Source organism: Platichthys flesus, chromosome 3 (genome assembly GCF_949316205.1).
Source record: "Platichthys flesus chromosome 3, fPlaFle2.1, whole genome shotgun sequence".
NCBI lineage: Eukaryota > Metazoa > Chordata > Actinopteri > Pleuronectiformes > Pleuronectidae > Platichthys > Platichthys flesus.
In genome coordinates, this window is record NC_084947.1 from 13256819 (window position 1) to 13311497 (window position 54679).

The 54679-nt window shown below is 42.7% G+C and overlaps 6 protein-coding genes across 6 annotated transcripts; 2 read left to right on the forward strand and 4 right to left on the reverse strand.

Moving 5' to 3' along the window:
• Positions 1 to 14581: 14581 nt before the first annotated feature.
• mvk (mevalonate kinase) lies at positions 14582 to 22253 on the reverse strand. Its single transcript, XM_062385031.1, has 10 exons — positions 21882 to 22253; positions 21417 to 21564; positions 20692 to 20836; positions 18949 to 19104; positions 17982 to 18085; positions 17778 to 17823; positions 17513 to 17603; positions 16956 to 17075; positions 16160 to 16313; positions 14582 to 15328 (listed from the first exon to the last, which is right to left on the reverse strand). The coding sequence occupies exons 1-10, from the start codon at positions 21957 to 21959 to the stop codon at positions 15177 to 15179; spliced, it is 1194 nt and encodes a 397-aa protein (XP_062241015.1). The 5' UTR covers positions 21960 to 22253; the 3' UTR covers positions 14582 to 15176.
• Positions 22254 to 22398: 145 nt separating this feature from the next.
• mmab (metabolism of cobalamin associated B) lies at positions 22399 to 24506 on the forward strand. Its single transcript, XM_062379498.1, has 9 exons — positions 22399 to 22567; positions 23093 to 23151; positions 23249 to 23342; positions 23433 to 23490; positions 23586 to 23658; positions 23757 to 23854; positions 23943 to 24007; positions 24097 to 24156; positions 24243 to 24506. The coding sequence occupies exons 1-9, from the start codon at positions 22464 to 22466 to the stop codon at positions 24325 to 24327; spliced, it is 696 nt and encodes a 231-aa protein (XP_062235482.1). The 5' UTR covers positions 22399 to 22463; the 3' UTR covers positions 24328 to 24506.
• Positions 24507 to 24508: 2 nt separating this feature from the next.
• aldh3b2 (aldehyde dehydrogenase 3 family, member B2) lies at positions 24509 to 28318 on the reverse strand. Its single transcript, XM_062379484.1, has 10 exons — positions 28266 to 28318; positions 27389 to 27584; positions 27199 to 27309; positions 26834 to 26954; positions 26669 to 26754; positions 25947 to 26028; positions 25474 to 25863; positions 25229 to 25395; positions 25049 to 25148; positions 24509 to 24963 (listed from the first exon to the last, which is right to left on the reverse strand). The coding sequence occupies exons 1-10, from the start codon at positions 28316 to 28318 to the stop codon at positions 24764 to 24766; spliced, it is 1506 nt and encodes a 501-aa protein (XP_062235468.1). The 3' UTR covers positions 24509 to 24763.
• Positions 28319 to 28776: 458 nt separating this feature from the next.
• Positions 28777 to 37525, reverse strand: ube3b (ubiquitin protein ligase E3B). The gene is made up of 27 exons (XM_062382031.1): positions 37144 to 37525; positions 36847 to 37015; positions 36589 to 36706; positions 36377 to 36436; positions 36183 to 36287; positions 36002 to 36098; positions 35825 to 35910; positions 35622 to 35704; positions 35383 to 35488; positions 35180 to 35300; positions 34907 to 35084; positions 34535 to 34701; positions 34242 to 34409; positions 33958 to 34129; positions 33757 to 33875; positions 33564 to 33678; positions 33330 to 33429; positions 33129 to 33248; positions 32854 to 33030; positions 32652 to 32762; positions 32425 to 32562; positions 32264 to 32329; positions 32118 to 32176; positions 31821 to 32003; positions 31471 to 31582; positions 31286 to 31378; positions 28777 to 31207 (listed from the first exon to the last, which is right to left on the reverse strand). The coding sequence occupies exons 2-27, from the start codon at positions 37005 to 37007 to the stop codon at positions 31016 to 31018; spliced, it is 3207 nt and encodes a 1068-aa protein (XP_062238015.1). The 5' UTR covers positions 37008 to 37015; positions 37144 to 37525; the 3' UTR covers positions 28777 to 31015.
• Positions 37526 to 37964: 439 nt separating this feature from the next.
• Positions 37965 to 41605, forward strand: kctd10 (potassium channel tetramerization domain containing 10). Its single transcript, XM_062382033.1, has 7 exons — positions 37965 to 38042; positions 38923 to 39136; positions 39242 to 39411; positions 39757 to 39843; positions 39944 to 39996; positions 40108 to 40303; positions 40390 to 41605. The coding sequence occupies exons 1-7, from the start codon at positions 38040 to 38042 to the stop codon at positions 40606 to 40608; spliced, it is 942 nt and encodes a 313-aa protein (XP_062238017.1). The 5' UTR covers positions 37965 to 38039; the 3' UTR covers positions 40609 to 41605.
• A 2-nt stretch (positions 41606 to 41607) lies between these two features.
• Positions 41608 to 49578, reverse strand: myo1ha (myosin IHa). Its single transcript, XM_062382032.1, has 31 exons — positions 49432 to 49578; positions 49245 to 49360; positions 48956 to 49154; positions 48769 to 48849; positions 48123 to 48302; positions 47938 to 48036; positions 47746 to 47859; positions 47594 to 47665; positions 47378 to 47497; positions 47230 to 47297; positions 47005 to 47110; positions 46839 to 46919; positions 46648 to 46739; positions 46279 to 46373; positions 46117 to 46163; positions 45869 to 45949; positions 45102 to 45207; positions 44897 to 45014; positions 44670 to 44783; positions 44505 to 44581; positions 44356 to 44424; positions 44179 to 44263; positions 43925 to 44087; positions 43757 to 43840; positions 43573 to 43666; positions 43065 to 43120; positions 42847 to 42982; positions 42689 to 42759; positions 42339 to 42436; positions 42158 to 42257; positions 41608 to 42048 (listed from the first exon to the last, which is right to left on the reverse strand). Exons 1-31 carry the CDS (start codon positions 49552 to 49554, stop codon positions 42022 to 42024), a joined length of 3072 nt encoding a protein of 1023 aa, XP_062238016.1. The 5' UTR covers positions 49555 to 49578; the 3' UTR covers positions 41608 to 42021.
• Positions 49579 to 54679: the final 5101 nt, after the last annotated feature.

Sequence of the window (54679 nt, forward strand, 5' to 3'; positions counted from 1 at the left end):
TGCTGTGAGCATCAAACAATGCAGAATGGGTTTGGAGCTGTCATTACATGGGAACTAGGTCACCATTCAAGCCCACTCGCTTGCATTGACTGTTTCGAGTGACTATTGATTTTCTGACTAAAGCAATGACTTCATTAATATCACCATTAGTCTGCCATCTGACACAAATGGGTAGCTTGGCTGCTGGGTCAGACAATAATTCAAGTGGATCACAGATTGGATGAATTAAACATACAACGCGTTTCACAGCAAATGTGCATTACACATTGTAAAATTGGAAAAGGTTGTCGAGCGCGTCCACTCACCCGTGTTTAAACATAAACACCAGAGAGAGAAAAGAAAAAGGAAAAACAAAGTCAACGTTACCTCTGCTTCAGTCTGCACGGACATGAACAGGCATTACCGGCAAATTCTCCTTTCATCGTTCAATTTGAACTTAATCTGTCGAAGATGAGAGAAAAATCAACAGATCGCTTTTCAGCAGGTTTTCAAAACAAATAACAAAAAAAAACAATGAAAGAAGGATTATTTTCCTCTTTAATCCGAGGGCACCGGCTTAGCTAAAACAAAAGCAAAGACCATGGGAACACATGGAGGAATGAGACGGCGCGCTCTATACACACCAGAACCCAGCTCTCCAGCAAAACCACAAAAGAAGAACAATGAGCGAGTGTCTGTGAACGAGAGGAGGAGAGGACGAGAAACGGGATTTGAGATCTATATTAAAACTGCAAATAGCTTTTAAAGATTAGTGACGGGCAGAAGGAGGTGACAGCAATGGGATATGTGAAAAGTGGATTGCCCCTCCCCACTGTGACTATTTTGATAGCGGTGGCGTTGACAAGCATCGACTTGATTGTGAGGAGGCAACGTGCGCTGAAAAGCCCTGACAAGTTTCTTTGAGGCATGTACAGATCTTTTGGCGACTGAAAGGAACCCAAATCAGGATTATGTATTACACAGCCATATTCAAACAGCTGGCATTAGGAGCCCTGAAGTGTCTGGCAAGATACTGTTGCTCAAGGATGTGCCTCCCTCTCTGTGTGCACTGTAATTACCCAGATCTGAGCATTTACAAAACCATTTCTCATGAAACCAGGCAACCGTGGCCTGGATAGTCACATACTGTACAGCCTCAACGCTTTACTGACCGTTTAGTGAGTCAAATATCGTGTTTTTAACCATTTTCCTTCTATTAATTTTGACATTTTCATTTAATTCTATGTTGCGGATATATGTGAGTACATCCCGTCCCCTACATGTAATTAAACCGATCCACCATGGTCATCGCAGGCTGTGCAGTTGCTCTGTTGTCAGAGATGTGTCTCACTCTGCAGCATTTGTCAGGATTAGACAGGAGTAATCCCTAACCAAACTCCAGAGGATGTAATTTGGAGATATGTGCTAGAACTGAAGCTGTGTCGGCTTACTCCCACAAACCCCATCTTCCACCCGATCTGAGCCATCTCACTCCTCCTTGCCAGGCCTCAGCCACATAGTTTTGAATTGGTAGAAAATGTAAAATATGGACAAGGGGAATATAAAACAACATCTGGAAGAAGAGGAGCCGCCACGTGCCCTTCAACTCACTTTCCTACCACTCCTGCAGAAAGCCTCCTCCAGGCAGGTGGGCTGCTCTTAATGTCCGGCCCCATTGCTGTTATCTGTCCTAATATTCCTTTAACACTTGGCTGTCGCATGACCACCCACCATTAAGTCATCGCTTGTGTCCGACACAGGGGCCAATCCGTGCGCGGTGGCCCACTCCCGGCCCTGTGCCTTTATCACACCCCAACCTCTCTGTGACAGACAGGACTGATCTCCCCTGCAGCAGCCCTCCACCCGGCCAGTAAAAGGACAGCAGTGGAAAAGGCCCCCCAGGGCCCACTGAGGATGGACTCATGAATCAAACATGCGCCCGAAGCTTCCTTCTTATCACTGAGGTCAGCCCGGGCATTAATACGCCATGGCTCGAGGGAGCTACCTACTGTGACCTCCCCCGGTTTCCCTGCACAGAAGGGCACAGTCGTCAGGAGCCGGTCCAGTGAGAGAGGACCTCCCTCAAACACAGTCACTTCACATTACGTCCACACACCGAGAGAGGGAGCGACAGAGAACAAAAAGAGGTGCAGAAATGAAGCATGAAAGATCAAATAGACCAAGAAGGAGGGGGGAAGAAAAACAATATTCCTCTGTGCAATGCTGGGCAGGGAGTAACATGTGGATAAAATCGACTGTGTATACAGAGCCTTTCAAACACCACCAATCTTCATTGGCCAGACGGGGGTGTGATATATGTGACTGTCTGCCAGCGTAAATTAGGCAGTCCAGCCCGCTGTGTGGTAAAGCATGACGGGGCCGGACAGTGCACTAACTCAGGCGGCCTGGTGCCATGCACACCAGCTTCTCTCTGCTTTGCCGTGCCATAAATCACCAGCTGGGGGAAATGAATCGCTGTCCGTCCGAGCTGGATGCACCAGCTGGCACCGCCATCACCTGACCAGCAGGAGCCCATGCCGACACTGGAGCGGCTGAAATCAAGAAAAATGAGGCATGGAGGCAGACGGAGCCATACCCCTGCGCTCTCTCATTAGTCTCCTCTGGGCTTCCTCCACACTGAGCTCGTCTGAAGTGAAAGGGCAGACAAAATATATTTCAGAGTGTCACCTGAGGGGAGGAAAAAGGGGGAAGAAATGATCACCCATGGTCTCCTCACAAATCTATGTAGAACTGAACTGGCAGTCAGTATTAGTGCCTCTGAACCCGGAGCGGCAGGAGCCAGCAGGAGGGACGGCGGCTCTGGGAGGAGGAGAGGCTGCATGTGAGTTATTTTACTGAAAGTAATGACTCAACTCAATTGGGGATTCCACTCTGCATTCAGATGTAGTTAACGGAAAAACATGTTGATGAATAGATTTTCACTTTTCAATAGTGCTGAGTTGCTGGTGGAGAGCCCACTTATATGCTGACCGCTGTGATTATGAGAAGCTGTGTGGGCGTCAGAACTGAGGCACTCATCAGGAAAATGGGTTGAAACTCCATCAATACAGCCACACAGAGAGCTGGAGAGATCTAAAATAATACAAACTTGATCTTCTACTGTGGACACAGGGCTGCTGTTTACCTCCGGTGCCTCGAATTGTGGATTCAAAACATTTTCTGCATTCGTCTCAACATCACCTGGGAAGAGCAACAACCCAGTAGCGAGAGGCCCATCTAAACCAGAGATGGATATATTTGTATTATGGAAATAAGGCAGTGTAAATGAACAGATGCGGGTCTGGATTGACATTAAATCTAAAGCCTGAGCTACAACACTGGTGCTGCTGCGTGTGATTGGCAAGGCCAATTTCCTGTTTTAGCCTAATTCCATTGGTCCTGCAGCCGTCCTGTGAGGCAGCGAGTCCATCACTGTCTCACATACAGAGGATCAGCTCCTCTTTCCTGCTCAGATGAATTTGCCTGTCATGGTGCGGTGATGAATGACAGGAAGGCTGAGGAAATGTACTGTGGGCTCATTGGAGGTGGCAAGGTGAAGTCTGGCCTGGCAGCCTGCCCCGGGCTCGTGCCCCATCGTGGCCGTGACCCCCCCCCCCCACACCTCCCGCAGATGTCCAGGTGTACGTTCACATTTCTGCAGCCAGCTCATCAGTCGACTGGCCGGTCAGTAATAGACCACAGCATCAGTTTGACATCTGTTTTGACAGGGAATCCGATTGCATCAGCGTGTATCAAGGTCCCTGGATACAGGAGATAGTGTCCACTGCTTCTCCTCCATCCATATGAAAAGGGTATGTTTAAAGGTCACACATAGTTAAAGCTCCTGCACCTGCCTCCAGCCTAAAACCCACGCTTTGGATTTTATGGCAGATTACACTCTATTAAAATAAAGTTCAGTTCAACTTCGTATTTATTAAAACTGAGCCTTAATGAGGAGCAAAGAGGTTACAAGTTATGGAAATGTTATTACATCAGTCCCAGCTTTATTTCATGCACACTGGTATCAGCTCTGTCTCATCAAAACATTCCCATCATGCCTCTGTGGATGTGGCTCGATGGCAACACAAACAACCGCTCTCCATTTCCTGTCCCCTTCTCTGCAGCTGTTACTGTCACCACCTTCCACCCCCAGGCCGACCCTCACCACACCTCCTCCATTTCAGCTGTAATCATGTAGCCATGCAAATGCTTTGCACTGAGAGGTTCACGCCGCTCTCTCCGGGACATCATTCCCAGCTGCCTGAGCCCTTGAGTTGACCACCCAGGGGAGGGAGAAGAGGAAGTCATTACTGCTATCACAGGCCCAGTCCCTCCACTGCCAGACAGCCCCTCCAACTCAAGGTCCTTGACGACTTCACTAAAACATCCAATTTCAGTCGGACCCCATTTATAATGACAAATAGAAATCAATCACTCCAACCACTGCACACTCCTCCTGAATCTGTCTTCTTATTTGGCTGCACAAAATGGCACAGAGAGAGAGAGAGAGAGAGAGAGAGAGAGAGAAAAAAAAGATTGAAATCCTTTCCCCCTTACGCTGGTATCCTATCCACATCTCCGGGATATTCATAATTCATCATCTTCGATTCCTGACATCTGCCACTGATTGTGCCAACGGGCAGGCTGGAATTAGCCACTCCTGGGAGCGGCGTTAATGTGCTGGTGGGCCAGCACATGCACCCCGGCTGGGGGGGAGGGTGGGGGATTGAGGCCGGAGCGGCAGGAGCCTTTCACACTCCTAATGTGTAATTAGGAGCCATTTCGGAGCGCTGCCTTCCTCCACTGAAATTAGCTGCCTTTTATTAATCAGGCCGACCAGCTAAATGTCACAATGGGTCTCCCTATAATCTAACACAAAATGTTGTTCTTAATTACGGAAGGGGGGGGGGGGCACAAAGAGGGGCCGCAGCTCCCCCCTCGGGTTCAATTTCTGAGCAGCAGGACAGAGGCAGAATTCAACATGTACTGTAGCGTGACGGTCCACACGCTGGGTTCACAATAAAAGTCAAACATTGTGTCAATCATTCCTCAGAGCTGAGCATTACGGCCTGAGCTAAGCGCGCTCTACACAGAGGCTGTATACTGTACATCATATCAGGCACGCAGAGAGCAAAACCCTCACACAGTCCATGAAATCCATTTGCATTTGCCAAATGTCAGCTCCACTTGAATGAGAGATCATACATATTATGTGATTACAAGCACTGGTCCTCCTTTAGAGAGTTAAGTGCTGTGACCCTGACCACGCTCATCAGCGCTGATGCCCTCATGACTACAGATGAGGACTAAATAGTTTAGTGTTCATCCTCAGTGGTTGTGATTTTTTTTTTTCCCCTTCCCCTTCTTCTCACTTCACATCTAATGGAAAAAAAATCACAAGTACATGAAAAGCAGAGCAGGCAGGGAAATGTAATCACCGGATGCCTGTTATGTATAATGTTCGCTTGGTTACAACACGCTACTTTAAAATGGATTCAGCCGGCGTTAAATCAGTGACAATCTCCTGACAGCTTGAAGGGATTTTGGATTCATTATTACTTCCTCAAAAATGGATGTTTAACTGCAAAATACATTACAGAGAAAGAAGCGTAGCATGTGACAGTTCAATGTGGTGCATTTAAACATTTTAAGATACAGAGGTGACGTATTGAATGATTGGCTCGTTTGTGACGAGATTTTAAAAAAAACTATCTGACAGATTTTCACAAAACCTAGTGGAAGGATGGGACATTGGTCAAGATGGAACCCATTCAATTTTGTCACGGATCCGTCCATTTTTTTTGGGGACGTTTTCTCCAATTTCCATGGGAATAATTCATGGAGCTTGATGAAAACAATCAGACACATGCGAGGAGCTGAGTGTGTGCAACTTGGTCCAGCTTGACCAGTTTATTATTGGGTGTTTACAATGTATTGGTAATTAACAAGGCATTTATTATCATCAAAATGAAAATGCTTCTAGCTTTCAGGAAAAAATTATCAGTTGGAAAATCATCAGATTTTCTTTTAACTGCCATCATTTGATAAACATTTAATAATCACATTGTTATTTGCATGTAATCCATACACTATAATCTGAACACACAACTTCATATCTTTCCTCCGCGATGATAAACATCCTCTGTCAGAGGCGGTCTGCAATGTTTGCTGCATCAAAAAGTGTCTTGTTTGTTTTCAGTCCAACAGAAATCCTCTCTTCCACAACCGTCACAGATTTTGTTTGAGAATCAAAGAGCTTTAAAGCAGCTTCTCCCACAATATGGTCCTCCTGTAAGTCAAAGTAATCATGCAAAATGGTCACTTCTCTGCTTCTGGTGATTAACAAAGCCCGATGCATATTTATGAATGTTACTGTTGTGCCATCTATCCCTGTAATCCTCGATGACATGTAGGGAAAGAAAAGATAATATCACAACATTATCTTGAAAATAAAGTTTGTTTGACGAGCAATGGAAAACAGCTGAATAACCAATGACCATCAGGGTTGATGATCGACCTCCTCGACCTCCTGAGGACAAGCCCAAAACTGAGGTCAGTCCACTTTAACATTCAACAGAGCCGCAGTACGAGGGGTTAACCTGCCACTCAAGTCTTATAGATGGAATAAAACAAATCGGATAATGGGTCAGTGAGTGAAAGCATTTATCTGGTCTGGTCACAACACGCTCACACAAGCACAGCAGTTCATAGAAACGGGAAAATGTCAACACAATTTGTAGATATGCAAAACCTGAAGGCCAAACTGTGTCTGAATCATAAATCATTCCTCTGATCATATGTAAACACGCACAGGGAGACAGACTCTAGAACATGTCCAAGAGTAAACAAGAATACATAATTAACAAAACTACTAATTACTTATAATCAACATGAATTCAGTTTTAACAATGGGCCTTTTTTCCTAATGGATGTCATTAGGACTGAGTGATAGGGTTGTAATTACATCAGACATGTAAAATAATTAAACTGATTAAAATCAGAGCACTACTATGAGCAAGTATGATCCTTTTATAAATAAAAGTATTAACACCACATTTTATCACACATGTTAGTCATGATAGTATATCAGAGGAGAGTTGCGACTGATCGTTAGTAGCATATAGATTTGATGGAGAATTGACTATAAATCAATAACAATTATTTTATAGCAAAGCATCAAATCTTATATAATTTTGTGTCCGCGAAAAATTCTAGTAACTATAACAGTTTGGAAGTTAATGTAATGAAGTAAAAAGAACAATATTAATATCTGAAGGTACCTGTGTAAATGTACTTTACACCACTGTGATGCATGAGACTGGGCTCCTAGTACGTGGGACATGTAATAATAACTATTTTCTGTTTCTACTCTGTTAACTATTTAGACTGAATACACGTTTAGAATAGTATCATAATAAGAGCATTGTCAGTAAAGGTTAGAAGAGACTTTTCACTCAGCTTTGGCTCCTTAAGTTTCTCACTCATCTAAGATTAAGAAAAGTTGCAGGTCTTTTGAAATGACAATCTCACTGACACTAGGTTTTTCTAGATCAACTTCCCAGGCTGATGCAACAGCAGATTTGTTTAACAAGCCGCTTTCATGAGTAAGTCTAACATTCAGTCACCTTTCAGATCTGCTTGTCGTCTCCGCTAACTCATGAAGGAAACGTCTGCTAACACTCAACCATGTTTATTAGTTAACCACTAACTGTCTGTCAGCTGTTGCAGGTAAACAACGTTCCCAGGGTGATGAGAGAGAACAGAATCTGTGGAGCTGGGGACCCTGAAGCCAAAACACTGTTATTTGATCCACTGTTGTTGGAAGATATCGATCAGTGCAGCTTTAACTTCCTTCACCCCTAATGATCTTAACAACACCATTTCAATTCCCAACCACAGAATTCAACTTTCACTCTCTTATGCTGATATCTTTTGACCTCCCCAGCAACACCAATCACTGAATCGATCTCTTGTTCATTCAGAGGGAAGCAGCAGAAACAGTTTGAACAGTGGCGGAAGCAGCTTCACTAATTAGCATTCAGAGTGAAAGGAGGATCATGTGACCGTTGGCAGAGTTCCTTAAGTTCTGGCCCAATGGACAGGGAGTAAACTCCACAGGGGATTCCCCATGCTGGGTTATTGGACTGTGCTGTCTCCCTGACTGTGAGCCACCGGGGACCAGAGCAGAGGTGCCTGATGGTGCACTGGAGCCTGAGTGTGACACCTGGGCTGCCTGTCACGGCCACAAACACAGACAATGTGACACTTGACGGGATAGGAGTCGAGGCAGCAACACCACAAGTCAAGACCCGGCTGACAGTAAGGATGAGAGGCGTGCAGTTCAACTCAATAATTTCCCTGACACACTTAAATCCGAGGCCTGTTTGTCTCCGTTCTCTTTCCTCCCCTCTCTCCGGTGTTCATGGCCCTTTAAATAAATGAGGGTCCTGAGGAGGCTGAACCCATCAATTAGAGTCGTCTGATGAGACTGTGTGTTTATTAATCAACAGTGTGAGGCGTGTGACAGGCTGAGAGGAGACAGGATGAAGGCTGCGGTGCCAGGGAGCTTTAAGAGGCGCTCTGACGAACAGGCTCTTAAGATGAATTTCCTAGTCTGCATCGCTAAACTGAACTGATATCCAATTATGTTCCCCACATCGACAAGCTAAGGGAGCAGCTGCGAGCAGCACAGGCTCGCAGTGTCAGACTTGGCCTGGCGCGCGGCAGAGAAACCCAGGACCTTGAAGGAGATGTCACAAGGAGGCCGGAGTCAGCCGCCTGAGTGAGCGATGGTCCACACGCTTGCCTGAAAGCATGACATTGCCGAAGGGGGAAAAACACCATTTTATCATTCAGTGCGATTCGCACCCTCTCTCCCTGTCAAACATGCCATATGTCCTCGTCACAGGTCGTCTTGCTGGCTTATCGAGTGTGACAGGGCTATTCACACACTGCTCCCAATCAGACACCATCTCCTGTGGAAAAAATTCTCCACCACGGTACAGTGACAGGCTGTCAGGCAGAGGGCACCAACCTCCACAGGGCCTTGGCTGAGAGTCTGTCCATCTGGGGGAGGGGGCAAAGGCCAGGGGTTACGATGGGAGACACAGCGCAGGCAGCCACACATGCACACACCTCAGTCACACTCATACTTTTCCTCCGTTGTTCAATCAAGTCGGTCCATAAGCATCAGGGCATCAGATAAAAGCCTTAACTAAAAAAAACTCTTCTATGTGTGAGAACCCTTTAGGTTTGTGATCTCAAGTGGAGTCTATAGGCTCTCCCTGTTTACAGAACTCTCTGAGACACACATGTGACTTGACAATGATGTGAAACAGGTTTATTTGCCTCACAGGAAACAAAAGTGATATGTAAACCTCACACTGGGACCCAGCCACCGGCCTATTTTCCTAACCACCAGACCATACGAGCCCATTCCGTGTTGTGCCGGTCGGCGGCTGCAAGTCAGGACAAGCAGAGGTCACGGAAATCCTAATGTAGGGCACACAGTCTGAGAGCTTTGTAGATATGCTTTTCTCACCGCACCTCTGAGTCTGCAAATGTTTACTTTGACAACAGAGAAACTCAGTGGTATTTAACCACTTGGCTCCAAACACAATAACACTGCAGATGCACAATATATATGGGAAGTGAGCCATCATTAGTTAAGTCAGACTGAAATTGAATCCCCCTCCTCACCCATGATAATATACTGTACATGTGGAGAAATAAATCAGAGTAAGAAACGAAGCAGAGGAGCAAAGGGGGGGTGGGGGGGCGTGGTATCACCTGATCTGTCTTATCTTAAGAAGCGGCAGGATGTGTCACCTCGACTCTTCAGAAAAAGAGATAGAAGCCTCTTGGCACATTTTTATATGAAAGATTTCTGCGAAATGATTGCTAATCTATGCAAAAAGCAATCAGTGACTCATTCATAATGCATGAGCGACGAGATACCAATTTTGCAATGCTTTCAGATTATTAGATGTTATCGTGAATTCAGTAGATGAAATATGAACACTCCTACCTGTCCCACTGTAATTACATGACTGCAGTGGTCCAGAGATACACTGGCAGAGGAAAACGGGAGAAACAAACACACAGAGAGACGGACGAGCAGATAGAACATCCATTACTATCTGACTGCAGATAGGTCGAGATGGGAATATTTGTTTCTAACAGCTTTATGTATCCATTTGTACCCTAATTTATCAACCTAAAAGCTGTGGTTTTAAGTACATCTGGCTGACATTTTAATGGTCCATCAATCACACTGTGTCATGTGATAACATTTTGAGATCATCCTCCTCCCCGAGCCTCGGAGCATAAAGGAAAAAAGACAGAATCCAATAAATTGGCTGCAATCCCAGAGAAATGATGAGAACCTATTTCTAATTCAAAGCAAGTTCAAAGAATGAACGTTAAATAAGCTGCTTTTCAAATTAATGCAAATCAAATTTCTTTTAGGATATTTTTGTTCTAATGTGCTTAATATTTTTTGTGGCGCAGTTTCTAAACTGCATTTTAAAGCCTGACGGAAAGAATTAACGATCCTATTTGTATTATTGGTTTCAGATTATTTCATGCAATGTATTTATTTCATCATCATCAACTGTCGTTTGTCTTTTCAAAACAAACTCTGCTCAGATCTATCCCAAAATATTGGAAGGACCTTTTTTTCATCTAAGGTTTTTCTCCTTTAGCAGAGCTGAAGTGATGAACTTTAAACCTACCAGTCTAATCAGGGTGTAACCAGTACAACCTCACCCTATTCTGGTCCCATATGACAGAGAGCGAGAGAGAACGTAACACATCCTCTCCTCTTCCGTATTCTTCCTCTTCCGTGTAAATTTGAGTCAAATTAACAAATTAACAGAAATCAGACTTTGTAAACTTCAGTGTTAACGTGTCTGAGTTGCACCAGGTAGCTGTGGAACGAGCTGACAGATTTCATACTTTCACATTCTGGGCAACTTCGACGCAAGGGATTTGCTCTTAAAACGGAGCACAGCGAGGATGAAGGGTGGTATAAAAATCAATGAGGCTTTTCAAAGGCAACAAGAAAAACCAGCACCTTAGCCTGCAATTAAATAAGAGCGCTCCTGGCACTGAGGGATGACAGAGTATGTTGCAGGTGCCCTCGACTTCACAGGATCAATTACAGGATCAATACAATGACATGATACAAATCCATGATGGGAAATGGGAAGAGGGTGGGAGCCGCCGTGTTCCAGATGTTTACAGTAACGCAGTTCAAGCAGGTCCAGTCTCTGTGGGCCTGTTTCATAAACATGAAAGGGGCCCAGTTCTAGACCAAACACTTCCTCCAGGTGGAAACCTCATTTGAAATATTTTGTCTAGGACTTAGAAAGACGTGGGGAGCCCTAGGGAGGGGTTGTAAAATAAAACTGAGGTGTCACAAGATGATCACCAGAGAAAGGAAAAACAAACAAAATCCTCAGACACAATCCTTTATTTTTGATACACCCCCCACACAAACTACTATGATTCAGTCAGTCCAAAACTGTGATCTATACTGGAATATCTCAACTGACCTTTATGTTTCCCTGAGCCTGAACACTGTGACCTTTACCATTTGTATATTTAAATTCCTACTTTGTGTTAATGCAAATTAGCATATGTTAGCATCGTGACATGCTAAGCTAGGATCGTACAATACCATAGACTCCTATATAAAGATAGACAACGTATCTCTATATCCTCCCACTGTCCAGAAATGATGCCAAAACATCCCAGATACAGACACTGCCATTTTGCACATTTGTAGCCAGAGTATGCGCAGAAGTGATCAGGGGTAGGAGCGGGGGGTGGCGAGGTCCCGCCCATACATGCACTCAACCAACTGTGACTTAGTCTCAGCTGTCAATCATGACTTGTCACCTTATTTTTTTAGCATTAAATTGAAACAAAACTTACCGGTAAAAAATTACATTTCCTTAAAACCATTGTTTTAAGATTAAGATACATTTATTTATCCCAAACACATGCACAGGCACACTCATGCAATTGTAGGGAAATTTAACCTCTCTTAACCCATCTGGTGCAGGACACACAGAGCAATGAGCAACCATGTACGGCGCCCGGGGAGCAGATGTTGGGGGAGTAAGGTGCCTTGCTCAGGGGCACTAGACAGGGTAGGGAGAGTCCTCTTGGATTTTTGGACAGATCAATCCAGGTTCGTCTTTATGTTGTTTCTCCGTGGAGTCGAACCAGAGACGAACCAGAGACAAACCAGTCCACCGCCTCTCTTATAACCCCCCCCCCCCAAAACGACAGGAACCATACGAGAAAAATTTATTTGACACTTCTCGATGTCCCATCCACTAATATGGAGGAGAAAGGCGTTACGATCAATACTGCAGGCAGCCATGAGGGGCAGTAAAGACGCCTTAGCTTGGGGGAGCTGGCATGTCGTCCAAACACTTTCCCTGTGTTATTAAAGCCTCACAAAGCCACCAGCATTATTATTCTTTGTAAACCATTAGATCATTTAATCTCGTCAACTCACAAAAAAAAGTATTATTCCAATAAAACAAAGAAAAAGGATAAATTTATTTTTAACTGTCAGACGTGGGCAACCTGTGACTAGACCCTGTTTGTTTGTTTTTTGAGGATTCACAAGCTATTGACCTAGCTCATTTAATCAATGCAGTAAATGCTGAAATTCTAAGTAAATATACAAATACAACTTTTACTGTAAAGCATATGGACACAACTACAGGATGCTCGTTAATGCTAAAGGAGCAAACAGAACAATACAACATTTCTCCCGAAAACGAAATCCTCCGAGTTGTTTGGCAGCACCTTCGTACCCGGCCGGATGAATCGGACCCCCGCCACTAACACCAGCCCCACTTATCGAAAGGGCAAACACCCCATCATGACAGAGAGGAGCTCATGATGTTGATGCTGCCTCTGTCAGTGTGTCTATACGAATGCTGGGAGGGAACGCTCGCACAAATCCTCCCCGCTGAGGCCAATTCCACATCCCCCTCTGGCACAGATATCACCACATAAAACACAATCAACACACAAGTAATTTTCCATAATAACGACGGACGACGCACTGTGACCCAGAGATCCCATCTATGTAAATGCAAAGGCTCGCTGCAGGAAGCCGTACGTGCACTGAACCTCTGTAAGTAAAACCAGTGGCCACGAGGCAACACGATATCTCGTCAGTCAGGTCTAATTCTGTATTCAAACTTAATGGATCCTGACAGGCATTTCAAAAGTTGAGTGACGGACCACAGGGAATGTGCCACGGCGGGCATGACCACTCAGCAAATTCACGTTTAACATTTCCTTCCTCCTGCTTGGATCAGATGAATTATACATCCCTGATTCTCTCACATTGATCCATCCGGACTAAACTGCCTAAATGTTAAATGTGAAAGGATTTGTCTGCCGCTGGACTCCCGGGACGGCGCACTGTCTCCACTGTATCTCTCTAACTCTGACATTCTCCCTCTATCCTTGACCCCCTTTCCTCACTCCCTCTGTTATCTGAAATAATCTCAGGGCCTCCTTAGATTCTATTCATCAGAGCAGAAAGAAGCAGGCGCTGACACTGAGGGAGGAAAAAAAAATACCATCTGTGCCTGGCAGGGGTAAAAGGAGTGAGAGAGAATAAGATAGAAAGAGAAAGAGAGGGGCTTCAGATAAAACAGGCTCTGTTGTCTCCCTCTTGTCCCCCCTCGTCAATGCCATTTCAATTGAAAAGCGTAGTGGTAATTAAATTCCAGCAGGGGTTAGGGGCAACTGTGCCGTGCGCTGACTGGGGGGGGGGCTGCCCTGACATAAAGATGACACAATTCAAGGGGACAGAGGGGCGCCAGGCGGACAAGGAGGGAGGGTGACGAATGTCATTTATTCCCGTACACTGCCAGATTTGTACTACTCAATCTTCATGACATTTGAAAAATATAAAATGAAATGGATATTCCGACTCGACTGAATGCCACAATGACCTTTTCCCCAAATCAGGGATATTCTAAACAGATCTTTCTTCTGTATCTGCGGCCTTTGCAGAATGTTTCGTAATGCTTAGGAGGATGAGTGATTAGGTGGAGGAGAATTAGGGAAAGCTGGTGTTTGGGTTTGTGTGTGTGTGTGTGTGTGTGTGTCAGCGGAAAAAATGTGTGACTCACAGAAGGATGCTGGTTGTTGTTGATTCACATTATGGTGGTGCTAATCCAGAGGCCCCAGAGAGGCCACACACTCCTGCTGTCCCCCTGTCCTTATCCTCTATTAGCACGACACAGCCTACTACTCTTCAACTGTATTATTGAACAGCTCATTAAACCAAGGAACGTTTCTTCTACTTATATTTCAACATTTATGTTAAATGTATAAATTAAGAGCAATGGATGTATAAACAGCGGTGTGTAAAAGTCATGTTTGAAGTAGTCTTATTAATAATAATTCATTACATGTATAATGACAGCCCCAGTATAAATAATACTCTGAATGTATTGGTGGCTTTACCATTTCCTTTGTAGAACTGTGAAGATTTAAGAACTAAACAATCATAACTGGTTTTTGTCATTGCCCCCCCTCCCCAAAAGAAAACAAATTTGCAAACCTTTTCTCCAGTTTTATTTTTTGTAAAGCAAATCCTAGATAATTATAAATGAGAACTTTCATTTAATATAGCTGTTACCCAGCAACACTGTGTTATAATGCAAGAAGTAAGTAATTAATGGCTGACGGTCATCTAATCCATTAAAATGAGTTGGCCCTGCTGCATTAACATTTGGATGAAAATAAAAAAATTAATCCTGCCAGAGTTTCACTTACATATTAATTAAATTCATCACAGCCTCTTACCAGGAATCATTTCATTATAAGCATTTGTGCAGCTCTGATGCCATCTAGTGGCTGAAGAGCTCAGCACACAAACGTGTACGCCTGGGCTCGTTGACAAGCTAACGCTCCATAAACAAGCTTCACTGAAAAATGCACCACACACACACACACACACACAGTTCATTTGTAGTTAGTTTGTAAACTTAATACAACATTCAAAAATCTATATTGTAATTAATTAATATAATTAACAGCTTTTTCCAGCTCTGCTCAGTGTGAAATGTCTCTCGAATGATTAGTTCAGCTCCAGGTCCTGAGGTAAGGACAACAGACACGTGTCCTCCTGTTCATCCACGACCAGCTGGTTGTCAGTACTGGTTCAGCACCTCCAGAACTTCGTCCTTAACAGACAAGGGAGAGTGCTGCTGGACACCGGGCCCCCCAATACTGGTTTCCCAGCAGTCAAAGCCGCAGTCTCTTAAGTCCTGCACTGTGCCCTGGACCACAGCCGAGTCCGTCTCTACAAAATAAACAGGCATTAGGAAGATGGGCTGCAGTTACAAATCAAAATATCTGTTACAGAGGGAAAGGTGCTGCAGAATGTTTAAGACTGAAATCAATTATGTTAGAGGTCCTCAAGGAAAGGGCACAAGGGAGTGAGGAGTCAACCTGTAGCCTCTCCATCAAGGAAAACAAATCTCTCTGATCATTAAGTCCATTCATGTTAAATAATGAGGGTTCTGCAGCACTTTAACTCAAAGAGTCTTATTCGAGATACTGAAAACATCACAAAAGACAGAGACTAGATGGTTTATTTGAGAAAAGCAGTAATTCACATGCAGGGGGAAACACCTGCAAAGAAAACAAATTGAGAGCTTTGGAAATCTATTTGGAGGATTTCAAACGTGTTAAAATTCCGCCTCCTGCAGGCTGCAGGCATAACCAAAGATTCATCTCGCAACTTCTTGATTTGTTTGTTTTTCAAATGAGAGAAATTATGGAAAGTTTCCTCATAACTGCACATTAGTACCGACACAGCCAAAGCCCCTTCTCATCACTTCCTGCCACTCAAGTAGTTTGATTCAGAAAGGAAGAGCGAGGGAGCATTCGATGGAAGCAGAACATTTGTTGCAAACCGGAATATGAATCAAACCTCCCTCAGATTTAAGTCACTTGAGGCAAACCGCAGTTGCAGTACGGCCTTGACTAGGTGATTGATTTTAATTGTGTGCATTATTTAAAATGAAAATTGACAAAGATCGAAGACAGACACGGAACCCTTGAGTTTATTCTAATACATTTTAAAATGCTGTGTTATGACACATACAGCACAACAGTTGGGCCACAGTACCTGGTCTCAGCAGTGTGATGCCACAGCCTCCTCCCCCTGCACCTGTCAACTTGCTGTGGAGCCCTCTGGTCAGCGTGACCCGGCACAGCGTGTCCAGGTCAGGATGCCCCACCCCCATCGCATTCAGATGGTGCTGGTTGATGTCGATTAGGTCCTATCAATGAAATAAATAACCTTTTATAATCATCTCCACTATGGAGGTTTGCGTTTTCAGCCCTCTCTGTTTCTGAGTCTGCAGGAACACACAAAAACAACTGAACAGATATTCTCTGAACTTGGTGAAAGGAGGTTGTATGGGTGAGGGAAGAGCACTTTAAACTTCGGTGTGGATTCGGTTCATGAGGCCGATCCAGGATACATTTTTTCACCTTCTTGAACATTGCAAGATGATGCATTTTCCAGCCATTTCACTGTTTCCAAGGAAAAAAATGTATGAGTGTGTGTAATTTGATGTCGCTTGGTTGAATTTAAGGGAACTGTCGGGCCTTGGCAGAGGTGTGTGCTCTACTGAGTGGCATAGTTCTTATTATTATGTTGGGATATAAGAACAGGTCATGGAACTATTCAAATTTGGCGTATACAGAATTTGTTATGTCTTTAAGTTGTTATTTGAATCCAACTAAAAATCAAGATCAAGTGAATTTAATGTTTCATAAGGGGGCTGTTGGGAAAAAGGAGGAGATTGTTGTACAGATATGGATATGCGCTCTTTAAACAACAATTACATTTCACCATCTCAATATATTTAAAATGTAATGTGCTTTACATAATGTATAAAAATACATAACATTTATACCTCCAGGATATTGTAGTGCTCGCCTGTGATTGGCTCGGACGTCATGTCTGAGAGGACTTTCTCACAAGTGGAGGAAATGGCATCAACTGAGTCGAGCACAGGGTTCAGGACGGAGGGGAACTACAGGAGGGAAACAAGAAGAGGTGGAGTCAGCATCTTCAACACCACCGCAGGTTTCACAAAGCCATTACTGCAGCTCACAGGCAAAACAACTTTGTCTTCCTTTATAAAAATCCACAAACAGCTTTGTGACAGACACACTCTGTACAAACACAGATTGTTAAAAGTCAGGTTTGACTCTCAGTTGCGCTGTTGCCTGATCACAACACTGCCACAACACAATCCAGGCCCGTCGTTGACTGAGGCAGAGAGCTGCACACCTGCTGGTGTCACCAAGGCAACAGCACACGGGGGTGCTGGCTAAGAGTTTAATTTCAATATTTTATGAAGGCACTCAACACCAGACTCTGGAGTGTGTGCCATGCAAAAGCACCGCCTATCATATTAATTACAGCGCCGACATGTAACACACGGGGGAGGGAGAAAACATTTAGTACCTTGTTAATTTTGTCCTTCACCCCGGCAACAAGTACCTTGGTGCTACGTGGTACCTTTGTGTTAGTGAGGAGGATTCTTAATAACGGCACCCTGGAAATAGAGCAGACGGATCACAGAGTTCACACATTATTCACATGCACTTACTTCACCAAGACTATATTTGTTTTCTCTGAGGGAAAAAAAAACATATTATAAATTGTATTGATTCATTCAGGACTCATTTTAAATGATATTAGATTTAGAAATGTTAAGAAATGTCAGTACCTGCTCAGTGGCATTATCTTTCCAGCCAAGAATCTCAGCATGCCTCCTACGTAAAAGGGAACTCAAAATCATTAAACAGATAACGGGCGATAATGAAAGGTGGAGGTACGACACTCTGATGATTCCATTACAGAGAGCCCAGTGTCCACGGAGACATAGGGAGGTGGGACACCACATTTACTGGCAGCAGATTTCAGGCCTCACCCCATGTTCCTACAGCGTTGTCCACTCCTGAAGGATTACCATGGATGATGGTTTCTCCTTGGAAAGCCCAGCTGTTGATCAGCTCCAGGTCCTCCTGGCGCCACCTGTAAACATTTTTAAATGAAGAGAACAACGTTAAAGCCCAACAGACTCTCGGACCCAAACTCTAATACCAGTTTATCTCCACACCAGACACTGGTGTAAGGACAGGACAGACCAATGTTCAGTTAATGGTTATACAAATGTTTGGGATGAAGGAATTTTAATCTACACAAGATCAGAGGATTTTCTGCATGTAAAAATCCAACTGGCAATATGTCTGAATCTTAATGTGTATATTTGATTTTCAAAGAGAAAGACTAAGATTATGTTTTTGTCATTAAATATTCAATTGCAATTTCGTAGAGATAAACCTAGATGGCAAGGATAAGAAGAAATGATCTGAAATGTAGCAAATTGCGTGGTACAAATACCATTAACATATATAATCTAACTTGGAAAGAGCATTACAGTGGAGTTCACAAAATAAAATAATCTTTGAATTAAATCTGATTTACTGTTATTTCTGTTATCATCATTTCTCTTGGTTCTTTTTAGATTCTGTGTTGGTTTGTTACATAATTATGCTTCTTTTTTTGAACAAAAAAACAACAACCTGGTTAGATAAAGAACAAATATACATCATACTTGACACGTTCATGAAAAAAGTGACAGGTAGTGTAAGCAACAAAGTATTTATTGACCAACAACCCTGTATAAATTTGTATACTTGAGATGGATTTAAAGTCTTAAACACCTGATAAACTTAGAGCCAAAGAAGTTCTTGGCCGACTGTGATTTGAGCCACTTATTTTTTCAGAGCATGTTCGTTAGGCCTCATTGTGCTGTGTAAATACAACTGTCCCTGCAGACTGTAAACGTGGCTTCCAATTTGAATGTGTTTTTGTTTTTTGTCATGACTTTTTACCTGGCAGACTGATCCCACTCTTTGAGCGGACTGGGAATGGCTCCACTTGCACAGAGCAGAGCTGCAGCTAAACACACTGTGAAGGCAGCACTCGAGCCCAGTCCAGCTCCAGTCGGCAGCTCCGACCACACAGACACCGTCAGGCTGGGCAGCTCGCTGAGAAAGAGAAACATGAAAGAATTGAGCTTAAATACTGCAGATATGACTAATGATAACCATTATCAACATTATCAAGAGACAATTACAGAGGACTATTTTACAGTGTCAGAATAAAATAATTTACTGCACAGGCCATAGAAACTTGTGGAACCCCCTCAGATTAAAAAAAGAAGAAGAAAGAAAATTGAGAATTTATCTTAAGAATTTAAACTAGTTATTACTCACTAACAATCACTTTTGGTGCCTTTTTACAAACAAAATCTTAAGTTAAATAAATAAATAACTTCTTAAATCACCGTGTTACTATTCACATTAACTGCTACAGTAACCCTATGTACAACCCTTACATAACTGTACAGTACAGCAATCCATACACTACTATATATGCAACAGAAGCTTGCTTAAGACTGCTGTCGATGTCTGTCAGGGAGGCTGCTTTTGGGCAGACAGGAGAATACTCTAAACTAATTGTCTGGCTCTTTCTCTCAAGGGAAAAACACATCCAGACTGGTTAAAGGCTGCAGTGTGGCCCCGTGCCAGACTCTCATTAACGGCCATACTGTCAGAACCCATCACCTCTCTCAGACACGCCAGCACCGTGTCAGTTCTGATTAAACCTCCCAACAACCTGCAGCTCTAATGTTCCAGAGCATCTTCCTTGTTTGCAGCTTCCGCAGACGCTAGAGCTAACATCCGGTCTTCCTGTCTGTCTCTCTTCACTAACTTCATTTCACAGTAGAGGGGTTTTCTTACAGCTTCTTTCTTAAATAGGTCCTAACCAAGAAGAAGAACATTATTACAGCAACAGCATTTTCCATTGACTCGGTTAAAGAGTTACGCGATGGAAACTACACTGCAGCAGTGCAGGAGAGCAGTGAGGCAGAAACAGCACTGTAATCAGACTTAAAGACATGTGACCTTTGTTGTGTTGCGCTAATGTCGTTAACATTGTTCATAATGTTGTTCACAGCATTTAGTTGACACAAAAGCGAGAAAATATACAAGTGTTTCATTTTAAAGTGCAGAGAACAAAATGTAATAAAGCCCACTATGACACACAGCAGTTCACTTCACAGTACACCATCTCTACACCAAGAATAACCTGCTGCAGTCTTAACAGCTTTCCACCTGCTGCAGAGTGGTACAGCTGCAGCTTGTGTTTTTCACAGCTGTATTTTCAACTTTTTTATGATTTGTTTTAAATTAAACAGTTGCACAACTAAGTTAAACTAAACAATCAATAAAAAACATTATCCTCCAGAGGGCATGAATTAATAATAGAAACATTATTCAGCTTCTGTGCAAGTGTTACAACCAATGTAAGCTTTTCTACATTTCAGTAATTATTTTGTGCATATTCAATATTTAGCAAGAAACATATCTATGTGACAAACATGTAATACTTGACGCCTCAAATTCTCTGACACACACAATAATTATCCATTGTAAAAGCATTGCTATTGCTTTTCGTTGCCTGTATGTGTAGTACATTAACATGTCGATCTCCTTTTTGGAGCCATTGTTCTAACAAGCTGTAGAAACTAAACCAAACAAACGCTTAGAAGAACTGCTCTAATCTCTCACCCTGATCCAAACACTGAGAGGTAGATGTAGAGGAAGGCTATGGTGGCCATGTTGCAAGTATCCAGTTTTCCATTAGTAGCACCGACAAATTCCCGTAGTCGTCTCAAAAGCTCAGGATTCAGACATTTCAGCTCCTCCCTGCTAGCTGTTTAAATGACACAGCAATCAGACATGAACAATATCACAACACTGCACACTTTGATATGTAGGTTTATTGAATACATGTTAATAACATGTTAGTGCAGCCTGTTGAGCTGTCATCACTCTATTAATTAAAACAAGCAATTATTAATTTCACATTTAACACTATAACACAATTAACTCAATAAATGATTACTCTAAAGTTGGGGAAAGCTGTATCAGTCTTAAGTATTACACAAGACACTAATTTTTTTTTGTCTAGAGGTGGGTCGACAAGAAGGGATAGAAGAGAGAGAGACTCCATTCATGATTAAGTGATCACGTCTGCAGTAAAGGTTAGGAAAGTCCAGTTTAATTAGCTGAGGATAGATAATAAATAGCTGATAAATCAACCTGGGCGCTCTCACAGCTCCGTTTACTGCACTGAGCATCAAGGTGATAGCACAGTTTTGTAGTTAAATGTTCTGATGAGCAAATAAAACTCAAGCACGGTCTCAACATGGAAGTTTATCGGCATGTATATAACTAATGGAAATGTGATTATAACAACTTGCAGAGGGTGTCGATGCAGCATAATTTCTTACCACAGGAATAAGGTTTAAACTGCCCCAGCTCGGAGACGTCCCAGCAGAGGAATGTGTCAATATTTGGGAGATTGATGCAAACTTTGCCAGAAGCGGTGGCCTTCAGCCGCAGAAACGTCCTCAGGTTCAAACTGACAGCGAGAGCCACCTGTGGAGGAGCAAAGACAGTTCAGCCTACTTACAAATACACTCTTTTCAAATCTACCTGTTTTCTCTAAGGTATAGGGGGATTTGGGGATTAGGGCAATATGATGTTTTGCAAACAGTCCCAGAAATATATGCAGAACTAAATATAAGACAGGTCAGTTTGGGGGGTGATAAGGAACATTGACCTGCAAGCCCTCACGTCTACAATTAGAGTAATATGATTGTTTCTGTTGACTTACAGAGTGGAAAACTTTAAGTCATCACTCATAAACTCTCTCAACCATCACAGTACGATCCACTCTCATCCTCGCGTGTTACCTTCCCGTGCACCACTGCGTGCTCTCCGTGCAGGATCGCCTTGCCGGGAGCGGACACGAAGCAGTCACTGACCTGCATCTCTGAGGCAAGACACGCGAAGGAGAAACAAGGAATCCCAAAACGTGCCCAGAGATCAATGTGTCACTTGCAGTGGTGTTATTATTAGCTAGCTTAGCCACCTTTAGCTTCTGCTAATCCTCTGGAGCAGCAACAGGCAGTCGACAGCTCGGCCCCTCAGCTCCGAGCTTTACCTCAATGAATACAAAGAGTTTGGAGACGCATTTAAGAATCTAACGAGATGTTAGGATGAGCTGCTGAAAGAAGAGGGAGCGACATATAATACCATGATGAAAACACATCTGACACACGGACGGGGTTTGGTCTGTAGCATCCAATCAGCAGCGGCTACTACTCGAACCTATATACTTCTAGCCAATTAGCGTCCAGTACCCTCCCAACTGCCGGTGAGTTGACCAACCGTGCGACCAAAAATGAAACGCCCACAAGCTACGGGCTTCACGGAGGGACAAAATTCACCCCCAATGATCGTTCACCCCTAGCTTTTAGCAGGTAGCTCGAACTATGGCTTCGTTTATCATCAAACCTGCTCAACTGCGCTGTGTGGTCCGGACAGGAAGACTCCTGGCTGAGCCCCGGACCAGGAGGACACTGTGTCCACACAGGAGGTAGTTCTACATCCCGGCTCTTTGTCCAAATGCTTGTGCGAAGTGTTGAAGCCCCTGATGTAACTGTCTGTGATGTAGCTAAGTGCTGGCTAGCTGCTACACAAGGACACATGTGTATGTAAACATTAGATCCTCGTGTAGAAGTCTCAGCGGCTGAGGACACTATGTACATGTACTTATCATTAAGAAAAATAAAACATTATACAAACATTATAATTTTTATATTTTCAACTGCTATATAATTGTAGCAGTTGATATAACCTGCACAGTTTGTATATACTATTAAACAGATTGTTTACAGTAGATCATTAAGATTTACACCATTCTAGCAGAAATAGCATGATTCTTTATATTAAGCTGGGGTAGTGGTAGTTACTGGTGGTTAAAAGACCCAATGACACATAAATATACACTGTCATGATCCTGTGCAGCTGTTAAATCGTTTGATATACATCAAATGCATGAGGAATATAATTTTATCTCTGTCCCTCTGTTTATTCTCCATACCGACCTTTTCCCAAATAGTTATTCCACTGAAGGAGACATGAAGATACCCAAAATATACACCAAGACTGGAGACAAAGGTTTGCTTTCAAATGTATTACGACATAATGAAGTGCAGATTATTGTGCTGTTATAGTAAATAGCTCTTTGACGAGTTGTCCTCTTCTTGCTGTGAAGGTTTCTCAAGCACTTATACTGGAGAGAGGAGGCCAAAGGAAGATCATATTTTTCAAGCCTTAGGAAATGCAGATGAGCTGTCATCAGCTATAGGGTAAATTTTCCACTTTTCAAATGTCACATTTGATTTTAAAACCTGTAGTTTGCATCACTTGAGTTTACTCTATTGAATTGTGCATTACAGCCTGGCCAGAGAATTTTGCCTGGACAAAGGCCACACGTTCACATATCAACTGGACAAGGTTTGATTTTCATGTTGTATTTATTTAATTGCTTCAGTGCTGAAATTTTACATTTTGAGAAATTATACTTCTGAAAATGTTTCCTTTGATTGCAGATACAGTGCATTTTACAAGACGTGGGCTCAAATATCGCCACCCCACGATCCTCTGCCAGAGAAAGTCACACAAGTATGCACGTGTGGGCCAATCTAATCCAGGAAAAAATATAATTTCATTGTGTCTTTTGTCCTCATAATTTGCGTTTTCTTCTTTCCTGTTTTCGAAAGAGAAAACACAATTTTCTGCTCAGCCAATTACAGACCTGGAAACCTGGATTGATAACTTTACAAAAGAACTCCCTCCACTGACCAATTTCATTTTACCTGTAAGCCCACTTGTGCATCTGTTTTACATGTAATTTTATGAATCCGGATTCTCCTGTTGTTCCAACACTCATGCTTTCCATTTCACAGTCTGGAGGCAAGAGCAGCGCAGCTTTGCACTTGGCTCGGACGGTCTGTCGGCGAGCGGAGCGAAGGTCAGTTTCAGTTGTAACGTCAACTTGAATGACTTGAATTATTCTTTTTGTGATTTTCTGCCTCTGACAGCTCTGTGTTCTTGTTGTAGCGTTGCTCCAATCGTGCGTTCAGGCGAGGCAGATCCAGATGTAGCCAAGTTTTTGAACAGGTCAGTCAACTTGCGCTTTACAATTAATATGACAACATGGTTCCTCCACCACACGATTAATGAAATGTCCCATCATTTGCACTCAGATTGAGCGACTACCTGTTCACCTTGGCCAGATATGCAGCCATGAAAGAAGGCAGTGAGGAGACAATCTACAAAAGACCTGAATGACCAGTATCACATGAGGATGAAGGGAAAGATGGTTGATGCAGACACTTTGTATTTACTTTTGTAAATATGTTAATAAATATGCTCAAGGTATCAAATAGTTTTTCTTTTTTGGATGCAAATCATTTTAACTGGACATAATAATTTAGGTCATAATAAACCATTCAGCCAATACAAAATTACTGGTTTTCCTGGTATTTAATTTCACAAAGTTAACATGTCCACATGTCCTCAAATATGAGCCTTCAGTTGATGTACAGTTATTGCATTTCTCCAGAGAATAATTAAATAATACTTTTAACTTTTCTTGTCGGTTGCAATTGTAATTCCACATTGAGATTGAACTACAATGCAGATTTTTCTCATTCATTTTAATACAGTAACCTAGAGGGCACTTGCTTGTCTTTCAACATGGTTGTGTCAGCGCCCTCCCACACAGTCACAGGATCTGGCACCAGCCCTGGCTCTTCTGGGACAAGGTGCTGGCCCATGTCATTAGAGACAGATTGCGGTCCTCGTAGGGCGGATAACGCAGATAGGTGACACACTCAAACCGTGTGCTTCGGAGCAGGCATGATTTCCTGTGGGAGAAGGTATCAAAGCTGTAGCGGCCATGGTAGGATCCCATTCCACTGGCACCTGTCAACATTTTTTTTTTTATTAGAGTGGATAGATTGCAGGGCAACATTATCTAACAATTCAATATGTGATGCATCAGACTCACCTACTCCACCAAAAGGCAGAGCCACCATCAGACTCTGCAGGACACTGTCATTGGAGCAAAAGCTTCCACTGGAAGTCTCACTCATTAGCCTTGAAATAACCTGCACCGCCAGGAAGGTCAGCACATGGTCAGAATGCATGCTGGCCATTCAATGCTTTAGTTTCAATTGTTGCCATGTACCTTAGTGTTGGTGGAATATGCATACACACAGAGGGGTTTCTCTTGCTTATTAATGAAGGTTATTGCCTCATCCACATCGTTTACAGCCAGAACAGGGAGAACTGGACCAAAAACATCCTGTTGCATGATGGAGTCCGATTCCGCCACCTCTGTCAAAATTGTCGGGGCTTCAGGTGGAACAAAGGACAGGATCAGATACATTTCAAGGATTTATTTTGAAGAATTCAATTTAAGAGGACTCCTACCAATATATTTCTCTGCTTCTATCACCTGCCCACCCACAGCCACCTTGCCCGACCTCCACAGCACATCTCTTGTCCGGTTAAAGATCTCCAGATTGACCATGCGGCCAAAGCTGCGGGACTCTTTGGGATCAGTACCGTAGAATTGCATCAGGCAGCACTTCAGGGCCTGCACCAGCCGTGCCTTGACATCTGCGTGGCACAGGATGTAGTCCGGAGCCACAAGGCTCTGCCCAGCATTGTGAAAACGTGCCCAAGCAACACGCTGTGCCGTGGTGGCGATGTCACAGTGTTGGTCCACATAACACGGATTCTTGCCTCCCAAAATCAGGGTGACAGGGGTGAGAGTGCGAGCTGCAGCCTGAGCTATTCTGCTCCCCTCCTCTCTGCTGCCTATAGGGATTAAAAACCATAGTTTACACTTTGAGAATAATTCATAAAATGTGGATAAAATTTTTGGGTAATTTCCTGTTTACCTGTAAAGAAGACATGGTCAAATTTAAGTTCCACAACTTCAGGCAACTCGTGTGTGCCTGCAAGAATCACATGGAAGCATTCCTTGAGGAAACAAGAATTTTAGATCAGATCATTCCTCTTTGACTGGAGTATTGTAGCACGTCTGCTAAATGATCACGTGTGAGTCAGCAGTTCAATCAGTTTCTGGACAGAGGGAAATCATAAATAATCATAAAATATATTTTATTAAAATATTAATTGTCAAGCTTGAGCATAAGGACCTTGTTGAAAACCCCCATGTACACATTTGGAACATGAGAGCATATACATCAAACAGCACTGAGCCCATAAATAAATGAATAGGTGTACAAATAGAAAAGAAAATAAACACCCACCTCTATAATTCTCATCAGAAAAACATGTAAACAAATCCCCCCCTTTGTAAATCACACAGTACAATCTTGAGATTTATTCAAATTAGTCAGTAAGCCACGTTGTTGTTGGCCAAAGGGAGAGAGAAGGGTTTTATTCTGACTGCGTCCACCAAAGCTGGTAGTTCTTAATATATCTGACCTCATTATCTGTCATGGGTGGATAACAATACAAAACATCATAATCCATCATTTTATCTACCAAGTACTGACTCTAGACGCATTCGATTAACAAACGGTACTCTTAGAGTTATAAAGACTTTACTGTAACTTTGGCTGCCCATTCTCACAGCTCAATTGAATTTACTCACATTGTCTAAGTAAGAAGGGAAGAGACGATGGAGGAGCTCTGATGTGTGAGTGGTGCACTCAGACGGACTGATGACTGCACAGTTTCCTGCACAAATGGATTGAGATGATCAGTCGCTGCCAGACCTTCTGCTTGTGTGAAGAAAAACAGACTTTAAGAACTGCACCTGCTGCGATGGCCCCGACCAGCGGCACCAGACACATTTGGACAGGACTGCACCAGGTCCCCAGGATGAGCACCACCCCCAGCGGCTCACTGACCACCAGACACTCGTCCAGCGTGGTGAACTAAACCAATCACACAAACTCGACATGAGGTGGAAACAAAACCTGGCAGAGTTTCAATGCACAGAGAGGAAAAGACACCAGCCCACTTTATTCTTTCAAAAAGGTCAAAGCAACTTAGTTTTTAATCTGCTTTGTAGAGCTCAGCACAATACAGTTCTTTGTTGAGGGGAGACGGAATGTTCTCTCGAAATAGGTTGTGCAAGTCGTGAATAATCCCGATAAGAGAATGAAAATGATTTTGTACCAGGTTTCTCTCCACGTGCTGCGGCTGCATCCACTTCTTCAGGTTGTTGATGGCGTGAAGTGCCTCGTTCTTGACGAGCATCAGTTCTGACACAACCGTCTCAAACCTCGGCTGGTTAAAAAGGCCAATGTATTACTTTTTGGACCATTATATGAACACTTAACAGGGGACTGCTTCCTCCTCCTCTCACCTTATGAAGGTCCCTTCCAAGAGCATCCACAAAGTCACACTCATGCTCCTCCAGCATCTGCACCACCGCCTCCAGCTGGGCCAGTCTGAAGTTCTCCTCGAGGCTGCGTCCAGCTTGAAAAGCCACTCTGGAGCGTCTCAGCAGAGCCACACACTCCAGAGGGTACGTCTTTAAACACGGCTCCCCGAGCCTGGTCCTGGAACCGCAGTCGAGTAATTAGTTTTAATACTACAGAGCAATTAAACACTTTGGATAATCCATGTCATCACAGTACCTTCTGCATGTTAACCGTCCATTCCTCTGACAAGCATCACACGCCCTCGCTTTCCCACTCATGCTTATTCCTGTCAATATTTCTCCACTGCAGGTCTGTGTGAAAGTGTTTACTGTGCATTGAGGCCTCCAACCAGCAGGGAGGATAGAGGAAATCCGGACTTGAGCCAATCAGCTCATTATGAACCCAATAAAGTTGGAGTCTGATTTTAGCCCAACCCCATAGTTTTCTTCTAGAGGATAATGGAGCTGTGTACGATGCATTGTGCAGAGGACATTATCAGGACTTTGACATATATTGTGTGTATGGGCTAATGCATGTATACAGCAATAAAGTTTTCTTTTGGATCTTAATTTGATTTTAATAATCTCATTATATGAGACGGATTAATATTATTGGAGGGAGGCCGACATATGACCATTTTAAAATCTTGAAAAGGAACACGAGGCAGATGCTTATTATAAAAAGTTTGAGAATATTGTCTAAAATCATATTAATCCTATATTTAGCTCAGTTAAAAATGCACATTCACACACACACACACCTGAAAAATAAAAAATCTCGCTTGCTTGTTTTCTAAATTGAAATGATCACTGGTCCTACCTGCGCAGAACCTTGAACCACCTGGCGGGAGAAGGGCTGGGCCGGCTGCTCATGGTGCTTGATTCCGCAGCTTCAGGTTGACACAGCTCAGACTGTTGTTGTGGAAATCCTCTCGACGCCTTTCACCTTGAGGACTCTCACACGGTGCAGAGACCGAGCACAACGGAGATTATGACTCAGGAGAAAAATTCCTGATTCGGAAAGGTGCACACTAAAGTCATAGCCAAAGCATTTTATTTACTTATTGATTTATTTCTTGTTAGAGCACATTGTCTACTTCAAAAAAGTTAGACTTTTTTTTTTTTTTTTTAAACAAATTGTCATATTCATTGTTAGTATTGTTGTTGAGTGACAGAACAGGGGCTCTCTAGGGGCCAATCAGATTTCAGCTGGGCCCAGTAAGCCCTGTCCCCACCCCTGGATCCGCCTCTGACCCTCCCACACTACATTTTAAAGTTGAGTTAAGGAATTTTGTGTGTTCAGAGAAAGAAATAAACAACCATTATGTGTAAATGATTTAAAGAAATGATTTATATAATACTGTTGTACATGATTTAACATTACAGGGGGAAAGAAGTATTTTACACATGGACAAATACATGGAAATCTCTTTTGCAGCAACACACTTCATACAGTGCAGCCAGATTCAAAGACACTGAAAAAAGAGATGGAAACTTTCACAGGCAGGGTGTGGACATTTCAGGATCATTTATTTTTTTTGTACTAAAAATGTTGGATGACCAAAAATCTGCTTCAGCAGTCCACACTGGTACAATTTAAGCATAGCCTACTCTTGACATCATTTAAAACAGATGAGCGATCTCATCAGACTAGACACACAAGCTTGTGAGGTATCTTTCATCTTTTCTACAAAACACCACACTCAATGTCGTTGTAAATCCATTCAGTGTTTCCACTTTTTTAGCTTGAACAGAATAAAATGAGGAAAGTTGATGTAAGATCCTCCCGACTCAGTCGGATTGAAAAATAGCTTAATCGCATAAGTAGACTGAGTTTTTGTTTAAATAGAACCAGCTTTTATTTATGTAATGGTTGTAATTATAATCTTTTTTATAATATTGTTGTTAGTGGCCTTCATCTTACTTGTTAGAAACATGGCAACAATGACAGAGTATGTTTTATAGCTTGTTACTTATTGACAAAAATGATTTATGTTCATTAATGACAGAAAACGTTATTTGCATACTGAAGAACTTTTGTCATTTTCTTAATTATTTAGTTTAAGTTGCCATTGTCTTTAAACGACCAAAAAGTCTCTTCCTTGACTTTGTGTTGGAACTGAACCCTGTGTAAAGTGATGTTTAGGCTTATTAGGTAACATTCACCCTCATGTCCCTTTTTCTCACAGCTACAAATAACAGACGTGTGTGCAAGATTTCCACCTAAAGGGAGCATCACATCGAACAGTCACATTTGGTTGATGAACAGTCCATGACATCATGTTGAGAATTCAAATTCTTTTAGCATGGCTTACAAAGTCCACAGAGATAGGAAAGCATTGTGGTGAACCCTCCTCGGTTGATGTTGTCGTGGTTGCAGTGGTAGTGGGTACAGTGGTTGGGTTTCTGCGTGTGTTAGTAGGAGCAGAGAAGAAGTCCAGGTACACAGCCCCTGATTCTATGGCTTGTTTCCAATATACGTGGTTACTGGTTATAGCTGAAGTACAGAATTGACGGCGAGAGACGGGGGGGGGGGGGCAAAACATGAGGCACTCAGCATTATTGAAAGGTGTAGTGATAAATCTTCTTCTTTACATAACGTACAAAGACGAGCATCTTCGATTGACGTAACTCTTCGTAGTTTTGGAGTGTAGGTCCAGTACACACGTGACATAAACATTTCTCGGCTGAGAGACAAAAAGACAAAAATATTTCCAGTTCCAGAAGATCTCATGTAAATCAAGCAACAGCTGACCAGATCTTTTTCTTTCAAGACAAGAGATCCTCTTACTGCTTCACCACAACTGAGGCAGATGTTTGGTTTTTCAAAAGTACTAAGGACGAACAAACCAGCAGGTCCACAGTCCTCTCAGGTGCCTGCAGCGTCTTTTGGTGGGGGAGAAATGGAATGATGGGATTTTCTTGGAAAAGGGACATAATGTAATCGACACACGGTTCCTCACGGCGAGCCCATCCTCTTTCCTGGAGGTTGAACTCATGACATTGATTTGTCTTTCATTTATAAAAGATGCATTATGTTCCGCAAAACATTTTAAGACTACATCCTACATCAGTTTAAAGTTGCTTGGATAATGGAGTCCAAACATGTAAGTATATTAACAATACATCGCTTGGTTTCACTCGATGGAGTCGACCATGTGTCTAATGGCTTGCACTGCATCTGTATTGCTTTCCAGTTCACTTAAAATGGGAGTGTTAGTTCCGAGAATGATTCTGTTAAGCCTGAGAAACAGAGATCTAGCCACTATATATCCGGATTTTATCAAGTTAAATATACAACATATTGAATTTCTGGAGTGGCAGGGGAGATGCTCAAAATTGGATTGTGCTGCAGAAACACCATCCCCTTAGATGTGAGCTGTACTAGAGCTGAGCTCGTCCAGTTTTAAAAAGACAAGAGGAGACTTTGTGGGTCCTTCATGAGTCCCCTTTTGTTTAGGTGATGACCCTTTGACGAGACAGGCTCCAGTCTAGGTAAGCCGAGCCTCTTGCGTGGTTCACACCGTTGAAACCCAAGCCTCCTGTGCAGATTGTCCCGATGCAGCGGAGTTAGGACAGCTCAAAGCCTGTATTCATACTGATAGCATAGCGCAGCTTGTCACGCAGGATGCTCTTCTTGCTGTAGTTAGGCAGCTTGAGCAGGTTGAAGCATGTTGACGAAGTGGGAAGCCGACCACCGGGCTCCTTCTTGCGGATAGTGAAAAAACCCCTAAGAACACTGCCGAGGGTGTCTCCAGTGTCCTAGTCACAGGAAATGTTCTGTTAGTACAAACGTAGCACAATGAAGCTACGACACAAACAGTTTGTAAGCGGAGTCACCTGATCATCTGAAACTTCCACACAACGGATGGAGAAGGGTGGTTTGAGGTAGGCAAAACCTAGAAGAGGAGGCCTTGAACAGCTGGTAACAAACTGTCAAAACACAAACAATAAGAGACAACACTTGAACCAACTTATTGTGTTAGAAATAAAAATGCTTTTGACTGTGATAAAGGACAGCTTACTTTAAGGAACATAGCCCTCTCGTCAGAGTTGAAGTCACTGGACAGGATGTCCCACAGCCAGATGATGACACGATGGCTGCTGTGAAATCCTCCATAATAGACTGTGTGTTTCCTGCGGAAGAGAAGAAAACAATGAGCCTTTCCAGCGGTTTCTACACACAGAAAGCAGAGATGAACCAATACCCCTATTTGGTTTGAGACCAAGCTAAAGTGCATGGATCAGTGAAAGTGGAATTATAATGAATACTTCTGTTTTGGTGAATCAGAATAGCCTGGGCCTATATCCATTAAATAACATCATCCATGTTAAGAGACACGATGAAAGACGACAGTGACGAAATGTTACATACTTGAGGTCATCTAGATCAATCTCTGCATTGTCTCCTGAGACGAGGCGCTGAACCTCAGGCGTGGAGAACACGTGCAGCCACTCGGGGTTGATGATGCTGCGGAAGCCCCGAATGAAAGCTGCGGTTTGCTCTTTAATCTGCGTGTGCATCCGGAAGTGAGCCATGAGGTGGATGTAGCTGATCCTACAGGATTATGGGAGTTGAGGGCAGAATACATGGCAACAAAAGGTCACCATTTCAAACTCAACATGGGTCGGTGTTCAACTAGTTAATTCAACTTAATCCACGTGTACATACTTGTTTTCATTGGTGACGATCATGGACTTCCCCCCAGGTATCAGCTCATGACAAACAAGCTGTAAGAGAACACGAAAAGTAACGTTCCACCCTTTAACTTATTTATTCATTTATTAAAGTATATTTCCCATGTTTTCCATCTTTACCTGCCCCATGACATCCTCATCGTAGGATAACGTCAGGCCTAGATCCCCTACATCTCCATCATAGCGCTGAGAAATCAAATTTGAAATTGTCACTTGATATTAAGAAACAAAATACGACGATGTTGAGACGAGCAACTTCAAGTGAGATTTTTTTCTCTGACCTTGATGGAAGTGAGGTTCTTGTAAAACTCTGAGTCCAGAGAAGGAAGCTCATCTATGGAGCTATAGAAAGTGCTGTGGTGATGACCCAAGACTTGACTGAGGAAGAAGGAGGCAAACGGGACGTCCACTACAATGCCCTGAATACACAGAGGTAAACAAGATGCAATCATTCAAACATCACCTCAAACACTACGTTCAGAGCGAGAACAAGAAAAGAGAAATTTACCTCATAGACAGCTTTTCCGAGCATCTTGCCCACAAACTCAAAAAGCTGCAAATGGTTCTCGTGGATGTAAGATGTGGGCGAAGGATAGAGCCTTTCGTTTCCACTGGTTGTCTATGGATGAATAAATATCATATCATATGAAACATTGTAATCTGAGTCAGCAGCTGATGTGTGGTGGTTTGAAATCAGCCCACTGAATTACCTTGAACAGATTCAGTGCGGGATTGAACACTTTCTTAATGATCTCCTCTAGAAATTCTTTGAAGACACCATCCTGGTCGATACCAGCCTCATCCACTCCCAAGTCATTCACAAACTTCACACGAATGACGCCTTTTATAGAATTCGGTGGCAGCCGACGGAGCTGATCATATCCATCCTAAGAAGAAGGAAATAAGCATTGTTTCTGGTACAATTGATTTATTTATACTCTTTCACTGTTTGCTTTCAAAATATATTTTGCAATTGGTCTGTTACCTCTAACATCCGCGAGCGACGGATGGTAATGTGGGTGACGTGTGGAGAAGCAGAGCTTGTTTCCACCAATCCTAAACTTTCTTTTTCCTTTGTTACGATGTTCCTGAACAGCAGCACTCTCTAAAATGCAGAGGAAGAGCATTAACACAGGTGAAAAAGAAAATGACACCACCTCAAATTCAAAGAATCCTGCTTACTCACGTTTTTATGTGGAACAACGTGTGGGATGTACTGCAGTAACAGCTGGGCTCTTTTCTTTCCCTTCTCCAGCTCTTGGAACAACAGGCTGGGCTTTAGGTCCCTAAACGCAACAGCAAAAGAGATGTAGAATTGATTCAAAGCATTGATCCCAAAGCAGCCTGTCCTGAAACAGAAGACTGATGTGTTCAGTCCATCTGTGAAACAGAGGACTAGTGGTTCAGTGATTGTATTTACTTGCGTAGCCAGTGGTCATCGGGGGTAAACTTTCGCCTGCAGTCTCGTTCGTAAAGCACCATCAGCCAGCCGTGAACACTGTGGAACAACTCCAGTTTCTCTCCCTTTGCATTTTCTATTCAAAGCAAAACAGCTTTTCAGTAAAACAAAAAATACTGGTAGCTGTTAAGTTTCAGTGAGGTCACACACTTACCTAAGATCCCATCCCACACCATCTTGAACACAAATGTGTTGAGGAATGAGGAGATCGTGATGAGTTCCTCGATCTTGAAAGATGTTTGTTCTTCATAGACTTCAATGTCATCAAGAATTCTGTAACATGTTGACAGTACGTTAGAGAATGACACAGCATAACAGGGCAGGTTATGCAGAGTAAAAAAAATGGTGAAATTACGTGATGAGGTGCCGCGAACAGTCACAGAACAGCATGAGCATAGCTAAGAGCTGCTTGGACTCTTCGGTGTCATTGTTCAGACACTCCATGAAGAGCTTGAGGCCTCCCTGAGGACCCAGCTCACAGATGAAGGCCCACAGTTTGGGCAAAAGGTCATCAAGATGTGTCAGACCTGCAGAAAAAACAATGGAATCTGCCATTAAAAACTCAATAATGAACATTCCAGGGACTTTCAAAATACTGTGTTTGCATTTATAAAAAGGAATCAAGCTTCTGATACTGACCGGTGAGTATCTGGAGGCGTATTTGTGTCAGTGTAGACAGAGCCGTCTGGTAGAGCACACAGATGCTGCACACTTTCTGAACTTCAGCTGAGTCGACTCGTTTCCCTCCGACTGGTTTAAGGATGTTTCTCACAGAGGCAGACTTCTGAAACGCTCGCTTGAAGAGGTCTGTCAACACAGGAAACGCACAACAGATGAACAACCTTCAAGAAACTTTAAACCTTGTTTATATTAACTTATCCTTATTGCAATTATTTTTAAAATATTACAATAGCTTTGGGTTTATAACTCACTTTTAACTGGTAGATTGTTTTGTGATGTGCTCGGCTGCTGAGGCGGGGGGGTGGGCTCCTGACTCTCTAGCTTTTTAGAGAGGACGTCATTAAAGAGTGTTCGAATGATGGCAACACCCCACAGGTACTGCAGCTGTTTGGTGACCAGCGGCATTGACTCGTTCAGGCTATGGAGAACGGAAGACGTAGAGAGGAGACAACATCAGGTATATTTGACATTATTCTTTTAACAAAGAAAAAAATGTATTCTTCCTTAGGAACCAATAGGCAGCTTGAGTAAGTCTATTAAATCATCTTTATAATCTGCACCTTGAAATGTTTTATTTTCGCAATATCTGATGAGTTAAAAGTCCAACATTTAGTTTTACTGACCCGTAATCTACAGTTTGTGAGAACCAGCCCAGGACGGGGTGCCAGTGGGTGAGGTTGGACTTCTTTTGAGACACATATCTCTGGCAGTAAGACAACATGTCAGTCAGGTCCTTCACGAAATGACCGGCCTCCTCTTCAAGGACTTTCTCATTGAGGAAACCCAAGTGAATTAGGTTGCCTACCAAACATGAGACAGATACAGTCACATGGGTAAAAATTAGCAGAGATGAGATCTATGAAAGCGAATGTCCATATTTATCCAAATTACTTTACCAAGTAAGCAGAGCGTGTGGCTCCCCTCCAGACACACACAGATGTCTGAACACTGCTCTTCTCGGCTGAGAAACAAGATGAACTTCCGCAGGAGCTCGTGCGTCTGGATAGATACCATGCACTGCAGAAAAGAGACGATTTTAAAGCATCCACTCACATAGTTCAAATTATTATCAATGTTATATTTACAATAGGGCTTTTACCTCTGGAGTGAGCACGTTGAGGTGAGTCACGACAGCTGGAACTGACATGATGTGGATGAGGAATGATCTCAGCAGGTTATCTGAGAAGTGAGCCGCAATCACTGGCCTAAAAGTATTAGATGATGTTAAAAGGAGAGCATGGACAGAATAGATATTGCATATCTTATGCAATGTATGCCTTAACCCTGGAATATTCAGTTTTTGTAAATGTATTTCTATCCATGAGATCATCAGCTTACCTTAATGATAAAGTGAAGATGGCTGTTAGAGTGCCTTTGGACAGAGATGGTTTAGAACGAGCTAAGCCATTGGTCAGCAAGATCTAAACATGAAAAGTCAAAATGACATTCAATGCGTGTGTTTTCATAAAATGACAGCTGAACTGGAAAATGGGTTAAAAAATATCTTTATTGACTTTCTCGATCAATAGAAGTTGTGTTACCTGAAGTATTGAATAGAATCCCTTCTGATTAAGATGCCCCATGATATTTTCACAGATCCTCATCAAAGCAGGTCTGAGAGCTTCTCCTAAAATAATGAGGGAAAATATTGTGTTGTTCTCTGCAGAAACATGTCCCACAATAACAAATCATCAACCTCATCTTGACTTGAGACATACCCTTTCCTCGGACTATCCGCCAGGTGGAAGTGTCCGTGAAGGTCACCAGCATGGCGAGGTACAATGTTACCAGTTTATTGTCCTGAAGAATATCAGGCTGCAAATCAGAAAATACAGAGTAATGTCATGTCTGCTTTATGAGTAGAGGAACACATTTTTTCAGTTTGAAGTCAAGACTGACCTTTAAGTTTTTCAGTAGCTGACAGCAGGTCCACAGCACATCTTTGACCTGCTTGATCCAGGGGATGGTGAGGTCTTTGGAAAGAGCCAAGGACACATACCAGACCTGAGAGACAAGTGTGAAAATAGTCTCTGAGAAACTCATTCCATATGAGAGGGGTTACAATGTGGAGGGTAAAACTTGCACACACTCACTTTAGGTTCATTTTCAACCTCCATGCTGGCAAGAATAGCACGACAAAGCTTCTCGAACCTCTGTGTTATGTGGAAAAAAGTGAATAAAGTCAAACAGGAAAATAATTCAATTCAGGCCTTTCCCCACATTAGATTAAGATGAACAGGCAATAAAATATTATTATTAATGTGGACTAACTTGAACTTGTTACTAAGCACAGCAGGTAACTCACCATTTTATCCTCAAGGCGATATATAAAAAGTAATTTCCGGGAAATTTTGAAAATTGAAAGTGCATTTCGCTTCGATGTCCCAGTTTCAGAAGCTAGAAAATAGTCATCAACCTCTTTCCTGGGGAGTCACAGGAACACAGATCCAACAATCACAAAAAGAGAATAATAACAGTTCCACTTAACACGTTCTCCACAAACTCAAAGCTGTACACAGCACAGATGACTGGGAATCAGCAATAAAACCAGAAAAGACGCTACCTTATTTGCTTCTGGAGTCTGCAGCGACATAGAAACCTCCTGACCAGAGCCTGGATGTTGGTGGCCGCCTTCTCCTTGTCCTTCTGCCCTCTCCTGTCCTCCCTGGCCTGCCTGGCTTTGTCCAGGAACTCGGACTTGGAGATTTGAGGTACACTAAACATCGTGCACCCTAGAGAATAAGAATCGAAACCTCTTATAAACTCATGATCCACCTGCTTGTACTGATAACATTTGGACAGATACTCCAGCCTGTGCTAAAACAGCACACCGTTTTGATTGAACACTATGGTGAATTACCTTCGATGATCCTCTAGTGAAGACTCGGTCCGGCCTTTAGCCTCACCTGCAGCTATTCCCCCTCATACGTCGGCTTCGCCTGGAGAACCGAGCTACTTGGACAGCGGCTGAATCCTGGAGACTAACTTGTCATCTCTCTGGAAGAAGCGACGTAGTAGCGATGGAGCTGGGTCAGCTAGCTCACGGGGCTAGCTCCACTTCGTCACTGGTCAGTTCGGGGCTTCCTCCAGGAGAATCTTTAAAAACTCCGTTAATGACACTTATCACCCCCGCGGGGTTAGAGTCCTTCCTGTATCGGTGACAGCCGGAAAAACAGAGGGGACACACCGTTTCGAAATGTAAACAATGAGAGGGGCTCCGTACATTGACTGCAGCCATTAATCCCGTGTGTCACATTAAATGTTTCCGGGTAGTGTTTTTCCTTCATGTACTATCCTTTAAATTAGAATATAATTATTGAAACGCTACTATAACCGACAGGCTGCCTGTACCTGTGTCTTCTCTGCAGCAAATATCAAATGTATATTTTGTATTAAGCTCTGAATGTGGGTCTTTTCGGAGAGGGACTGTTTTCACTGTTGCTCCGTCGGCAGCGGAAACGTGCAGGCTGAGGCTAAACATAATTCAAGCTAATGTTTAAAAAAGTGAACTAAAAACATTATTACAGAAAGTGAACTGAAGTAAAGTGCTGTGTCGATTCTTTAGTCTCGTTTCACTCATCGTGATCACTGTCAAACTCTCTGGAGCCTTTAACACAATGCTGTGAAATGTCCCTTTAAACGGCGTACAGGAAAGGTGACGTGATTTTCATAACTGCGCAGCGGCGGACCGGAAGGAAGTGGGTGTTAGCTGACTGACGTTAGCGAGACATATTTACGAAGTCGGCTGCGGCTTCTATGGTAAATATACTTGTGTTTTTATCCAACAACTAGAGACAAAACACCACCGACGACACACACAGACAGCTACTGTAACAGCCGGCGACGCAATATATGTATTTTATGCCAAATGTGAAATAATACAGCTAACTTTAGTCAATGCTAACTAGTTAGCTCGCTAATTAGCCGTGCTAGGGACAATTGAATTATGATTGACTGGGTGTTGATGGATTGGTGAACTTTACACAGAGAAATAAAAGGTGTAAACTGTAGCAGATCTGTCGTCACGCTCATTTTTAGCGCTTTGAAGTCGAACGCAGCCTTATAATAAGTGTGAAGCTGTGTTTTTGAATAGTCTCTCTTATTTTAAAGCTTTATCACGAAAAGCTGAGCAGGAATAACATCTTCAGGAGAAATAGCATACATAACAGCAGTGAAGTTGAAACCCTTCAAAGAACATACAACAGTTTTTACCGGGTTGAATTGTGTCAACAGTAGCATCCGCTTTCATAGAGTTGGGAAAGTCGCTAATGAAATGCACGCGTCACTTCGTGTTTTCATTATTTTGTCTTTCACAGTATTTTGTATTTATTTTTGATCTTACTTATTGTAACTGTTGAGCAACACTGGTCAACATGTTTCATTATCAGAGCATGGACACACACCATTACAGAGATACTTTGTTCTTTAGCTTGTTTGATAAGTAACAACAAATGGGTTCTTGGCTGAGATACAAGACAGTGCTGCAAAGCCTCTAAATGCTGAGCCAACAATGGGTCCGATTTTTTTTTGTTTACTTGAAAATAAAAGTTGCCCATATCTAAATAAGTTTTGTAACCAGCTAACCAAGTGAGCTATTCACCCTGAGTGAGGTTCATCCTCTTGATATTGTCTGTTACAGGAAGAGATGTCAGGAGAGAGTGTGGTGAGCTCGGCCATGCCTGCAGCTACAACCCGGACTACATCCTTCAAGGGCTCCAGCCCCAGCTCGAAGTATGTGAAGTTAAATGTGGGCGGGGCCCTGTACTACACTACAATGCAGACACTGACCAAACAGGACACTATGCTCAAAGCCATGTTCAGTGGCAGGATGGAGGTCCTCACTGACAGTGAAGGTGAGCTGTTGCTGAAAAAGATATCATCATAAGCAAGGTTCATGTCATCCCCTCTCTCGCTGTGACCTATTACTAAGTAATTCTCCGCTGTTATGTGTTTTATAGGTTGGATCTTGATCGATCGCTGTGGGAAACATTTTGGAACGATCCTCAACTATCTTAGAGACGGAGCCGTGCCGCTCCCAGACAGCCGGCGGGAAACGGAGGAACTGCTGGCTGAGGCCAAGTATTACCTTGTCCAGGGCTTAGCTGACGAATGCACGGCCGCCTTGCAGGTATCAACATTTCAGAGGGCTTTCAGTTAGGCAGAGAAATATATTAATATATTGTTTAATAAATTGTTTGGTCTTTTAAAACTGAGTTTCAAAGTCAGTTTATTTTGAATATAAAAAAATGTAATGAACCAATAAGATCATATTATGATGGGCATAAAATAAGTGTAAATGGGTTTTTTTTAAGTCTGCCTATGTAAGATTTCGTAGTGACAGTTGAAAACTTAAACAATGATGAGAGTTGCATATCCTTCATTACTTTGTGCCACCAGGTGGCTTCCTTTCTCTTATGACTGCAGTTTGGCAGGTGGAAACTTGTTTAATGGTGATTTTTTTTTTGTTCCCCAGAACAAAGAATCTTATGAACCTCTTTGTAAAGTGCCTCTGATGACATCATCTAAGGAAGAGCAGAAGCTTATTGCGACATCAAATAAGGTATAATATGTTTTTTTACATTTTGTACTAGTTTCTAGTTTTTCAATTTCAAGGAAAGCCTAATTTCTATTTAAAAACTCAAAATTCCTTGTCTTTGCAGCCTACTGTCAAACTTCTGTACAACAGAAGCAACAACAAATATTCATATACCAGGTGAGTTTTCTTGAACTGATATCAGGAACTAATATGTCTAATTTCTGAAGGCACATCGTGAAATCCTGCAGGTTTTGTTAATGACTGTCCTCTATCTCCAACCCCTTCCAGCAACTCCGATGACAACATGCTGAAAAATATTGAGCTTTTTGACAAGCTGTCCTTACGTTTCAACGGGCGAGTCCTTTTCATCAAAGATGTGATTGGAGATGAGATCTGTTGTTGGTCCTTTTATGGCCAGGGCCGTAAGATTGCTGAAGTTTGCTGCACGTCCATTGTTTATGCCACAGAAAAGAAGCAGACAAAGGTGAGTGTTTATCCATCGATTTGTTAATATGTCCACTCTTTTAGGTCGTTTCTCTCTTATCTCTCATGTATCACCCTCTCTCTTAGGTTGAGTTCCCTGAGGCGCGTATCTATGAGGAGACCCTGAACATCCTTCTGTATGAGTCCCACGACGGGAGGGGTCCAGACAATGCCCTGCTGGAGGCCACAGGAGGTGCTGCAGGACGATCTAATCATCTGGATGAGGACGAGGAGCGAGACCGAATTGAACGAGTTCGTAGGATTCATGTCAAACGACCTGATGACCGCACACACCACCACCAGTGACCCGCCTCCTCTGACCCGTCAGCCTGTGTCTCGGACCCTGGACAGTCTTTGCACCACGCTTGTGCCTTACAACACCCAGCGCCTCTCGCTCGCTCTCTCATGATCACTCTCACACTCTTATTTTATCAGGTTTCTCTAGGAGACTACTATGAGATGAGTCATACAACAGAGTGCAGTGGTGAAGTGATTTTGTGTTTGTGTGTGTGTCCACTTGTCCTATTTGTTGAGTGGTCGACAGGCTGTCTTGATCGTTATGATCACTCCTATCATTGTTTTTTGCTCATGTGCAATGAAAACAAAAAATATATTGTCAGTATACATTTGTTAATTGAGGTGTGAACTAGATTACATCTAGAAGAACAATAATTATATGGAGTAAACAGCAAAAAATTAGTGTATATAATTTTTTCTTTCCTTGTGGTCCTGACGGGTCCACTGCAACAGCAGTGGATGAAGATGTTGAACACAATAAGGCCACATGGTGGCACTGTTTTACTCTTAGAAGATGTTTTCAAGGCTATTTTACAGCCTGCAGATATTAGCAATTAAACCTTTTTAAAATATAATTTTTTTGATATATGTAAGATATCACAGGTGGATGCAACATTTTACTGTAGTGCTTCTGCCACATTTACTTTAACAATATGCATTTCCCCTTCACTAAATGATTATTATTCTCAGTGGAGGAAACCCGAGCTGTGACCTGAGGTGTTAAATGTACTGGGTTGATTGAATGATGGATGCTGAGGTTGAAGTGAATGTTACCAGAGACCTACCTGGCAGGAAGGGAATCCTGTCTACAAGCTTTTAACAGGGAGAGAAACTAGACCTGTCCTTCGTTGCTGCATTCATCGCAGAATGTCCTGTTTGCACACAATAGGTTTTAGTGGAAATATGTCTAACAATCACCATACTTGTAGTTCTCTTGCACAGAAGTGACCATATATGTATGTTTTATATTTATATCTACTTTATCACAAATAAATTTTTACAACCATTCTGTTTTACATTCTCAAATTATGACACGTATGGCTAAAGTTTCAACACAAGAATGAGACGATCTTTTCAAGCTGTTTATGAGTAAAGCCGAGTGTCTTGTGAGAGTTTTTGCATTGTGTTGATTTACACTCCAGTGTCGACCCTTGTTTTCAACTTTAGTGTAAAAAACAACATAGATAAAAAGATGGTGAAACCCTCATTTCATTGCAATTAAATATTCTTTAGTGCAAAATTACTTTTAGTTGTTCACTATTGTGATTGGATAAAAAACAAAGATGTATTGTCAAACAAATGAGTTTATCCAGGGTTTTGTAAAGTGCAGCTCTTTTTGCTCAGGCGCAGACATGTCTTCCCTTCAGGGGTCTCCTGATGAAATATGCAGAGGCTTCTTGTGTGTCTCCTCCTCCTCGCACGTTACCGTACCCGATTCCGAGTGGTAACCTGCGGAGAAACACAGTTTGTTTCAAAGTGAGTCTCCTCATCTGCAGATTCAATTCAGATCAGAACGCATCAGTCCATAAATTCTTCATCATCACCGGACTCAACTCACCACCATGAGGTGTCCGTTCTTGGCCTTGTACGCCATGGGCTCCGGTCCAGTGCTGAAGTCCACTGCACTCTCTCTCCCTGGCTGGGTTTCAATCTTGATACTACAAATCAGGGCAAACAAGTGGATAGAGTCACATATCAAATTCAATTGAGATTCCTGTCTGACTTAGATACACACTCACCTTCCCTGAACCACTTTGATCACGTCTTGTTTGTTAGCAATGACAGCGAGTTTGGTCAAACACTCAAACAAGTGGTCACACTGCATCACCAGGTCTCCCTGAAACAACCACAGAATAAAAGAATAAATAGAAAATGTCATTTTCAAAAAACTGAAAATCCGTGAGGGAAAATGTCTCTATGTATCTGAACTCTACAATTGAGGTATTTTTTTCTTCTCTGTTAATTAGTTAATAGGTTTGATTTGATCCACAGAGATCAGATCACTCAGATTTACAATATAAATACTTTTTTACTGTGAATAAGAATTATTTCTAAAAAATCCTGAATATCTGCTGTATATATCACATACCTTCTGTTTGGGGTCCTCACATGTTATGTGGAAAACAATGGTGCCATCAGTCAAATTACTGACTGAAATACCTGCAGTGAGTGAAGAACAAGTTTAATCACAGCTCGTAGCCTCCCTGATGGTGAAGTGTAACGTGTGGAGCCTCGTGTTGACGTGACCTTTGAGGAAGCTGTAGACGACTCTCTGAGTGATCTTGGCCTCATCCACCACGTAGGCCGCCGTCTGGGTGAGGATGAGCTGTCGAGGCTTCGGTTTGAAACCGTTCCTGTGATACTTAACTACCGGGATCATGTACTGCACAAACACAGGATACAACTCAGTGAGGCGTGTTGGACGTGATGCTGCTTTTCTCACTGGGTTTAAGACGAGAGTTTACCTTGATGCGCTCATTACGAATCAACTGCAGGACCTTCGGGTTTATGTCTTGTTCACCTGGAGATGTTAAATGATGCAAAAACAATAGTTGAAAACACATCACTTATAAAGTAATAAAGGGCCTCGCTCCTAACTGCATCAGCGACTAATTAACCCTCTATGTGCCAGGCGTTAGCTTAGATCTATAGATCTGTTGGTTATTCCCGGGCCTTTGACCCAAAACTGTGCAGCAGTTTACTGATTGAGATCAGACAAGCAACATCATTTGTGTCTTTAAAATCTGCTCTCGAAGCATTTTAAGCTTTTATGAATGGTTGACATAATATTTTATTTCCCTCGGTTTTACCATCTGTTTATCTTTCCCTTGGTTTGATTGCTGTTCTTTTGACCTCCATTTTTCATTTGTATCTGTGTACTATGGAAAATGCTGTATAAATAAAGGATATCATTATATTAATATTATTTATAGAATCAAATGGAATTGTGACTACAGAATATCTGATACTTACTTATTCTGGTGTCTAAGAAAGGTAAAGCAACAGTCTGTGGATAGCCGTCCTTTTTCCCCTTGAAGAGGGAGCTGGTGACAAGCTTCATTTGAATCTGAGGGGATGAAAAAAAAGAGTAAATTCTCTCTCGAAACAGAACATTTGATGATCCAGTTTCATACAGCACGTTCATCATGGTAGATACCTGTGCTTTCTTCTGGGGTGTGATTCCCCTCACATACTTCCGGACCATGAGGCGGTAGTGAAGCATACGCAGGGTCTCTGATGCCTGGCAAGAACAGAAACGTGCAAAAAAATAAAATGTCGGCGTGTCTTTTGTCTGTTACGCCATGAAAGTGACGAACCAGTTCACCTCTTTGACCACAGCTGGTGGCGTCAACCAGGTGGTTTTATCCAGAACGGTCTTTGGCAGATTGAGTTTGAGTCGGTTCAAGTAACTCTGTCTCACAAAGACCAGGTACTCGGAGTTGTCCGTGTTCTTAGCCTCTCCTCTGGTCATGTAGCCTTTAATGAATCTGACACAGGTTGTTAAATATTAGTTTATCAAATAACAGAGGAGGGGGGGGGGGGGGGGGCTGCGGGATGATGATCTTTCTTCTTTCTTACTTCTTGATGACTTTCACAGCCCAGGCTCTCTTCTCTCTCTCCTTCCGAGCCTGCACTCCTCTCCAACAAGTTTCAATCTTAGTGGCTGAGGATGTGAGGAACATAACAGAGGGTGTGTGACTGTAGAATGGTACGCCCCCCCCCCCCCCCGTCGAGATCATGTGCTGTGAGACTCACCAGCTTCTTTTTGTTTCCTGAATTCTCCTTTCGCCCTGTACCCTCTATATTTGGCCTGGAGTCTTGTCGCTGCGGATTCAGAGCGTTAGGCTGGATCATTGTGCAGATATAGTGATGATGAGATCGTTTTAGAGCTGATCTGCACTCACCTAGTTCATGTTTGCACTTCTCATAAGCATCCTCTGTGGCATAAAGTGTCCTCGGGTGGCGGATGAATATTTTTGTTCTAAAACAAATGAGGGTTAAAAAAAAGGCTCTCGGTTACTCCTGGACTAAAGTGCATTTGCCCGGTTGTAATTAGGAAGTGTCCTCACCGCCCCATTTTGTATTCGTTTGGCAGGTAGCCCAGATGTTGAATCAGCACTTCCACTCCATCAGCGGGCACTCCTCTCCAGTGAGGCCAGGTGGCCGGGCACAGAGGTTTGTATCTGTGAGAAGCAGCAACGGCCCACACAGGATGTTTTAAATGAGGCAGGAAAGGAAGAACTCAATTCAACAGGATCTTTAAATTCAAAAAACAAAGTCCTGTGCGCCGTCATACCTCTTCAAGAACACCTCATATTTGCGTCTGTAAGCGAAACCCGCTCGTCGGACCCTGAGGTGCTCCATCAGGCCCAGGTACTTCACCTGGTGTCTGATCAGGGCTTCGTCAAACTGACCTGTGAGTTTGTGAGCGAGACGAGGATCAAATTCACTCCTTCATGGAAACAAAACAGCTACATGTGCTTCTCCATCAGTTCAAGTACCTGGCTGTTTGGACTCATTGGATTTAAGACAGCGAATGTACCAGGCCTCCTTAGCCATGAGGATCTCTGTCAGCTTCAGCAGGCTGCTCTTAAACTGGGTCGCCACCTACAGACACAACACCAGGGAGGTAATCCCCAACAGTTCATCTGTCAGATCCATATGGCTCTATGATGACACAGGCCCTCTGCCACTGACTTGTAAATGAAAGAATATCTCGTCTTTGTCTCAGAGGTCCCTCTACATAATCCAGACCACTTACTAATTTGTTTCTTCTCATTTATAATCTCTACAGTGTACTGGAGCTCGACCAATATAGATTTTGGGGGCCTATGCCAAAACTGATATTAGTTAGTAAAAACTTCTGATACTGATGTATTAGCTGATATATTTAAAAAAAAATGGCAATGATTTCTAGTATGTAATTTTCAATACTTTAATAAAAAATAATGAAAAAATGTAAATGTACATAAATATATATCCGTATTAATTATAAATAAAAAGATCTGAATACTTGAATTAAAAAAATAAACATAATTTTTTTAAATGTAAAACGTATCATACAAACTTTATATCAGCCACATATTGTACACATATTCTCTCTGAATACATTGTGTGTGTGTATCACATGTGTGCTGTGTTGGCTCCAGTCTTTTCTTCAAGGCAAAGGTCATTTGTAAGCCCGCAAATAAATCTGAGCTACAGCAAAGTATTGCGAATAATATATTACATTGGAAGATATGGAGAGAGAAATCGAATTATGACTCACTGTTTCTGGTCTCCGCCTGCTGTCTAGAGCCATGGTGGAGAAGCACTCTCGGACTATGGCATTTTTTGACTGACACATCAGCTATGAGAAGGTGTATAACACAAACACACACACACACACACACACAAAGCAGCATATTAGTTTCAAGTTCATTTGCCATCTCCCTCTTGCTTCATTTTCACTTCAGGAGCTACAGCTCAGCTTATTTTCTGTCTCACATGTTATCAAGTAGAAAACTGTTGACTCACATCTTTTATGTTTCTGTATAACAGGTCGTTGTTTTTGTCCAGGAAACCTAGACCATCGCAGTGGAAATAAAAACAAATACACCAGGAGTCATGGACTGTTTCTGAGCCGAAACTCAATAAAGATTTAGATGTTCGGGGCCTCAGATTGTGATTCCTTTTTACCCACAACACAGTAGGTGACCTCCCCGGCATAATGCAGGAGACGGAAATCTCCCCTCTCCAGAGTCTTACGTGTCACTTTGTCGGCCAGTTTGTGCCTGAAAAGAGGTGGAGAGAGACGGAGGGATGAAGAGGGAGAGGCGAATCCTAATCCTCCATCTCTATCGGCTCACTGTCGGCTCACTCACCAGTCGCACGGTGAGCAGAGCCACGATACTCACTCAGTATCATTTAGATGGATTTAATTAAACCACCGCTTCATTATCAGATGTCAATGTGATGTGATACATGGTATTCCAATGCAAGACTGTTTACGATTAAGTTTATCCAAAGACAATGTCAATACTCTCTTGTAAATTGAAGTCGACTCACGTGACAAAGTGTGGGTGATTTCCCATCTTATCCTCCAGTCTGTCCAGGAAGGTGAGATCTGTGGCTTCTCCGGGTCTCAGACACTCCTCATCCTGCAGGAGATTCGTTTCACACATCAGAATATTTTATGGTTACAGTTTATTTTGAAAAGCGCCTGGTGAGGCTTTCAGTTCTGTTCAGCGGGTACACACCAGTATGGATATGATTCCTCTGTGTTTCTCCTCAACCAGATCGCAGATGATCTTATTATTGAAGAATTGTACAGGCTCCCACTGGGGAAAGGTCCCAAAAAACAGAAAGTGAATTAAAATCGATATAATGCAAATGAATGTGAAAACACCGGGTCGTCAGGATTACCTCGATATCCTCCGCTTCGTATTCCTCCTGCTCAGACTTGAGAGTCAACTGGATAAACAGTTGCTGCAGCTTCTCGTTGCAATAGTTTATACAGAACTGCTCAAAACTGCAGAAACAAAACACGTCTCAGTTTGAGTATCCAGAAGTGGAAACATTATTTTCTTGAATAATTCTTAAAAATGTAACATTAAATTGTACTAAAATATATGAAAATGGCTGAATTACCTGTTAACATAGAACACCTCAAAGCCATAAATGTCCAGAAGCCCTATGACAGTCTTTCTTGTAGAGTCCTGGCAGAGAAACAGTTAGGTTACTAAGTCATCTTCGTCGGTTCAGTTTGTCATCTGTCGCCTTCTCTTCTTCCTCTCACCTTGTTCTCCATGGACTCGTTGATCCTGTTAACCAGCCAGGTGAAGGTCTGTCCGTACATGGCCTTAGCCAGGGCATCTCTGGCGTAGATGGCGTGATCGATTGTGAACGGGCTGAGGACCTTTCCACAGGTACAGAATTGTTTTAAATAGAACTTGAGGTTTAAGAATTTTAAAATATAACCACTGTCTTCTGATGAATGAAACCAAAGGACCACCTGATCTTTATAGGCCTCGATCTTCCTGTACGTCAGTCCGTCTTGCAGAGTGTGAGCATCGACCCCGAGTAGCTGCGAGGAACAAAAAAACATTAAATGAGTTTCTTCTTGGACTTTTTGTGACACGGCAACACATTGTGATGTTTTCTTACATTTGAGACCCAGCGCAGCGCTGCCTTGTTGGTCAGGAGGGCACGGCCTTTACTGTCAGGGTCAAACTCAATGTTCCCCAAATGGAGGACACTCGCAACTATTCCAAACAAGTGCTGCGCAGACAAAAAAAACACTTTTCAAACATGAAGCAAAAACTGCAGGGTCCCAGTGAGCAACGGCCTCCAACTCACATTAGTGTTGATCTCGTCGATGCTGATGACCTGCAGTGCATTTTTGACCGTTTTCCATTCGTTCTTGTCATTAATGGAGGACACAATGGCACACTCTCCCTGTCAAAGAGAGTAAACGACACAATGACAAAGTGTACGAGTGTCTCATCTAATTCATCACACCACGATCACAGTGATGCTAACACCTGGGTTAGATACTTGTAGTGCTGGCAGTCTCTCTCCAGGCCCAGCTGGTGGAGCAGGTCGTCCTCTCCTCCCTGCACCAGCTGGTAGAAGATGTGGAAGTTTCTCTCCCCGTGATTCTGGTGCACCACCCTGGACTTCTCCAACAGGTAGTTCAGGATGTGGCCTCCGACTGCTTCCCCCTAGAGGCATCATCATCCTAAAGACAGCAGCTCTACAACTTGCAAAAAAACACACAGCCTATGGTACAGTGGCCCGATTGAAAAGAGTTTTCGAGGATAAAGTATGATCTTTTTGAAAACTAGTTTTCCAGGACTATGAAAGGAAAGTTGTTACTCATATTGTATTTTGAGATTAATTTCTTTTGGATTAACAAATTGATCCTTCGACTCCTACAATTTAACCCTAAATTCATTTTAGGCTTCTTCTTTGAAGTTAAACCAATTTTCTTTTTTGATAAGCTTAGATTCTCATTTAAATTTTGTCCATTTCAACCATCCACACTTTCGCAAAATTACCCAAAGTATAATTTCTCCTTATTTTATATTATCTTAATATCAGAATATTCTTCAATTTTTATTTTCTTATTTATGTTATACTGATATTGTTCTCGGAGGCACTTGTGTGAATCTGCCAGCTGACGTTTACCTCACTGTCAAACTGAATGTCCATATACTTCCCAAACCGACTTGAGTTGTCGTTTTTCAGTGTTTTGGCGTTCCCAAAAGCCTGCAGAAAAACACAAACACACAACCATATCACACAGAATAAGAAATGTCAGCGTGTCCTGCTTCTTGGTTTGTCTTTGCAATGATGTCACAGGAAGTGCTCCGACCTCGAGGACAGGGTTGGACATGAGCATTTTGTCCCGTACTGTGTTGAGCAGAGCGGTGCTCGGGCAGCTGACAGCGTAATACTGCAGAATCTTCTTGGAGGCCTCAGTCTTTCCGGCTCCGCTCTCCCCAGAGATGAGGATGAAGTGATTGTTGAACTCTGTCAGCATGGTGTGGTAAGCGTTGTCTGCCAAGGCGTAGCTGCAGGGAGGCAAAACAAATCATATTCCTTATATCAACCTCGGTTCACTGCACATGCACCCTCATATTGACATTATAGATAATACTCACATGTGTGGTGGAAGCTCAAAAAAGTTCACACCCATGTAGAGATCCATCTGTTTGCTATTGTACATGTCCAGCTCTTTATAAGGATTAACAGACACTAACAAAGTGCCAATGTATGTCTAAAAGAAAGAGGTAAAAGTTATATATATATACTGTGAAAGTGCACATCAGGGTTTCACTACACACTCACATATATGAGATCCTTGTTGAAGCGTTTCTTCAGGTTGCTTAGGAAGGCCTCCTCTGTGGTTTCATCCAGGAGGACAAAATCCTGGATTCCCACCCGGCCCCTGGCAGTCAGGGCGCCCTCCATGTCCAGCTGACCCTGAGCAACAGGTCGAATCAACCATTAGTGACCTAGATCCACAGCCTCAGTGCAGCGGGAGTTTAAAATGATGGTATTTAGCACCATTATCTGCAGATTGATATATTTCTAAAACACATGTATGCAACCATTTCTTCATAGTTTTAAGTTTGAGATTATCAGAGTTAAAAGCTTTATAATTGTGGGGTTTATCACTGAGAGTAATTCAGAATTTAAGAGGAAGCAGCCTCTGCCAAAGTTGCTATAACAAGTGCAACAAATCTTTGCATGCATAACAATGGTGTCCACATTTTGATGTGAATTTTGGCAACTGCAGCTGGATGAATAAATGTTTGAATAAATGTCTCTGTGGGGGGGGGGGGACCGCACTGGAAAAAGCTCCAGGAAAAGCACAAACATGGTCCCTGTTAGTTCAATTGAAACGAGAGGTCCAGAGGTCCCGTGCGTCTTTGAAGCAAAGCTCTGTGATTGTGCAGACGAACAGACAGAAGCTAATGATCACTACACAGCACACAGAGACCTTGGCCGGCAGCCCACGGTTCACCAGAGCTGACGCCTACATAACACACTGTGCAAATGGACTCAGGGAGCCCGAAACAGCGGCACATTTGAAAAGCATAGTGGGAAAAATTCCACCAATCTGTTTTGCATTCTCAGCACCAACACTTAGACCAAAGGTTTTCACAGCTTTTGTTGGTTTTGTATTTTTCCTCTCTGTCTCTCTCTCTCTCTCTCCCTCCTTTGGAAGCAGAAGTCCTTTGATTCTCAACTCTCTCTGTAAAAACATTAAAAAAGATAATCCATTGGATCTAATTGACACAAAGCCCTCCGTTCCCCCTCCTCCCCCGCCTCTATCCTCCGCCTATGGCCCGCGTTTCTTCTGAGAAAGGCCGAGTGTTTTTGTCCTGTAAATACCACGGAGCAGAGACAAAAAAGACGTCTTTAAAATGCAGTCTACAATCCATTACACATATTCCCCCTGCATATCCATTCAGTAATTATTCATTAGAAAACATTTAACGTCACAGTGAATTTCACACTAGGCAGTCGAAACACAATGGAGGAGATTTGGCCTATTTTGGGGTGAGGAGTTGGGGAGGGGTTGGCTGTACAGAGGAAGGGTGAGGGCGAAGGAGGGGGGGGGTGCGGGAGGGGGGCAGCATTTGTCTGATCTGAGAACCTCTGAAACGGGGCCATCTTGAGACAACGGGGCAGACTAAATGGTGCAGTAACGGTCTGTGCCCCGCTGCTTGCTGTGACACTCATTTAGTTTGCCCCGAGGGCGAACAATAGAGGCTTGTTCTTAGCAATCCTGTGCTGTAATTTGGACTTCATTACTCCGCTCACACGGGGCCCCATGGAAGGAGAGAGGAGGCTAGTCAGATGAGAGTTTTTTTTTCCACCTGTCAGCCCCACATCCCCAGTGCTCACCCCTCTACCCAACAATACCCCTCACCCCGTGTCCCCAGCAATAACCCTTACCCGACCCCCTTCCCACCCACTTTAAGCCAATGAGACAGGTGAACAATATCATTGAAGGAACTCTTTTTTGCACGTCAGAATCAATCTGCCGATGTAATGGTAGTGGTGCTGGTGTGGGCTATCCGTGACACCCCCTTTGCTTCATGGGAACAAACTTCTCTCGGGGCAGCGCAGGCAGACAATATGCTGGGACAGCGTGACTTAGGGATCTGCCATACAGTATTACAAGTAATAACATGAACAGATAAGCCCCTGTCAAGAGGAGGGATAATGAATTCAGTGGGGATAATAACGCCTACGTTTCTAGGTTTTCATTCGGCGGCCTGACAAAGTCCAAAGGTTTCAATTCAGGTTTCCTCGGGGGCCCTGCAGGTATTTCTTTTAAGCAGATCTGTCCGCCGCACGCACAAGTGTTTCCAATGACATTGCGCTAGAAAGGCCGAACACTGAGTGGGCGTTCAGGATTTCTTGTCCAGAGAGGAGAGATAGAAGAAGTTTACCTCATGCATGTGTTATTAGAAGCTTTGTATGAATACGACCCAAGCAGACTGGATGGTAACACCAGTTATAATTAACAATCGACGGCCCAATATGATGCACAGCGGAAAGAATGATGATGTAATGAATCCACCGAGCCATTGTCAGATCAGGTGAATTGTCCTCGCTACCTCAGAGCACAACCAATTGTATTTTAATTAAGAGATGGTCCCTCAACTTGGTCTAGAGTGTCAGTGTTGCCTGAGACAGAGTGACCTCATCCGTGTAAGGAGCAGGGGGAGGGTAGGAGGGAGGGAGCGAGGGAGCTATAGGACACAGGACACAGGATATAGGACACAGCAACTTACCAACTAATAGGAAGGTTGATCTCTACTCGTTACAAGGATTATGCACGATTATCTAGTTTGTAGGTGAAACCTCCACTTGAGCTCAAAGGTCATCATATGTCAGGACAACTAAGAGCTACTTCCTTACCTCTTGGTTCGGCATAGTTTCTATGGATCAGGCGGCTGTTACCAAACCCCTCTTGATACAAAATGTTAATATATTTACAAATACCAACATGATACCACTCTGAACACTGAATGTTGAGCTACAGCCAGCTTAGCTTATCACAAATACTGCAAACATGCAGATTGTATGAAATTAAGAAAACTTTACTTGGCTATGAACGCCTACATCTTGCACAGTGGGATCCAGAGTCAGTGCTGTTGCGATATCCGCTGATGGGTCCAGAGAGGTCCCATCAGTACACGCACTCGACCAGTCACAATTAGGTCTCAGCTGACAATCATGTCACCCGGTTTTTACAGCATCAGATAAATAATCAATACCAAACTTACTGCAAACTTGAACAATTTCAGCATACATCAGAGATATTTGTCTCAAATGACGGAGACCATGTTTATAATTATTTGACATGTACTTTGACTTTTTAATTCATTCCATGTCCCAACGATTAACATGGAGCAGGCAGGATTTGTTGCTATTCTGCAGCAAGCCACCAGGTGATTATCCAGACCGTTGGCTTCACTTTAAGGGAGCCGTCACTAACAAACTAAGGCTCCAGGAAGTCGCTGCTTCCAGACAGGAAATAGTCCAGCACATAAACGTCTTTAAAATTGTGCGAATTATTATATTGTCAATCAAACAAGTTTTTTGTTATTACGTTAAATTTGTTGTTGGAGGTTTTTGTTGCCTTTGGACGGAGCCCCATTAATCTGTTCCCCCCGTTTCTGGTCTTTTACTCTAAGTCAACCCTCTGATGTCTGAACATCCCCAAGATGCTATTTGTTTGGTGGTAAAAACAACACACGATAAGACAAAAGAAGACCCAAACCTGCATCTCTGAAGCTATTCTCCCACCAGGTGCAGAATCTCATTGAGGATCAGTGAACCTGTAGACGCTAGATTATTCACTGTCATCCAGATTAAATAAAAAAACACTGTCCTCTCAGTTCTGTCTTGTGGCTCATTCATCCAGAATGCAGGAGTAGTGGTACACTGATGGTGATGTTGCGCCGAGGCCACTGAGCACATATGCTTCTCCACGCCATCCTGACCCAGGCTCAGGCCACTGTTGGCCGGGTGCTTAATCATTCATGCTGTAGGAGGAGGAGAGACAGAGATCTTATTCAGTACTTACCTGGGTATCTACTGCTCTACTGAGTGTAACATAACGATACAGAAACAAGATCCAAACCACACCAATCCAACCATCCCCCTTTCCCTCTCTCCTTGTTTCTCCGTCTCGCCATCTCTTTACGTCTGAGCTCCATCACATCGCTACCAGCAGAAAGAAAAGCCTGGAGTCTCTTTCTCCCTGCTTTCCAAGTCTAGGTCTGGTTACTGATCTTTGATTGGATGGATACATTACCAACTAATCATCAGCTGCTTTTATTACTCAGCATAACAATGCTCGCCAGGGGAGTGACATTGTTTAGAGCTGCCAATGCGATGTGGCTTCTGTGAAATGGCACTGGGTTGGTGCCCAAATGCAATTAGCACATTTTTTGCTTGGGTGACAGCAATTAGCAGATAACAGCTCCTCTAATTCAAGTTTCAGTGACCGCATTCAAATGTCAGAGTATTTATGTTTGCAGGGGCATTCGGAGTATGTATATTGTATGAGAGAGTTTACACTGTGACGTTGCAGGAAATTTGGGAAAGAAGCCAAACATTCTTGGACTGACCTGACCTGGGAACGTGTAGATTTGCGGAGCTTGAACTGAGAGACTAGGATTACCCCTGTTAAGTCCTAATGGCCCTTCAACTCCAATTTAGTTGTGCTCATGGGAAAATTTGTCTCGTAGCTATAAGATTAGATAATTTTAGAAAAGAATTGTACTGATATCAAGCCAGGGAAAATCACTTGTTATAGCAGCACAGAGTCAAAATTTGGTATACACCACGTGAAAGTGTAACTTAAAATAAAACAAACAAATTAAAATCAAATGAAATTTTTTGTTAAAATACAGAGGATATGCCCCCCCCCCCCCCCCCCACACACACACACACAAACCTTGTCCAGAGACTATACTTCGCCCCCTCCACCCTGGATTGGACCGCCACACACCCTCCTCCAACCACTGAACATTTTAACATTTGCACTACAGTGTTACTTTTTTTAACTACTGTATTATCCCGCCTATAGTATATTCATATTTATATATTTTTATATATTTATCTTGCTCATAGTTCTTATATCACACAATACCTGTTAATACTGTACTATTTGTTATATATATTTCTTACTGCTCATAGTTCTTATATCATACAATACCTGTTAATACTGTACTATTCCATATATATTTCTTACTGTACATATCTATTTATTAACATTCCACTTTAAATACGCACATTACTCTGCACTTTACTGCCTTTTTTTTGCACTTCTGGTTAGATGCTAAACTGCATTTCGTTGTATTTGTACTTGTACTGTGCAATGACAATAAAGTTGAATCTAATCTAATATGTACATGATATTCATCTTTAACCACAGATTGTAAATGTTTAGAAATGTAATTGAGTGAAATATAGAAAACACAGACTTAAATGTGAAAATATGCAATGATGGAGTATATACATATAAATCTGAAATATAAAAACATAAGCTTGCTTTGCAAAAATTTAT

Bases quoted from the DNA above. Each gene is read 5' to 3' on its own strand.
- mvk (XM_062385031.1), bottom strand. From the start codon at position 21,959: ATGCAGGTCAGTGACTGCTTCGTGTCCGCTCCCGGCAAGGCGATCCTG. The intron at 21,565-21,881 runs GTAACACGCGAG...GCTCCTCCACAG, and splicing joins ACGCAGTGGTGCACGGGAAG to GTGGCTCTCGCTGTCAGTTT. The intron at 17,076-17,512 runs GTACTAAATGTT...TCCCTCCTGTAG, and splicing joins TGAAGGACAAAATTAACAAG to TTCCCCTCCGTCCTGAACCC.
- mmab (XM_062379498.1), top strand. From the start codon at position 22,464: ATGGCTTCGTTTATCATCAAACCTGCTCAACTGCGCTGTGTGGTCCGG. The intron at 23,659-23,756 runs GTATGCACGTGT...TGTTTTCGAAAG, and splicing joins TGCCAGAGAAAGTCACACAA to AGAAAACACAATTTTCTGCT. The intron at 24,008-24,096 runs GTCAGTTTCAGT...TTCTTGTTGTAG, and splicing joins TGTCGGCGAGCGGAGCGAAG to CGTTGCTCCAATCGTGCGTT.
- aldh3b2 (XM_062379484.1), bottom strand. From the start codon at position 28,318: ATGAGCAGCCGGCCCAGCCCTTCTCCCGCCAGGTGGTTCAAGGTTCTG. The intron at 27,585-28,265 runs GTAGGACCAGTG...CTGCGGTTCCAG, and splicing joins TGGTTCAAGGTTCTGCGCAG to GACCAGGCTCGGGGAGCCGT. The intron at 24,964-25,048 runs GTGAGTCTGATG...AAATGTTGACAG, and splicing joins TCTGCCTTTTGGTGGAGTAG to GTGCCAGTGGAATGGGATCC.
- ube3b (XM_062382031.1), bottom strand. From the start codon at position 37,007: ATGTTTAGTGTACCTCAAATCTCCAAGTCCGAGTTCCTGGACAAAGCC. The intron at 34,702-34,906 runs GTCAGTAAAACT...CGTTCTCCATAG, and splicing joins TCACAAACTGTAGATTACGG to CCTGAACGAGTCAATGCCGC. The intron at 31,208-31,285 runs GTGACTCCGCTT...TCCTGTGACTAG, and splicing joins TGGAAGTTTCAGATGATCAG to GACACTGGAGACACCCTCGG.
- kctd10 (XM_062382033.1), top strand. The intron at 39,137-39,241 runs GTGAGCTGTTGC...TGTGTTTTATAG, and splicing joins GGTCCTCACTGACAGTGAAG to GTTGGATCTTGATCGATCGC. The intron at 39,997-40,107 runs GTGAGTTTTCTT...AACCCCTTCCAG, and splicing joins AACAAATATTCATATACCAG to CAACTCCGATGACAACATGC.
- myo1ha (XM_062382032.1), bottom strand. From the start codon at position 49,554: ATGGAGGGCGCCCTGACTGCCAGGGGCCGGGTGGGAATCCAGGATTTT. The intron at 44,264-44,355 runs GTGAGTCTCACA...TCACATCCTCAG, and splicing joins CAGGAAACAAAAAGAAGCTG to CCACTAAGATTGAAACTTGT. The intron at 42,049-42,157 runs GTGAGTTGAGTC...GTTTCTCCGCAG, and splicing joins AGAACGGACACCTCATGGTG to GTTACCACTCGGAATCGGGT.